Source organism: Crotalus tigris, unplaced genomic scaffold (assembly GCF_016545835.1).
Source record: "Crotalus tigris isolate CLP2741 ecotype Arizona unplaced genomic scaffold, ASM1654583v1 scf7180000024452.453762, whole genome shotgun sequence".
Classification (NCBI taxonomy): domain Eukaryota; kingdom Metazoa; phylum Chordata; class Lepidosauria; order Squamata; family Viperidae; genus Crotalus; species Crotalus tigris.
Window position 1 is genome coordinate 253,471 of NW_024100621.1, and position 72,089 is coordinate 325,559.

The window sequence follows — 72,089 nt, forward strand, 5'->3', positions numbered from 1 at the left end:
CTGGCAGTATATTCAAATGGGCCTGAAGAAGGATAATGGCCTCTGTTATGTCCCGAGCCTTTGCAAACGGCTCGGGCGTTTGCAGGCAGTCCCGGGCAGGTGCAAAGCTGCCCGGGACCAGACAGGCTGTCGCCAGCGCCGTGCGCATGCGCGGGTGCTGGCGCGGGAAAAGTAACCCATTTACCCGGGAGTTGCCTATATAAGGGGCTGCGAGGCGTTTGGGCTGAGCTGAAGCCATCTTCCTGTAAGCTGAACGCTGAATAAAAGAACCTGAGGACTCCAGCTGCTTCTCGTGTCTGTTTCCCGCCAAGGACGCAACACTGGCGACGAAGGTGGGATGCCTTGCACTACCTGGAAAGGAAGAAGTGTAAGCTTACCCAAGGAGTCCTGAGCGGCGGAAGAGGAACGGCGTCGACTCGGCAGCTGCCCGCCAATCCGGTGCGCATTCGGGGGTAGGCTGGCTGATAGACCCGTCTCCTGAAGATCCGAAGATGGCGAAAATCGGAAGGCTTTCGGAATTCGACGTCTCACATCCAGAGCGGTGGGAGTCCTACGTATCCAGAATGGAGAACTACTTCAAGGCAAACCAAGTGAGGGAAGATAGCTTGAAGGCTGCCACCCTGCTTTGCGCTTGCGGCCAAGACGCCTTCGAAATCGCAGAAAACCTTGCAGCACCTGTTCCAGTAGAGTCTGTAAGCTACGCAGACCTGAAGAAGCTGCTGAAGGACCACTTTCCACCCCAAGGTGTCCGTTATCTCATGGCGCCACACCTTCGAGCAGAGGGATCAACGGTCCGGTGAGTCAGTCAAGGAATACATCGCCGCGTTACGGAAGGCCGCCAAGCCCTGCGAGTTCAAGGACCTCGAGGAACGACTGAGGGACCGATTCGTGTGCGGGTTGAGGCATCGAGAGCTACAACAGAGACTTTTCGCTAAGGAAGAATTATCCTTCCAAGACGCTTTAAGGGAAGCCACCGCGGAAGAAGCAGCAGGCGGCGCCGTCAAGAACATGCGGCCGATCAGAAGCAGTGCAGAGGGTGCGTCCGTGCACCAAGAAGACGTCCGACGAAACTCCGAGGAGGATCCGGACGAAGAAGTCGACCGTCTACACCCCGCGAAGGGAGAAAATCAGAAGGAAAGCTCTTCAGCTCCGCTCAAGTGCATCGGCTGTGGAGGTCGCCACAGGAGAACCGACTGCAAGTTCCGCTCCGCTACCTGCCGGGCATGCGGCAAACAAGGGCACATTGCAGCTGTGTGTCTGGGCCGACGAAAGGCACAACCTCAAGAAGAACGCCTGAAGGGTACCAGAGTCCCCAGCCAGAATAGGGTAGGTTTTTGCGCTTCGCGTAGAAACATCTGTAGGACAGGCACACACAAGCCCATGAAGAAAAAGCTGTCACTCAACGTGAAGCTACAAGGGGTTCCATTATCTATGGAACTAGACACAGGGTCTGCCCTTTCCATCATTTCATTGCATACATTTAGGAAGATTTGTTCCAGTAGTGGGACTAAGGCCAAGTTAAGGCCTTCTGATATTGTATTAACTGATTTTCAGAACTCAAGAGTGTGTGTTAAGGGGGAGGCCACCCTTAACGTGCAATACAAGAGTTTTGAAGGTCCACTAGACTTGTTAGTAGTAGGGGGTGAAAGAACGAGTCTCATAGGACTCGATTGGTTTGAGGCCCTGGGGATACACGTCACAGGACTCAACAGCTTACAAACACTCGACCTACAGGAAGTCTGCAAGGAATTTGCAGATGTTTTCAGCCCCCAGCTGGGCACATTCAAAGGACCACCTGTGTCCTTAAAGCTAGACCCCACTGTCACTCCCATTAGGATTAAAGCAAGAAGGGTCCCTTTTGCTTTAAAAAGTAAGATTGACACTGAATTAGACAAACTAATCCAACAAGGAATCCTAGAACCTGTTGATTCCAGCCCATGGGAGACCCCCATTGTCACGCCTCTAAAGGCAAATGGGGACATTCGCATTTGTGCTGATTACAAATGCACACTCAATAAGGCATTGCAGCAACATGCCTATCCTGTTCCTGTGGTCAGTCACATCCTGGCCTCTCTCAAGGGGGGGCGTGTTTTTGCAAAGCTTGACCTAGCTCAAGCATATCAACAGCTGCCTGTTGATGATGATGCTGCCATAGCTCAGACCATTGTGACCCACAGGGGAGCCTTTAAGGTAAAAAGGCTACAGTTTGGAGTGAATGTCGCTCCTGGGATTTTCCAAAGCGTAATGGAAAACACACTACGAGGTATACCAGGGGTCTGCCCCTACTTTGACGATGTCTTGATTGCAGGAGACTCCACACACATTCTAGCTGAAAGGCTTAGGGCTGTCCTGTTAAGATTCAGGAAATCAGGCCTTAAGCTCAGAAAAGACAAATGCAAGATTGGGGTGCCTTCTACTGAATTTCTGGGATTCAAAATTGATGCTGCTGGGATTCATCCTGCTGAATCCAAACTAACTGCTATTTTAGAAGCACCCAGGCCAAAGTCTAAGGCCGAACTTCAGGCCTTCCTAGGCCTCCTGAATTTCTACAATTCTTTTCTTCCACATAAAGCTAGTGTAGCTGAGCCTCTTCACAGGCTACTAGACAAACAAGCTGTGTGGCTGTGGTCACAAGCACATGAGGCTTGCTTTAAAGAAGTCAAGGCCTTGCTCACTTCTAACAGTGTTCTTGCACATTTCAACGAGTCTCTTCCTGTGTGCATCGCTTGTGATGCATCCCCCTACGGGGTTGGAGCTGTCCTGAGTCACCTCAGGTCTGATGGAACTCAGGTTCCTATTGCATACTACTCCAGAACATTGTCTTCTGCCGAGCGCAACTACGCTCAGATAGACAGGGAGGCTCTGGCTGTTGTTGCTGGAATTAAAAAATTCCACGATTTTCTATATGGCAGGCATTTCACGGTCTTCACTGACCATAAGCCTCTGCTGGGACTGTTTACCACACGTAAGCAGACTCCCCACATCATTTCCCCTAGAATGCTTAGGTGGTCTATTTTTTTTGTCTGCATATGATTTTTCATTACTCCACAAGCCTGGGAAAGAAATGGGCCATGCTGATGGCCTCAGTAGGTTGCCTCTGCCAGTAGTAGAAGCTGACCCCGCGCCAGCTGTCAACATTCTATCAATCCAAGCCTTGCCCGAGCTTCCTCTTAGTGCCAGGGATGTTACCGCTGAAACAGGTACAGATCACACACTTTCACGTGTCCGCTCCTGGGTCCTGTCCGGGTGGCCTGAGCACTGCCCTAGTCCTGAGTTTCAGAGTTTCTGGTCCAAAAGGAACGAATTGTCCCTTTCTCAGGGTTGTTTGCTTTGGGGAAACAGAGTTGTCATTCCCACCTCAATGAGGACTAGGGTCTTAGAATCCCTCCACGAGGGTCATCCTGGCATTGTTCGTATGAAGGCTCTTGCACGCAGCCACTTGTGGTGGCCTGCTTTAGATAAAGATATTGAGGCTAAGGTACACGCATGCCACATGTGCCAACGATCTCGCCCAGAGATGCCCCAAGCTCCTGTGCATAAATGGGAGGAAACACAGTCCCCATGGTCTAGGGTGCACATTGACTACGCTGGGCCCTTTCAGGGCCAGTTCTTCTTGGTCCTTGTTGACAGCCATTCAAAATGGCTTGAGGTTGTGCCTGTCTCGTCCACCACCACTGCAAAGACTATTCAGGTACTGAGGGGGATTTTTGCTGCACACGGGCTGCCAGATGTCATTGTGTCTGACAACGGCCCTCAATTCACCTCCTCCGAATTCCAAGCTTTCTTACAGGCAAACCTGATTCGTCATGCCACATCTGCGCCCTTTCACCCTTCCACCAACGGTATGGCTGAACGCATGGTGCGCATCGCAAAGGACGCCTTGAAGAGACTCACCTACGGGGACTGGCATCACAGGTTGGCTGACTTTCTCCTTTCTTATCGCACCACACCGTCCACTTCTACAGGGAGAAGTCCAGCTGAACTTCGTTGGGGGCGCCAACTTACTACGAGACTTGACCGGTTGCATCCGGACAGACTGCCTTCATCTACCTCACATCCTAGGGCACCTAGACAACTACTTGTGGGTGCCCCGGTTTGGGCTCGCAATTACGGGCCTGGTCATACATGGGTCCCCGCTTCTGTGTCCAGGATCACAGGTCCTCTCTCCTACGAGGTTGCCCTGGACAACGGTCGTGTCCTGCGTCGGCACATCGACCAACTCCGCTCTAGGCGGGACTTTTCTGCTGAAACTCCTGGGTCTTTTCCAGGGGGGGAGGGGGACCCTTTGGAGCAAAGGGAAGGGCAAGAGTTACTGCCCATCTCCACTGAGGGAGCCACAGACGGCCCGTCCCAAGATTCTGCAATTGCTCCGAAAAGGAAGTCATGGAGCTTACCCACACAACAGGCATCCACGCCTACTCCAGCCAGGGAGTCACCCCGGGGGCATACTCACTTTCCACACACATCACACAGCACTCCAGTCACGGAGGATACCCGGGGGCATCCCAACAAATCATTCCCCGCAAGAGAGCTGGCACACAATCCCCAAAGTTGGCCTGACCTTACCCCAAATCCTACAGAGGGTCAAACATACACAGAGCTAGTCGAGGAACCAAGTCCCGACTACAACACCCCTAGCACAAATCAGGGGACACCTGAGTTTTGGGAGAGTACAGAAACCCACATGAGCCCAAACACAGAATGGGGTTCAGGGAATGGACAGCCTCCTGACAGGTCTTGGACTGACCTAGGAGGTCCTACAGAGACGCCCAGCAGCGGCTATCACTTCAAGGGGCCTGAGGGTCTACAGCTAGGCAGGTCAACCAGGTCACAAAGCAACAGAAGCCCTGGCCTGACGAGCCCGGTGGGCAAGCAAGCAGGCCAGGCATCGGGGCACAGTCCTTGGAAGACACCAGGGCACAATAGAGAGAATAGGCTCACGCCTCCCTCCAGTCAGGGGACTTATGCCAGTAACCCACAGCTAAGAAGGTCACAGAGAGCAAAGAAATCTCCCAAGTACCTAGAAGACTACATAACATTGCTGGCAAGGCAAAGGCCAGTAAACAGTGGGAGCACTGGGGAGCAAAATGTTATATAAAATAAATGCTGTATGTTGGTAGTAGTTTTAGCCCGGGGGAAAGGGGTGTTATGTCCCGAGCCTTTGCAAACGGCTCGGGCGTTTGCAGGCAGTCCCGGGCAGGTGCAAAGCTGCCCGGGACCAGACAGGCTGTCGCCAGCGCCGTGCGCATGCGCGGGTGCTGGCGCGGGAAAAGTAACCCATTTACCCGGGAGTTGCCTATATAAGGGGCTGCGAGGCGTTTGGGCTGAGCTGAAGCCATCTTCCTGTAAGCTGAACGCTGAATAAAAGAACCTGAGGACTCCAGCTGCTTCTCGTGTCTGTGTTCCCGCCAAGGACGCAACAGCCTCCATCATATCTGAAGGCAGAAAGCATGCAAATCTATCCTCAAGAGGAGAATGCAAAAAGAAACCCATCTGGGCAGCTGCCACTGCTGGTCCTCAGAACTGTATCTGCTCCCTGAGGCAACTGTCTCCTTCCAGCTAATGATACGGTCAAGCATGCACAGTCCCATTTCAGCTTCTCCACTCAATCTGCCATGTTGGGGGCTCAAGATAGAGCTTGTAGAAGGATCACTTGTCCTCTCATAAGATAATATACTGAAGTGCGTGCATGCGCAGACAAATGTGCCCTCAAGTTAATTTTGATGCCTGGACTAATCATGCAGGTTACTTGGCAAGATTTTTTTTCAGAAGTGTTATGCTATTGTCTTTTTCTTAGGACTAAAAGAGAGACACTAGCCCATAATCATCCAGCTAGTTTTGTGCCTAATTCAGGACTAGAATTTACAGTCTTTTGTTTTCTAGCCTGGTGTCTTAGCCATTACACTCAACTGGCTCTCTAATGTGCTGGGGAGGACTTTTAATTTCTTGACAGCCTGGTTTTAAATTGAAACATGCTAGACAAATGTTCCTATAACTTATTACCTTAGATACAGATAATCTTTGACTTATGACTATAATGCCTCTTGCCCATCATGGCTGTAGCTCGTAACGATCATAAAGTGGATCACTCACATGACTGACCTGATTTTATGACCTTTATTGCCACAGTCATTAAGCCACAGTTATTACAGCAAACCAATGGTTTGCTATGGGCTGTTTATGCCAAAACCCAGAAGTAAATGCCTTTTGGAATTTCATGTTCATATGAGTGTGGGATCCTGCAAATGGCTGTACATGCAGACCAGTTTGCCAAGCACCCAAACTGTGATCACATTACCATGGGGGAAAGGGCTCCATTGTAACTTTGTAACTAGATTATAAGTAACCCCAGGGAGGTTGGTTGTAACTTTGAATAGACACTGAGTGACTAGTATACCTGTATACAGATTTTGATACTTCAGCTTCTGCAACTGGTAGGAATGAATTGGTCTTTTTGTAATATGTTTCAGGTTTCCACTTTTTCTCATGGTGATAAGACATTCAGAATGATGCATCAGGATCCTGATTATTTTACTGTACTTTGGCCAGTGGTGGGATTCAAATATGTGAACAACCAGTTCTCTGTGTGGATTATCTGCTTCTGAAAGTCTGTTCTAGGCCTGGGCAACAAAAAATCAGCTACCGGTTCTGCCGAAGTGGTGCGAATCGGCTGAATCCCATCACTGACTTCAGCATACCTGAAATGATTGGTCATATGGAATCACTGATGAACACAAATGTCATTTGTTTTCTTTCAGGAGTGTGTGTCCTATAGGAATAGCAGCACTGACATTTATGAAAGCAAATTCTTTTCTGGAATATGCATGTCTCCTCTGTAGTGACATAATGATGACATTTACAAGGTAAAATTCTTTTCACGATGTGTTCAATTTTTTGCTTGAAATTTTAAAAAAATCTTGCTGCATGAGATCTTTAAATCTGCAGTTTGAAAACAATGAGTTTTTAATTTTCTCACAGATCTCTGTAGAATTTCTGAGGACGTTTATAAACAGTTTTTCAATGTGAACTAGGAAGTTCTTATCCAGACAATCAAAATTTCTATATTTTAGATATCCCTGCTTTTGTTCCAGACACTTGGCCTTTTTTTCTTCCATTCTATCACATTCTTTTTCTCTTTCTAATACAGGTAGTCCTTGTATTAGACATTTCATTTAATGACCGTTCAAAGTTGCAATGGCACTGAAAAAAGTGAGTTGTGACCATTTTTCACGCTTACAACTGTTGCAGCATCCCCATGATCACGAGATCACAATTCAGATGCTTGGCAACTGACCCATATTTATGACAGTTGCAGTCTCTCGGGATCATGGGATCACCTTTTGTATCCATCTGACAAGCAAAGTCAATGGGGAAACCAAATTCAATTAATAATTGAATGTCACTAACCTAACAACTGCCGTGATTCACTTAACAACTGTGGCAAGAAAGGTCGTAAAAAGGGACAAAATTTTGGGCTCAAATGTGGCTGTAAGTTGAGAACTACCTGTATACAGTGATGGGATTCAGCTGGTTTGCACTGGTTCGGCAGAACCAGTAGCTAAAGTTTGTTGAGTTCTGAGAACCAGCTGAATGCATACCACTTCCAGAAGTCCATTCTAGGTCTGGGAGGCCTGGAGGAGACCTCCCAGGCCTAGAATGGCCCACCGGAAGTGTGGAGATGCCACTTCTGGAAGTCCGTTCTAGGCCTTGGAGGCCTCCCTCAGGCCCCCCAGGCCTAGAATGGCCCGTCGGAAGTGCAGAGATGCCACTTCTGGAAGTCCATTCTAGTCCTCCCAGGCCTAGAATGGCCCACTGGAAGTGTGGGGGGGTGGTACTTCCGGAAGTCTGTTCTGGGCCTCGGAGGCCCAGGTCTGCATCCACGCAGAGAACCAGTTGTTCAGGAATTTGAATGCCACCACTGCCTGTATAGGTAACTCACAGTCCAAACACATCCACATCTGCTGAAAAGTAAATGTCACTGAGTCTAAGGGCACCATTTAAGGGAAACAGGGAAACAGATTACAGCCTCTCTGTTGTGCTTTGCCACTTATTACATCAGAGGGAAATTCAGATGACCAGGACAGAAGCACTCATTGGCTGTTTCAAACTGATGTGGGTGTGATCCTTTTTCTGATGTGGGCATGATCCTTTCCCACTAGTTCTTGATTGGCTTCATCTGTTGTCATTCTCTTGTTGAGTTCCCAAAGAACTAGTCATAGGGGGCATGAAATATAAGAAAAACTACCTTGCAGAACCTAAGCACTGTTTGTGTGAATGTGATTTATGAACAACTTCAATTTTTATTTACCGATTACCTGTCTAACATAACCTCGTCATTAGAACATTAATGTTCGGATCCTTGCTTTTCATTCTATCTTTGCATACTCAGTAGAATGTGCTGTAAATCATTTGAATTGTCGGCAGTAAGACTTCATAGCAGGAGCAGTAATTAATTTTGATAGAAGCTTCACAGAATGACAGGGCTCTATGACTTGCAGAAATGAAAGAAGACATATATGCATCTACCTTCACAGAAGGCTGGAATGCAAAAATCAGCCTTCGTGTCTATTCCAGATTTAAATTTTAGGCCTTGTCTTGCACAAGTTTTTCAACTCAATGGACTTTTAACCATTGTTTACTTTTCTTGACATGATAATGGTTCTGTCTACCTTGAGAATCATTGGTTCCTTTCTCAAAAAGTTGTTTGTGTTTTATCTGTCTCTTTTAATCTTAATGACCCTGTCTTTGTTACTTCAGGTATTTTTTTTCCTATCTATATGCATGATGTAATGATGATGATTAGTAGTGTCCAACTCTTGGTGATTCTAAGGGGCCACTTCTCTCCAAATCTTCCAATCTTGTGCTACTTCTTTGAGTTGTTTGATGCTCTGGCTAGTGCCAGCTTTGATGGTATCTAGCCACCATGTTCTTTGGCAGTCTTATTTCACTGTTTCATCAAGCAACCTTTTTTGTATATCTCATTAGTGCAGGGGTTTCAAACTGCCAGCTTGCAGGCCAGATGCATCACGTGGAAGCCACGCCCACCCCATTGCCGGCAATGGCAAAACAGTCCCGATAAGTCACGCGACGTCATGTGACATCATGAGTTTGACATGTCTCCATTAGTGTAACTCTTTTGTGACATTCTTTATCCTCCATCCATCCACCCAAAATATATAATCTATTCCACATTCAGAATGTCTCATCACTCTGGTATCAATTACTAAATCTCTAACTCTTTCACCATAAACAAATTAGTCATGCTTTCTAATTTAGTCCTTTGCCCTGTGTACATATGAACAGTTTTATGCTAAAATGATTTATTAAAACCAGACATTTTTCTAAGCAAATATCCTCCAATATTCTCCATGCTTATTTATTGTGCATTTTCATTCTCACCTCATTCCCATTCATATTGTCATGCCATCTAACTGAATAACTTTCTCCCAGCTCACATTCATTCCGAAACTGATTCCTAGTTCTTCCACTATCAACATTATTCACAATGTTAGCAACACACAGCTATCATCAACTATGAATTCCAACTTTCATGTACACCTACAACAATTTAGACCAGTGTTTTTGAACTTGGCTGAGAACTGAGAACTGAGAACTGAAATCCACACATTTTATAAGCTGTTGAGGCTGAAAAACTCTGATTTAGATAACCCCAGTTCATACTTTCTGATATTCGTTTTAGCCTTTTCAATCATAAGTAACCATGTATTTTCATTTCCATGCATATAATAATAATAATAATAATAATAATAATAATAATAATAATAATAATAATAGATGGTTGAAGAAGAAAAAATGGCTTTGGAAGAATATCTGAAGAACAATGATGAAGATGCACTGAAATTAGTATATCAGGAAGGCTTACTAACTACTGGAGAGACCAAACTGGCCTACAAGAAAGACCAAATGAAGAACAGAATAGAGGCATGGGAAGACAAAGCACTACCTGGCCAATACATGAAAAAAATAGCTGGGAACGCAGATAATAATAAAACCTGGCAATGGCTAAGAGCAGGAAAATTGAAGAAAGAGACCGAGGGACGAATTCTGGCTGCACAAGACCAAGCCTTAAGGACAAATGCATACAAAGTCAAAATTGAGAAGACAGCAACAGACAGTAAGTGCCGCCTATGCAAAGAAGCTGAAGAAACAGTGGACACTTGGTAAGCTGTTGCAAGAAGATTGCACAAACTGATTACAAGCATCGGCATGACAAAGTAGCAACAATGGTGCATTGGAAGATCTGCAAAAAATATCATTTGCCTGTAAGCAAAAACTGGTGGGATCATAAAATAGAGAAAGTCATAGAAAATGATAAAATTAAACTGCTCTGGGCCTTCAGAATTCAAACAGACAAGCACCTGCAACATAACACCCCAGTCTTAACAATTGTCGATAAGAAAGACAAAAAAGTCTGGATAGTGGATGTGGCAGTGCCTGGAGATAGCAGAATAGAAGAGAAAGAACTGGAGAAGATAACAAAATACAAAGACCTACAAATAGAAATAGAAAGACTGTGGCAAAAGCAAGCAAGGGTAGTACCACTAGTCATAGGCTCCTTGGGTGCAATCCCAAAACAACTGGAGCACCACTTGAACACCATTGGCATTGACAAATTCGCTATTAGTCAATTGCAAAAGGCAGCCTTATTAGGAACTGCTTCCATCCTGCTACGATATCTGTAATACCATCAAACATCCACATCTGCCTATCCCAGGTCCTGGGTAAGGACTCGATAGGTAGACAAAATGCCAAATCCAGTCTGAACATCTGGCTGACTGTGCGATGATCGATAATAATAGAAGTTGGAAGGGACCTTGGAGATCACCGAGTCCAACCCCCTGCTCAGGCAGGAAACCCTATACCATTTCAGACAAATGGCTGTCCAGTCTCTTCTTAAAAACTCACAGTGTTGGAGCATTCACAGTTTCTGGAGGCAGGTTGTTCCACTGATTAATTGTTCTAACTGTCAGGAAATTTCTCCTTAGCTCTAGGTATTTATATGTATTATGTATTTATCAATTCTACTCCACAGAATTATGATATTTATTTTTCTCTCAATTTCCCAAGTGCAAATCCTATTTTTTTCTTTTATCATTCATTTTATTAATTCATTCATAACTCTTTACCATATTTTAAATTTTAAATCACGGTCTTTCACATTCCCTGGTGGACCAAGAGATGGACCAATAAATATTGATGACTATAGCCCATCATAGCTGTAATCAATTAAGGCTTTCACATAACACTTTTTAGTAAGACCAAGGCTAAGCTTAATGTTGTGCAACATGTAAGGAGGACACTAAGAAATTCTGGCACATTTTTACCAGTATGCTGAATCTGCAATCAAAGCCCAGTTTTACCTCAGGCATGGCCTCTCCATTCTATGTATCATCTGTCTAGAGCAGGGGTCTTAAAACTTGGCCCTTTTATGACTTGTGGACTTCAACTCCCAGAATTCCTCAATCAGGCACACTGGCTGATGAATTCTGGGAATTGGAGTCCACAAGTCATAAAAGGGCCAAGTTTGAAGACCCCTGGTTTAGAGTCTCCTTTGTAAGGCAACATACTGTGGCTCAGACTTCCCTGAGCAACAGGAATGTGCAGAATGCTGCAAAAACTCAGGATATGCAAATAAAGTATAAATGATTTAAACAGAAAACAAATACATCATGCTAGTTTCATCTCAGCCACCCTGGAGGCTTGGTTTTGTTTTTTTGCTTTGGTTTCATGAATCCTCTTTTTTAAAAAAAAATTTCTCGGGATCACGTTGCTTTTTTAAAAATAATTTCTCCTCAAACTGATCTTTCAATTTACTTTTCCTTGTTCACAGAACTCACTCTTTCCTTACTGATAAATCCCTGTTCCCTTGCTAGTTTCTACTTCGCAGTCTGTGTTTTCTTCCTTTCTTCATTGTGCATCTTCTGTTATAAGTCTATTACTTTGGAATTTGGACAGTGTTTCTCAACCTGGACAACTTTAATATGAGTGGATTTCAGTACCCAGAATTCCCTGCCTGTGCTTTTGGGGATTCCATTACTTCACCTTATAAATTCACCAGAGGGCACAAGAGCTCATATATGCAATAAAGATAGATACTTGAATCTAAAATCATACTGCTGTGAGCATAGGTGGGTGGCATGCGTTAACTACTTCAGCCTAGAAGCTGGTGTTTGTTGTGTTTTGTTTCTGCACAAAACCGTTCTTCTATCTTTTCTAACCTCTTGCTTAGAAATGCAGTTGTACTACAGAAAAAGTCAAACTCTGGGACTTTTCCTTCAAGGGAACAAATCTCCAGTGATACTACTGCAGAGCAAAACAATTCTCAGTTCATTACCATTGCAAAAAACAAATAAAAAATAAAGTTTTTAAAGCTTATTTTTCTTCATGTGCAATACCCAAAAGGATACTAATTAATCTTCACTTATTAATACAAAAAGTGATTAAAACTTTACACTTTGCATTCATTTATTTTGATTATGACATAGTAAACAACAGCGACATCAGTTGACCCAAAAAAAAGGCATTTTCATGTAGCAGACACTGTCTGGTTAGCTTCAAGCAGCAAAAAGGAAAAAAAAAAAAAAAAGGTTTTCTCAGTCCCAAATGGTCCAAGACTGTGGTACAAAAGGGCATTTTGGCATTCTGCAGCCCATTTAAGCTGCTTTGTGCTTGCTTGCTCTTTCTTTCTTTCTTTCTTTCTTTCTTTCTTTCTTTCTTTCTTTCTTTCTTTCTTTCTTTCTTTCTTTCTTTCTTTTGCCATGTGAAGCCTGCCCCATGTGGCCCAGCCTGGACTCTCTTCAGCAGCAATGAGAGCAAGAAAATGATGGCAAAGGTTAATTGGGGCAATGGAGCATAGGATAATATGGGACCAAATGGGCATAGATGGTGAGGAAATAGCCAGACCATAACTTCAGTCTCAAGTCATAAGTCACTTCATTCAGTGCTATTATAACTTTGAACCATCACAGATGGTCATAAGTCAAGGACTTTCAAATGTTTGCATCACAGTTACATATAAGAAGACAAAAGAGAGCAGATCTTTGCATAAAAAGGATACATATTAATACATAGATCCAAAGTAAATTTAGAAACAATTACTTAACAAGCACAATTGAGTCCAGAATTCTGGTCGTGTTTGCAGTCATTAAGTGGGTCTCCACGTGACCTGACTCAATTTAACAACTGTTTTTATGATGGCTGTAAAGTGAGTCACTGCAATCCTTAAGTGAATTGCATAGTCATTAAGTGAATCTATTCTCCCAAACGGGTGTCTTTTGCCAGAAACCAGCAAAAAACGCCAGAGATCAGCAAAAAAGTTGCAAATCGAAGTCACATGGCCATAGGCCACGGCAACTGGTCATAAACATAAGCCGGTTACTATGCACCTGAAATGCAATCACATTAGCATGGTGGGGTACAGCAAGTTGTAACTTCAAGGATTAGTCATAAGTAACTGTTTGGGGGTCTATCGTAACTTTGAATTAAGCAACAAGCCATTAAGCGAGGACCATTATAGAAATGGGAAGAATGCAATCAAGTGGTCTTCTTTTTTATTTGGGATACTGGACAAATTCTCGCTTTTTTGCTTTCCCTTTGTGTGGATTCTTTACCTCCATACAGGATTATAATTGATCACCTCTTCAAGCAGAGGAAGCTCTCTCATTGCTATCCAAATAAATTTGAACTATTTGAAAGTTGATATAGGTGATGCCTAAGAACATAGACCTATCCTCTGATGGCTCTTCAAATGCAGATTATGGTCTTAAATTTAGAACATTCCCCCCCTAATCAACTGCCTTTATTTGGATAAAAACAAATAAGTGCTCACCAATGCTGATAAAAAAGCTGCCAATCAGCTTTTTTATAACTTTATACTAATTTTGGAGAAGCAACCAATTCTGTCCTCATTGTCACAGTTTATATGGTGCTTTTCTCTTATATTCTGTTCCAATGGGCAGTTGGTTGCAGACAATACAAAGCTTCTTTCCATTCAGGTGAAGAATGCCTGAGATAGATTGATGTAGGAATTTACTATTCTTATTTTGAATGCTGGTAGAGCTCAAATGACCGCATGATGGAAACAGTTTCACATCAAGGAACTTTATCTTTCTTTATTTCACTAATTGGAGAAGCTACCTGATTCCAAACAACCCTGGGCAGCTTGAAAGCAAGGCCACGTTTTCAGCAGCTTCAGGAACACCATCAGAGTGGGATCCCATACAGATCTGCAGGAGAGACATGAAAATCCCTTGGGATTTGAAATACATGCGAATCCTGTTACTTCATAAAAGTCACACCAAGAAGAGTTGCCTCACTGCAGAACATTCATCTTTCAAAGACAAAATGAGCAAAGCAAGCCTGTCATTGAAATAATAAAAGGAACTGACAAAATTAATTTGCATATAGATTTAAGTGCATTGAAGTGATTTATAAACACAAGAAGCTTTCAGCAAGTTCTTCAATGTATCTGTTAATGTTTGTGGCAGAAAACCTTAATCTTTAATAGGGATTCAAATTAAAAAAAATTAAACCCAAACAGATTTACTTAAATCGGTGTACTAAATGATAGATTCACATTGTCATTGTATTTGTTTTCTATTGGCCGAAAATTCAAACTGTCACCCCTAAAACGTATCCAGAGTTACCCTTGTTACACTAGCTATGAACATTGGCCTTTGGATGTTGCTGAAACTCCCAACATTTGCAGCCTTTAGCCAAAATGGCCACCATAATAAATGTTAGGATCTATAGTTCAAGGGACATCTTGCTTTTGGGGGAATCCATTTCCTAATTAGAGTATGACCAAATTCTCTGCAATCCTTTCATTGCCTTTGTATTAAAGAACAAAACAGTAAAAATCAGCCTTCCAGCAAATGAAGCTACCCAACCCAGTGTTGACATTGTTAGCTGACAAGGATTGTCCAAAAACCTCATGTGGAGAACTTTGTCATATAATCTCTTCAACTAAAGGTTTGGAAATTGGACTTGGTGTTTTGCACCTCACAAACCAATGTATTGGGCCTATGGGATTATGACTTATACAGATATTCTACCTGTAGAAACTCTGAATTCAGAGAATAAGAGACTTCCTCTTCTTCAACCAACTGGCGGGTTGTGCTGAAAAAAGTAATAGTAATAAAGATTATTATAAAGAAAAGAATATCCTATATCCTTTTTACATGTCAGAATATAAAATGTACTACAAGCAAGACAAGATCTTGTATTCCTCATTAGTGACATTCTACAAATCTAAAATGCTCAAAAAGCTGTTGATGCAATTCTTTTATCTATAAAAAGCTCAGCATGTTATTTAGCAATACCAACTTGCTATATGACAAGAATTGAGCTTGCAAAAATGGGACAGTTGCCTAAGGCTATGAAACATCCTTCAGGGAAGGAGATGCTAATAAAACTACTGGCACCATTTCTAAATCTACTGTAATGAGGAGATTATCCTGATCACTTTACAGAATCCCAATTGCCTTTAACAGAAGAGGTGTTGGAGTTAATTGTCTATGAGGATGTAACTTCAACTGGTGGCTAAGATGGGCACAATTCATGATTTTTCCTGGAAAAACAAAATAGCTGAAGTTGACTTAATTAGTTACTCTCTTTGTGAGGTATACCACCAAAGGCAATAGTGAATAGCAAGAGGATGTTCCCTCAGGCCACATTAATTATGTAGTCCCCACAATTGAATGGTTCTGTTGGACAACACAAAAGTGCACTATTTCTACAGTTTCTGGTGGTGCTTGGCATCATTCTGACTTTCAGGCTCTTGCAGCAAGCCCTTCAATCTAATTTTAAGTACTTCAACCCATTTAAGGAGACCACCCATGACTGAAAGCTTCAAAATATTTTTCAGGATGCTAACTATGAGAAATATTCAGCTGGAGTTTTTCTGTATGATTTGAGGTCAGACAGGACTTATAGCATAAAGATAGAACTCTCTGTTGTTATTTCATTAGTGGCTAGGGATTCCCAGAGGACGAATGTGGAGAAAATAAATGGAAACTGCCACAAGAGGGAATTGGTGGAAATAAAGCCAGATTACACAGAAGGAAATGAGGAAAGAAGAGATGCTTGACGGGAATCCAAAGGAAATGGACTGAAGAATCAGTCTTAACAGTTCAGAGACTATCAACATTGTATAATTCTTGAGCTGCAGTAATGAGACTCCAGGAAACTCCATTCAATGTTTGTGAATACCTAGGAAAAAAACTTTATACCCTACTTAGATATATACAGTAAATATCACTCATATAGTTAGGGAAAGCCCACAAGTGGGCTTTCACTGAGGAAGAGAAATAGTCCTACAGGTTCCACTACCCCCATAAAAGACTCCTGATGGACTCAATACCTGTAAGGATAAAATAGTGCAGACCTGCCTGCCAGATGAAGACCAACATATAGTATTAGAGAATATATAAAATATAAATACTACTATTTAAAAGATTGAAAATGTTTTATAGATTTTTTGACTAAAAGAAGAAAAAAGTGAAATGATTTATGCATTTAATGATTGAAACAATGAAAATAAAATAAGGCATTGAGTGACTTCTGGAGGTGTTAAGAGGGAAGGGAAATAATAGGGTTGTTCATATTTATTGAAGAGACAGTTGAAAGTTATATTTCATATAGTTCCTTCCTTCCTTCCTTCCTTCCTTCCTTCCTTCCTTCCTTCCTTCCTTCCTTCCTTCCTTCCTTCCTTCTTTCCTCCCTCCCTCCCTCCCTCCCTCCCTCCCTCCCTCCCTCCCTCCCTCCCTCCCTCCCTCCCTCATACTAGATACTAAGTGAGATAACCCTGTGCAAATCAGGCAAAATCACTCACCTGGGAAAACCTATTGGGCAAAATGTACATTTTTTGCTTGAATTGCACTTAGAAACAAACTAGTAATGAACACAATTCCTGTAGGACTTATGTGACAAAACCACATAAGTTAAATAAATACACATGCAGCCACGTTTTGTAGCAGCTGAAATTTCCAGGTAGACTTTAATGGCAGCCATGAAAAACAATTTAGATCAGGAGTCTTCAAACTTGGCTGCTTTAAGACTTGTGGACTTCAATTCCCAGAATTCCTCGGCCAGCCATGCTTAAAGTCTTAAAGCGGCCAAGTTTGGAGACCCCTGATTTAGATTGTGAGGGTGTTCTGTTTTAAATAAGGCTGCAGTTGGCACTCCATGAAGAACTGGACACAACCTATCCCTCTCCTCCAGCAGGAGCTATGAATCCAAGAGGACTTGCAGATTGCAAGATTGTCTTTGAAGGGAAGCACAACCCTACCAAGAGCCAAAAATGGTGTGACCACAGAATTGCCTAGTTTCTGAATGAATAGCCCTTCTATCTTGCTTGGATGAAATCTGAGCCAGTTTCCACACACCCAGGACTGCAGAATCTCTAAGGCTCAGTGGAGGATTTCTACCCCATCTCCCATTTAGCCTTTTTCTGGATGTGACTTCAACTTCTATGAACTCATCTGGGCTTGATTAATAAATAATATGGCAAACCTAATCTTACTATATAATAAAAAGAATATTATAGAATCAGTCACTCATGCTGTCTCTATGTCATCTCTGTAGATGTCCTAAAGTAAACAAACAGGTTATGGATGGCTTTCAACTACAGATATTGGCTCATCTGGATCTATTTCATGCAGCCTTCCTTTGTGGGGAGGGATATTATGGCAATTGTAATGAAACCTATAAGTTGCACTTTACACTAATTATAATAAAATATTTGCTTTTGCAGGCCATAGCCATAGAAAAAGTTTTTCAGAACCCAGATTTCTAAAAAAGGATAGGATGGGGTTCTTCGAAATCCCAACCTAAATATTCTCAGCTGTACCATCTTATTTCCCACTGCAGTTTCTAGTTTCTCTTTCTTTCTGTAAAAGTACCAGCTCATTGCTTTGAACTGGCACAAAGGCTTTAAAAACACAGCAGGATTTAGTTAATTATTTAGTTAGCATCCCACGGCGTTAATAAATTACCCAACATACATTCCCTATTGGAATTGCTTTTTTCCCACTTTTTCTTTGATCATCATAATTTCTACAGGGCCCGCTGAGGGATCAGTTTCATCATTTTTCCACGACGAAGCAAACACTCATATACAAATAGTTTGCAATTACTCGTTACATGGAAAAAATATTAAACTCTGTTCAAGATAAAACACAGCCTCATTCAGTGTATCTTTCTTCTAGACCCAGCGCTTTGTAGTAGATTTTTGTTAAATAGCAATATGATTACTTTACCAAACAGTGTACAAAATACAGAGTTGTAAAATTCTACAGGAGGCAGATGGTGAGAATTTCCAGCTGCACAGAATGTCCTCTGGAATGATTCATTTTGCTCAGGCACAGTATTTCAGATCCTTCCTAGGCACAACATGTGGTGTTCCTGATATTTCCCATTAATAGTGTCATAGAAGCAAGACATTTACATAAGCCTGTTGTGCTGTGCCTTTGTTATAATTACAATTTGAATTTGGATAGAACATAGGAATAAAATGATGCTTACTTTGATATCAGGACATTTGAGAAAGATTCAGAAATAAACCAATTTGACATCCCTAGCATTTCCAGATGATACCTGAAATCTCAAAGAAGTACTAGCTGTTAGCTGTCTTATATGTGTGCTAAGACTGGTAAAACATTGTGCTAAATGAAATGCCCAATCTTCTGGCAATGGGATGTTTTAAGATATGTCAATCATTTTATTATTCAACCAATCATGGTTGAATAAGCAATCATCATCCTCAAGACAGCTATTTTGTAACCACAAATATGTCTACCAATCATCTTTAGATTTCATATTTCTGCTTTTCCTTCTAAGTTACCCTTTTTACTAACACAGCAGTGATCATAAAGCATAGTAAAAAGAAAAGACTTCCTATTTCTTTGAATGGCAGACAAGACAAAACCCTCAGTCTCACAGATAGATTCCAAATTCTGCCCAGTTATAAAGTTTACTGATTAATCTTGGGCAAAACTAGGAGTATGACAAAATACCAACATGGTTAATAAATAAGAAAATTGTGTCCTTCAAGAAAGCAGATGTCTCTGTCATTCTAGGAAGTAAAAAGTGCGCTTGAAGTTCATACAATGAATATATTTATTGGCCAAAAATGTGTTATGAATATACAGTATAGTACAATGGCATATGTACTATATGTAACAAAAGGGTAAGAGAATGGTCCTTTTTGCTGTACAATGTCATTCCTGATTTTGAGTGCAGTACACCCTTTATATACTTCTAAGATGCTGTACAGTAGATTGGTACGCATTCCTTGTTACTGCCCTGTTAACTTCTTTCTTCTTCCATTTCATTTGAGACTTTGAAGCTTCATTTACAAATGAAGTAGTTCTAAGCGCATGTGCCAATTTTGGGCGCAAAGTGGAAGATGTGGCTTTTGCTACCATGCCACTTCTTAAAAATGTTTTCTTTTTTTAAAAAAGAAAAGAAAACAAAACCAAAGCTAGGAAATTGCTTCACTTTATGATGTTCTGCTAAATTCCTTTTTTTTTTTTTTTACCCCGTTACAGCTGGTAATGAAAAAGGATCAGTCCATTGATGCTACATAACCTATTTAGGCTATGAGTTTACAACCGGTCACTTGAGAATAGGCCTTACTGAATTCCACAGGACTTTCTTTAAGGTCAGCTATAAATCAGAGTTAAAGCACGTGACACTCAGTGAAGCCTAAAGCCACCATATCAAAACTGCAAAAAAATGGATAGCCAGAAGATGACCACAATGGGTTAGATGTTTTTTTGCACCTTTTTGCTATTATCTAGTTGTTGTCTGGATTTGTGCAGCTGAAATATAGCAGTCTTAATGAAAACACTTTTGCAACCTATTTTCTATTAATACAAGCAAGCACAGCAATCTAAGGCCTTCAGCTACCTGCTTTCCTAGGCAGCCTACTGTTAAGTAGGTTACAGTGGGTCACTGAGACATCACTTTCCTTCCCACAAAGGGAACTAACATCACACTCCTTTCAGTTCTGCTGGAATTATCTTACCTTTGTAGCTTCTTAAGTCTAAATGATTTTTAAGCAAGATCTTATGCAACAGTAGCCTAATTAGAAGAATCATCTCGATTTGAAGGCAAATTTGCTAATCCCTGACTCCCACATTTTCCCATTGTTTTGAGCCAATCTCATTGTCTAAAGCAGGGGTGTCAAACTGCCAGCCTGCGGGCCAGTTTCATCATACTGAAGCCATGCCCACCCCATTGCTGGCAATGCAAAAAGAGTCACGATACGTCGCAACACATCACGTGACGTGGCGAGTTTGACACTCGTGATCTAAAGCAAAGCACAACATCAAAAAAACAGATCATAAATGAAGCTTTATGGAAGTCTGTAAACAAATGATATCCAGATTAGATCTGCCCTCCCTGTCTTGACTAAAAGAAAATCTGTTCCAGATTCCCCATTCTGCCTCATGACTTGGGTTTTAGTTAGACTAAAATATGTCCTAGTACTGAACTTTCCATAAATATCTACACCTACTTTTCAGGTCTGTGATTTACTAATTCGAAATAATTATAGACCAATAAAGATCACATAATATCCTGTAGGTCACTAATAAACAGCATGTGTGACTTCCAGTTTAACTGAAAACTTTACAAAGGAGAATATTCCAGAAACAAAACTAATGTTTTCACTTACTGTGAAACATTAGGGGCTTATTAATTTTCTTGAGTTAAAACGAACTTTTACTTATTCATTCAAGTTATTTATATGACCATCCATTTCACAATAGTGACTCTGGGTGACATACAAGAAGTCTAGAGAGATAATATTGTCCCTTGATGGAATTAAGTATTTGATAGTTTTTTAGCATAAGAAAAATGTTATCATTTATTCATATATATATATATATATATATATATATATATATATATATATATATATGAAATGGTTGCTGATAGCAACCATTCATTTGACTTTGCAGGGGCAGAGGCTATTGCCCAAGACCCTAGGAAGAGTGGCCATTTGCTCAAAGAAGCCTGGCTATTGGATGAGTATTCAATCAACCGACGTATAGATCTACTGCTGGCCTATCAAACGCTAAGGAAAATGAGCAATGGCATAAAACCTTACAGCAGATGCAACAAATACCACCTAGATATAGGAGGAGGGAAGATAGGAAAGACCCAGGACACCCACCCATAGAACAGCACAAAACCATGATGAGCGGAGAGAGGGGGATGCCAACAGGATCCATCTGGGCAGCAGGAAAGGAGCAACAGACCAGCGAGGGCAAAACAGGACATACGACAGAAGGAACATCACCGGATGAGATTGGGCAACAACTTACTGAGACTACAAGATGAGAAATCCTAGAGGATGATTTGGCAATGACGTTGAGCAGCCGCATACGAGTGGAATGGATGGAGAGAAGGAGGGTGGGGGAGAAAAAGCACCAGGATTCAAACGCGCACAGGCAGACGCAATGTGATTAGGAGCAATACAGCTGACTGGGGGGGGTGAGGGGAGGAGGGACCAATTACCCGCTCCATGAGCAGATCGTTGAAACAACCAGCAATATAAGCAGGCTAGCCAAACCTTCAGTTTTTACTCTAATGACGTCAGTAGAGGACCGACGAAAGCTTAGTAATAAAACAGTTTGTTTTTATATTTATCCCAGAGTTCAGTAACGTTCTTTGTTGCTAGTATGAGTGTACCTGGGATTCGACTTTTAAAAGATTGTCAGAGACATATATATATATTGAATAAAGTACCTACAGACTGATTTTCAAAGAAGTTCATAAAGCATACATGAAGACTATAATGCAAAGCAGAAATGGTTTCTGCATTGTAGAATGGATTTTTTTTGGCTACTGTTATTTTTAAATTACTGGGTATTTTGTGATCATAATAAATATGGCCACTTGTACAAATTACTTATCTCTTTTTTAAAAAATAATAATAGCAACAAATGTTATTTTAATCCACAGTCAATATTTTGTTCTCAGTTTGGGAAGATTTACATACTGAAATTGAAAGTTCTCTTTTTATTTTTGTTCTGACATTAACTGCAATTTCAAAGTTGATTCTAAAAACAATCTGTGAGTGTCATTTATAAGTTTACTTTTAAATTTTCCACTACGATATCAAATATTAAGATTAAATCTTCTTTCAGTTGTACTCTTTCCTGGTGACTCGGATGCTGCTGACAATGTTGGCTTTGGAATACTCATCCTAACATCATTAAGTGCTGCTTTGATGTTTCTATGATAACAAGAGGGAGGAAAAAAATTGTTTCAAACCTGTACTACTCCATTAATTCCAAGTAAGATTATGATTTTATTTCATAGGATTCAGATTAGAATCCTAATGGGTCAATTTGCATTGACTAAAGCACATTTCTTACAGAATGAAGAAAGGTAATTGATTGGTCAAATTTCTTTTAATTGAGAAGAGAATGTGGTGAAATTTTCATGAGTGTAGTGTAAGACAGTAGTGTGATGGCTTCACATTTATTTAGTTATAAAGTAACCCCGGGGTATAAGTATTCCTATTTTTCACTGCACAATCAGTTTAGCTACCAACATGCATCCTTTCTGGCTTTCTCTGCTTCTGTTAAAACCCAGGGGAAGAACATATTTTTTCCTATATTCCCCCTCCCCTAAATTGGAAATTATAAGCAGTGAAGGAGGCCTCAGGATGATGGAAAAAACTGAATTAGAACAATATGAGGAGTAGACATTCTCTGTGCTTTCTTCTCAGAATTTAGAAACTAAATTATAAAAATAAGCAATTTATTTAATAGTTATAAAGAGTTTGACCTTTATAATTTGAATAAAACCGCGATATAGTTAGACGTTTTGTTTCTTGTTTTTTGTTTTGTTTTGTTTTTGCTTAGGGGACACATCTGAAATGAATTCCTTGCAAAACAAATAAGTTGACAGAAACTAATTCTTGAGAAACAAACTTCAATTCATGGCTAGCTACTAATATTCTGTCAGAAAGGATAGAGGGCTACTTTCTTGCTGCTGTTTTGAATAATTGTGAGTCAGAAATGATTTAATAGTTCCAGAAGGATTTCTGATTCACAGTTACTCAACAAAACTTGTGAGTCAGAAATCTTTATTGATCTACCCACAGCATCAAGAACTTATCAGGAAATCCATCTATTTTTGATCACTCTCAATCTATTTGAATTAGCTGGTAAAATTATCAAAAGGAGAACTGGATATGGTATTACCTTAAGAGAGTCATTACAACATGTCCTAGTTTAGAGATAATGGAACTGCACGGTTATCTGTTTTTGTGAAAAATCTTGCCTGCAGAAGTATTTCGGTGTATAGCATGTTTCTTGAGCATTACATGGACCTGAGATTTTTTTTTTTATCTTTACTGCATTATGAAGCTGTCTTGAGTTACTGTGTTTATTGAAGGATGAATTTATACTACAATTAATACTAGAATTTCAAGAAAATAACAAAGCCCGGTAAACTGCAGCATAAGTGTATTTGGGGGCTAGTAATAAGAAACAATAATGAGTGGATTGTTAATATACAAATATTTAGGCAGGTTTTTTGTAGCAACTGTTGATATTTTATCTCTGCTAGACAAAGAGCTACGATGTTCCTGGGACATATTGGAGTCAATCTCCCAGCTTAGGGGTCCATAGCCCTAGGACAGTGTTTCCCAAACTTGACAATTTTAAGGCATGAGGACTTCAACTCCCAGAATTCCACAGCCAGCAATGCTGGCTGTGGAATTCTGGGAGTTGAAGTCCACATGCCTTAAAATTGTCAAGTTTGGGAAACACTGCCCTAGGACTACTATAGCCTTTACTTTTCACTTTCCACATCCTCTCCAGATTTTCATACTCCTTTTTCCTGATGTTGCTGCCATTTGGCACTATTATGTCTATCAATATCAATATCTTCTGGTCCTTATTTACTACCACAATGTCTAGTTGATTGGCTAGTACCTGCCTGTCTGCCTGGATCTGGAAGTCCCACACAATCTTAACCCTCCTATTCTCTATGACCTTCTGTGAGATCTCCATTGGACTTGGGAGGGTCTAGCCCAGTGCAAATATCAGCTACTTGGTTGTGCCATAGAAAGTCCATACAGAGAATGGTAAGATCAGCCAAGAAGATCATAGGAAGCTCATGTCCTGGTATTCAGGATGCTGCTTATAAGCACTATGTGCTTAGAGCTCAAAACATTATTAGAGAGCCCCAAACTCACTTTACGGTCTGTTTCTGTTGCTCCCTCTGGGAGGAGGTTTTGAAGTATTTCTAGCAGGTCTACCCGATTTTGTAATAGCTTTGTTCCCTATGCCATCCGTCTGGTGAAGTCGCAAGATTCATTTTTCTCGCCATGCACATGTATATATAACTAGACTGTTGTTTATCTGTGCCATATAATATATGTGGGTATATGCATAATTCTGTATTTATTTATTTACTTTTGTCATATTTATGTAGTGTATATCGGAGGTGGTGACCCTTTGAGAGCTGTATGCAACGAAATTTCATTTTAATGTATGTACATTCAAAGTGACAATAAAGTTAATATTCTATTCTCTTCAGTGTCTGCTGATCCTGCCTGCATCTTACAGCCTCCACTATATTTCTTAGATTGTCTCTGAGGCCACTGTGCATAATCTGTACCTTGGGCCCTACCATACAGGTAATATGATAGACCCCTGTTTCTACGCATCTGGTGCTTATTGTCTGTTCTTGTGTTGCTGTAATCAATGACTAGTGCTGGGTTTTTTTAGCCCTTTCCAGCTACGGGTAAGATTTCCCAATTTACCATCTCAGCCATCTCAGCTATCTGTGGAAGGTACATTCTATGCGGATTCTCATCTTGCCAGAGCATTTTCTTTGCCACCTCTGCTGCTGCTTCAGGCTCATCATTGGGGCCATCTTATTGATGTACTCCTGGACGTTCTGGGTTTCATTCAGAACAGTGTCTTTGATACTCACCAGACCCCCCCTGTCCTTTTCCCAACTGTGTACAATCTCTAGGTATTGTACTAGGGGTGAAAACCCCCATACATTGTGAAGAACTTCCAGGTCTTTGCATAAGCAGCTTCCATGTAGTCAGCTCAGCAGGGTTTCAGATGACTAGCAGGGCATACCTGTATGTGCCGATAGCATAGATCTTTTTCTTCCCATTGAGCTGGCTCTTTTCTCAATATAGTAAAAGTATACAAAACAACAACAACAAAAATATAAAATAAGAAAAAGAAAAAAAAATGAAATGAAACAAGCAGAAAGTATAGTTATGCCTTCCTTCTTCTTTCTGTTGAGTATAATTATCATCTTATTACGTTCCCCATCCTTTTTGGCCTCATTTTAATCTCTGAATCCAGAAATCATCAGTTCAGTCTTTTCTTATTTCATTCAGAAAATCCATAGGAGATTTCTAGACTTTCAAAAAAATAAATTCTCTGTTGTTTTTGTTCCCCTGACCAAACTGGTCAGTTTGGAATGAAAGTATATTTCAAAATAATGTTGCAGGTGTTGCTGCAGAAACTGGGTTATTCTGAAAGGATGCATTTCAGCACAGCATGAAAGTGTTGAACTATCCATTTTTAACTGAAAAAGGGCATTTTGTCAGCAGATTAGGAAGCGTATGGTCTAAACAAAACTTTACTCTGTTGCTTTCTGTTTAATAAGCATTTGATGTAGCCTCTCTTGCAATAAAAAATGATTCAATGGTGCTAATATTATGCTTTTATTTATGCATGGTCCTGCCATCCAATATAATTAGCTGCTGAAGATGGAATAATAGCTAATATAAAATGGTGATACTTTTTTTTGCAAAATGTGGACTTTGCTTATATAAAACACATAAATTCTAAGAATATTTTGATCAGTATTAAAAGAAATCCTACTTGCACATTTGAAAGGTCTCATCTTCTTATTAATTCTGTGTCATAGACTGTCGTTCTTTCGTCATTTGCCTGAGAGTAAATTCCAATAAATTGAATCTTCTGAGCTGCCATGCATATGATTGCTGTGTTGCCTTGTTTTCCAGTGCCTCTATCTATATTTCATATAATTAATTACCTCTAGTAGATTAAAGAAAGAGTGACAGCTGTAGGGTTACAAATGTAGGGTTACAAATGCAACAAGCAAACCATTTAGATGCAATTGTATAGAAAAAGAAAAATTAGTTCTGCTCTGAATAGTTTGGAAAGAGGGATGTGTATATGCAAAGAACCCCCAAACCCTACATATCTGAGCAAATGCCAACACCTCTGGCCATCAGTGAAATGGCCACACTAGTAAGTGGACTTCACTTTTGTGTCTCATTTCACTTCACTTCATTTATTTCCTTACTGGAAATCGTAGAGGTTTAACATCATTTCTTTTCCAGACTAAATGTACTTGTGTGCCTTCAAGTTCCTTGAAGCATCTGATTTTATTTGAAAAATCACTTCTTTAAAAATGGAAACTTACTGCAAAGCATGACAGCAGCCTCTAGCACCATCCTGATTTCCATCCTGAGGTATCAATGGAGAAGCAGTAGCCTTGTTTGGTCGGTTATCTACCTGCCTACCGTTGAAGACTAAGACAGAGTGCTTGAGAGAGTCTAGAGCAGCAGTGTCAAACTGGCGGCCCATGAGCCGGATGTGTCATGCACAGGCCGCGCCCATCCTGGCTCTGCAAAGGCAAAAGGTGTCATGATATGTCACGATACATCACATGATGCAATCGAGTTTGACACCCGTGGTTTAGAAGAAATGGTGGGGAACCATTTTAGTAGCTTTTAGTAAATATCATGTTGGAAAACATGTTGATGAGAGGTTTCATACCATGGTTTTAAAATTTATTGTTCTTGAAGAAAGGGAAATGTAACCTGACAAAGGATGAGTAAACCAGCCCTTTGTAATATTAACAGAGATCAAGTTTTCTTCTATGGAGGAATGAGTGGAGGGAGATGCAAAGCCTAGTTGCCAGTAAGCTACATCCTGTCGGGCAGGGCCAAGGAGCAAGTGTGCTGAGACAAGAAAGGCAGGAAGGAAAGACCCTGAGATTAAAACCTCATAAGCAAATTGCTGTGTGCAGAGTAGAAGATACAAAAGGGAGCACAGAGGAAATTCCTGTCTATTTACACACCATGGTCCCTTGTGATTAGTAAGCTATGAGATATTGAAAGGGTCAGTGAGACTAAGCCATTCTTCCAACTTATTGCCTACCAGATCAAAAATGGTTGCTTTAGCTAGGCTAAAGAACTGTGCTCTCAAATGGTTGCTTTAGCTAGGCTAAAGAACTGTGCTCTCTGCCTGTCAGGCAACTTCGGCCAGGATCTTTGCTCTTTGACAAACTAGGACAACTTAACATTCTGTCTTTTTTCTCTCTCTCTCTCTCTCTCTCTCTCTCTCTCCTGTTCCTTCTTTAATGAAAATTCCAGGGGGCAAACAGATGCATCCCCTTTAGCACAGAACAGTTCCTGTAGTTATTGCAAAATTTTATAGTCATACAAGGGCAGCAGTAACCTACAATTTTCTTTTCTTTTGAGGAACATATTGAAGCGTTTCATGGTGAGAGATGACTTCCATTGGAAAAAAAATCTACCATATAAACTCAGTGTTCTCCCAAGCCTATTGGATAGTGACCTTATTCTGTTTTCAAGGTGATCAGGATAGAAGAGAAAGAGGAAATGATTGCTCTATTTCTGTTATTAAAATGTTCCATTCTGCCCATTTGCTGCATTAACTTCAGTTGCTCTATTTATTCTGCAGTGATGGCTGCAGTTATTTTAATTTTGACTGTAGGTGGATCATCTGATAAAATTATTTGTTGTTGGTTTCCTTTGAATCATAATTCTTGGCAAGAGAAAAATAAAGGGACTTGTGAACTGAGAGAAACGTTCCTTTTACTAATCAGTTTTTTCTTTGAATGTCATGTGGGGTATATGATGAATTGTTTTTCTATGATTTATTAAGTTAATATAGTATTATAATCAGTAGAAGCCAGTGGGCGTGCTTAAGAAATATAACACAAAAATAGAAAAAAAATATAGCTGTGGTTAAATGGACCCTCAGACTTGTTGAAAAATTCAGAAAAGGAAGGCTTGCAGAAAAATACAGGCTCTTTGATTCTAGTTTTCAGAAAACAGGATATAGACCTTTTCATATCATATCTTCACACAGGACAGTTTTCATCTCAAATAAAATATTTGCTTTCAGGAAGTCGGTATTTATCCCCAGGAAATAAAATATAGTGACTTTGGAAGTTTCAAAAGAGAAACCGACAAAAGTCTGATTCAGATAACTATTAGTTGCAATTATGATATATTCATAATTGCAGTGTGAAATTATGTGCATTGGAAACAGTGTGACTTTGGATATCAGTTACTCAGGAGCGTTGTGAGTTCCTTCTATATTCAAGCTTCCTAGCAGCAACTGAGATGAGAGAAGAACAAGGGATGATGACTGTGATGAATAGAGGACAAGTTTCTTCTACAATGAAGCTTCCTAGCAGCAACTGCGATGAGAGGACAAGGGACAAGGGGAGTGGGGGGGGGAGGCTCAAAATGATGAGAGCAGCATTGTGGCATCATGCTGCAAAGCTCACTTTTATTCTGTGTGCCTTTTGATGTCACATGCACAATCTATATGGTGGAATTTATGGCATGACACTACAGCAGTGCTTCCATCCTTCTGACAAAAGCAATCAAAGAGGGTGGATAGCAGTGGGCTTTCCGGAGGGCTCTCCACAGTAAACACAAAACATTACATTAGGTAAGCCTTTAATCTGATTCAGCATAGCATTTTTGATGTTCTTATTTTCTTCTTCGCATACGACAGCTTCCTGATTGTTATATTCCAGTTGTTATGGAAATTAAATGGCTTACTTTCTAACATTCTTGATCCCTCAAGAAAATTAGTCTGTTTGCCATTCTACATTTTGCATAAGTAAATAGTGCATTCCATAATAATGTGCACTTTTCTGGCAGAACTTTTGTGATGCTTTTGAATCAGCACACATTGCACTGCATTAGGAATATATTTTCTCTGAGATTTCAAATATCCTTTCATTCCACATACAGATAGACTTTGACTTATGACCGTAAGGGAGCCTGCCCATCATGGCCGCAAATCATGAATGTTGTTAAGTGAAACAACCACACAATCACCTCACCTAATGATCTCACCCTGCTTCTCCCTAATGCGGTCGTTAAGTGACTACATGGATTGTAAAGTGGAGCATGGGGTGCCTCAGGGATGGGGGAGACCCTCAGAAGCCAGCACAATCCTAAGATCTCCCCCAGCCCCTGAGGTACCTTATGCTCTGCCTCCAGCCTCTTGGGTTTATTTCATCTCATAGAATAATTTTTACCAAAATAACAATGAGCATATTAAAATTTCTCAAAAATAAAAATAGCTAAAAATAAAATTAATTTATTTGTGCTGCCTAACACATTCTTGAATTTCTTCTCAGATCACTTCTCTGCACCCCACTCAATATTTCATAAGACGGGAGATGCACCATTGCAAACAACTTCGATCTTGCCAAGTGGAAATTTGGCATAGAATCTGGCTTTTGCATAATAGTACTAACGGAGCTCAACTTTGTTCTCAGCTAAGCAACTTCATTCTAAGGCTAAGCACTTTGCTCTGTCTTGGCAAGAACTGAATTCATAAAAAAAAAACAAAACAGGCATAGCCTGCCAAGTCAATAGCACTTTACAGGAGCAATACAAATTTCCTATTTGCTAATCATTAAATATCTCTCCATTTGAGATAAATATCATAAAAGCATGTCAGCTATTGATTTATAGCCAATTTTATGGCGGGATTAGCTCTAATCTTGCTTTGGTCCAGTTTATTAGTCATACTAGCTATTGTTATTTCCCAGTAGTCCTCCAACGAGCTGAAGCCAGTAAGAGCGTTGTCTTTTATTCTTTTTCCTGCAACATAATTGTCTCAACATCGTGCTTTTAAGAATCAGTATTACCCTTTTCCCCTCAGATCATTTTTTAAAGTCTGGCATAAGGAACAAACTCTTCACTGTGGAAGAAGTAATATACGACTAATCAAAATGTCTACCATAATTATATCATATCCTAGATCTATTGCCCACGTCACCATTGTTTCTTTAACCTGGTCCTCATATATAGCCTAGCAGTATTTTATCTAACCCCGTATCTTGTCTGTTAATACCCCATTGTTGCTTATCCTTCATGTATCTTGCTTGTACTGTATCTGGAGATAAGACCACCACTCCATGTCTATTCCTTGTTGTTTTAGCTCTTGTTTTTGTTTTAAATAACCTTCTTCTGTCAAGATGTCTTTATATATAATAGCCTTGTCTTTCCTATACAAATCGTGATATGTGACTGCCTCCAATGGCGATAGCCAACCAGAATCTTTGTGCAATATTGGCATTTAACTATATTCCAGCTTTTTATTAATTCTTGCTGAACCTTATGTCTTAAAAAATATTGGTGGTTTCTGCTTTGCCCCATCCATATGTGAGCATGCCAACCCTGCTGGAGGTCATAACCCTCTAAATGTAAACATCTTTTATTTTCTAAGGTTATCCAGTCTCTAATCCATGTTAGCGCCGCTGCTTGGTAATATAGCTCCCAATCTGGGAAACCTAAACGTCCTCTTTCTTTGGCATCCTGTAATGCAGTGTTTCTCAACGTTTGTGTGACGGTGACCCCCGTCACACAAACGTTCTGCGCATGCGTGGTGCCGCGCGCATGGGGGCGGGGCCCCAATGCATGGCGCACATGTGTGGCGTGCCCCAATGCACGGCGCGCATGCGCGCCCCATGCGCGACGCGCGTGCACAGTGCCGCCCCCAAGCGCGACGCGCGTGCACGGCGCCGCCCCCATGCGCGACGCACATGCACGGGGCTGCCCCATGCGCGACGCGCATGCACGGCGCCGCCCCATGCACGACGCGCATACACGGCGCTGCCCCCCATGCGCAACACGCATGCGCGGCGCCGCGAAAAATGGCGGATCGCACCTTTGGCGACCCCCGAAAAATGGTCGATCGACCCCAAATGGGGTCGCGACCCATAGGTTGAGAACCGCTGCTGTAATGCCTTTAATTTTATTCTTGCCTTCTTACCGGACCACACAAATTCTAAGGTTAATTTATTCAGCTCCTTGAAAAATTTCTTGTCTAATTGAATTGGGATATTCTGAAACAGGAATATCATTTTAGGTAAGTTGTTCATTTTCACTGCAGCAATTCTCCCAAGTAATGAAAGATGCAAATTTTTCCAACCGTCTAAATCTACTTTTATATTCTTTATCAATTTGCCATAATTGTCTTCTTTAATTGATGAGCAGCGTGCTGAAATAGCTATCCCTAGATATTTTAATTTGGAAACTACTTGTATACCTAATTTTGCCTCGAGGTTTCCTTTTTGTATGTTAGTCATGTTTTTTGTCATAATCTTTGTTTTGTTTCTCTGGCAGCAAGCATGGGAGCGAAATAACAAAATCACATTGGCGACATCATATAAAGAAAACCTGTATAAGATGGTTTACAGATGGCATCTCCTTCCGGCCAGATTAGCCAAAATGTATAACAGATATTCATCTATGTGTTGGAAATGTAAAAAAGAAAAGGGTACCTTTTTTCATGTATGGTGGACATGTAGAAAAGCACAGGTATATTGGCGTATGGTCTGGGAATGGGCAATAGAAATGACTAGGCAAAACATTCTATACAAACCTGAAGTGTTACTATTAGGAATACTAGAGAAAAATGTAAATAAAAAGGACACATATTTAATTATTCACGTGGTTACAGCGGCAAGGATACTATTTGCTCAAAAGTGGAAAGCAATGGAAGTACCGAGTGAGGAAGTACTAATAAAGAAAATTATGTATTGCGCAGAACTAGATAGGATAACTAAAAGATTAAAAAATCAGGAAGAAACAGAATTTTATCGAACATGGAATAAATTTTATAGATGGAGGGAAAAAATGGAGGTACAAATAAAGAGATAAGTTAAGATAGAGACCAGAAATGTATAGTTTGTATATAGATATATTATATGTAATTAATGTACAACATGGACTGAGATGTCAGTCAAAGACGATTTACCATGTTCAATGTTTTTAATCCTTTTTTTCTTTGTACTCAATAAAAACTTTATTAAAAAAAATGTCTACCATAAGACTACATCACACACAGGGGAATGCTTGGAGAAGAAGAAAAAATACTTCTTGATGATGTCAGCACATTATCCTACATATGAAACCATAAGTTCTATGTACCAAAATCTCCTGTAAACCTGAATTTGTACCGGTTCTTGATCTCTCTGCTGACAGATCATGATATGTATTGGGATTGAGAAATGTAGTGCTGCAGTGATTCTCTTCATTCCACATTCTATGGGGCCAATTACATACATAGGGCCAGCTCATGATACAAATGTAAGGTGTTCATTGTATTCATAAATCTTCAACCATTGTTACATAAACACATTGTAGATTTTTTCCTTAGGGAATGAAAACAAGAAAGGTTACTTTGCGGATGGTCAAAGAGACAGAACACCTCCTCCAAAGTGATTGAAGAGTGACCAGTCCAGTCCAAATTTCAGCTGGGTCAAAGAAGGAATTCAAAATAACACATATCAATTGTAGAGAGGCGGTACGACACTGATTGCCACAAAGAGTCAATCAAGCTGCAATTTTTTTCTATAAGTCTTACTACCAGTTTGACTATGTTTCTTTTCTTTTCTTTTCCTTTTTTCTTTTCTTTTCTTTTCTTTCTTCCTTCCTTCCTTCCTTTTTTTTCTTGTAGATGGTTTGACTTTTTTGCTGTTCTTTTCTTAATTTGTGACCTGGGCTTGGGACCTTGCCTAGATCATGCTTTGGATCAGCCGATAAGCATCTCTCTATTCAATTAATTCCTATGTCACAGGCTGAGGCTCAGACTGGTCTGTCTCTTTCTAGAACCAGCTTCACTCAGTTGTGGTAAAAAGGAAGAAGTAAAGTTCTAAAGCTCTATGTTGTGAGATGCTGCAGGGCTCTGGTCTCTCTTCCTCTTCCCATTTGACATCTACACAAAGCCAGTGGGATCAATATCAATCAGTATGCTGATATTCAATTCTACAGCCTGACCCGAGACAGAGAGTAAATGTGCTTGGAGTCTGTTAGGGTCTGGATGGGGAAGAACAGATTGGTTCAACAAAGTCTACATTGGGAGCAGGAAAATTCTCTTTATAGTGCTGGATGTGGTCACACTTCCTCATTTGGAGTTCATTATCTGAGGATCCTCTTCAACTCATAGCTCTTTTTCAGAGAGCAAGTGGCCAGCCAAGTAGGTGTGATAAATTGTGGAAAGATAGTGGAGAGTCAGTTGAATATTTTTTTCAAAAAAGGCAATTCAATCTGGCTGCTGAGGGAAGGTGGGAAACTAATTTCGATAAGACTCTGCATTAATTAACTCACTGTAATTGAAGCCATGAAGTTCCTGTTACAGTTTTCAAGAGGACCTCACTGAAATTTATGGCACTGTTGCTCTCTTGGTCTTGCTTCACAACATGTGGGGTTAGACAATAAGAGAGCTTTGCCTAACTCTACCAAGTACACTAGTTATAATTACTCCTGGACTAGGAGCCCCTGCCCAGGGCCGTTCATTCCCCAGTCACCTCTCTCTCAGTTGGATTACAGTAGTGAGTTCTACTTGGGGTGGCCCTTGAAGATGACCCAGAAACAATAGCTGTTTCAAAATACAACAGGTCAAATAGATGTGGAATGTCATATTTTGCTCATTTAACATTATTACTTTGAGAAATATACTAATTATTATTTGGCTTCTGAGTGGTGTTAATGGTGCTGAATATTTTAAAGCCCTATATTCTTTAAAGTTGTTACAGAATATATCTAGGATCTAACCTAAGATCACAGGCCAGATTTAAACAGTTTCAAATTGCTAAAATGCTTGCAAACCTCTGTCACTACTCAACTTGCTATAGAAACAGTGGGGAGGGAGAGCCTGGAAGAGAAACAGGAGTTTCAAGAAGCTGTCCATGAACTGTGAGACTCAAGGTCACAAAAGCAGGTGTCTGACAGAGAAGTGGACCGTTCCCATAACAATCCAAAGAGATGTGATTGGGCAACCTGAACACTTGGGTGGGTGGTGGCTATGAAAAGCTATTGTTAACTAACCAGATTTTTGTGCAGGAAAACCAGAGTTGATTTTGCTTCTTCAGTACCGAGATGTATATTCAATAAAGTTTATTTTTATGGCATCTCAAAGCTGTAAAAATTCCTCAATGTTGAATTTGCTAGCTGGATGGTTGACATAAGCATAGAAGTGAGATCACAGGTACCAAAGTAATACAAATGGGTTTATTTGAACTGTTTCAGTAATTTCCCATTATTCTCATTCACACATTCCTATATATAAATAGTCCTCAATTTAAAAACCATTTGATTAGTGACCGTTTGAAGTTACAATGGCATTAGAAAAAAGTGACTTATGATTTTTTTCACACTTATGACCATTCCAGCATCCTGTCAAGGTATTGATTTAACAGCTAACTAGCTTATGTAATGTAAGATGTAAGATGTAATGATGGGACTGACTCAGCAAAGTCTGTGTCTCTTTAAGAGCATTTGTATAAAGGGAAGGCTCTGCTGATGTGTTCCCTCTCTTCCGTTTTCCTGTGGTAACTGCTGTGTGTTGGATCCTGCTGTATTACCATGTATATTGTTCCTGGTGTATGATATTGTAGATAGTGTAAGATAAACCACCATTTAATATAGACCATTGTTTACTGTGTTTACTCCTGGGTTATCTCAGTGCAATAAGACTATGCATGCTCTGACACATACCCATGGTCATGTGATAAAAATTTGGATGCTTGGCAACTGGTATGTGTTTATGTCAGTGCAGTGTCCCCAGATTATGTGACCACCATTTGTAACCTTCCAGCCAGTTTCCAACGAGCAAAGTCAATGGGGAAAGCAGGATTCACTTAACAACCACGTGATTCACTTAACTGCAATGATTCATTTAATAACTGTGGCAAAAAGATGGTAAAATGGGGCACAACACACTTAACAACTGTCTTGCTTGGCAATGGAAATTTTGAGCTCAGGCGGATGTAAGTCAAGGACGACCTGTACCATCATTCAATCAGGTTGACTGGAATTTTGCAGAAGATGCAACATTCAGCAGATTGACACCCAGCTCAGAAGCCTTCCGGCAAATTTAGATTCCATTTTTCTTTTATATCCTACACAGATTCACAAACTCTGCCCCTAAGTAAATCATCCCTAGAATTCAGCCTTAAATAGTTTGTCTTTACCTGCATACTCCCTTTTCCAATGGTATATGGTGTTATTCTCAGATACCTACTTCCTTAGACTCCTTCCTGTTATTCACCATCTTAAAAAGTTTTTTCTTTTTTCTTTCTTTCTTTTTTTTTTTTTTTTGTGCTTGCCTTCCCATGTTTATTTGGAGTCATTTATAAGAGGATTGGTATCTTTGGAATTGCTTGCTCCTTGCAATATCTGCCCACCCTGTAAGACTGGCAAAGGTCCCTAATCTGAAGGAGTATTACATCAGGGGCTTGTAAGGAAGCCTTATTTGTGGCTACACCCCTTTTATTAAACAGCTCTTTGGGATTTAGAAAGTCCAATAAAACATGCCTGTTCCAGGAAGCCTTTCAAGAGTAAAGTGGATAGACTGTGGGTAATTTTCATTGGGAGAGTCTTTTTCTCAATGTAGAAGTCATGATTTACAACATACTTTGTTATTTATTTTAATCTTTGTTACCAATGCAGTATAGGTGTGATTTCATTTAGAGTTGGTTGCAATTTAATTGACTTTTAAATCTGATGAATAAATAATTAGAACAAAATCTAAAATTTGTCATTTAAAGTGTTTATTTTTTTTTCTGTTTTATCTATAGAATATCACAGGGAACATAGAAACCCGAAGGCACAAAGTACATGATAAACACTATCGAATAAAAATTACTGAATGAAACTATAACAATAAATACTCTTGAATATGCATCTCAATAGCTTGCAGACTTATATAAAATTCATGCTTTTTGAACAGCATAATTTTCCATATTACATTTTCATGATGCTGGCATCCCTTGACAAGTTGAAACAAGTTATTTTTTGTCCGTGAATATTGATTTTCAAACATCTCATATTTATTAATATCACACCTGAAAATAAACCACAAATGTAACAAACCAAATAACTATTTATTCTCTAAGAATTTCTGTCTTCTATTAAAAAACTCCCACAAAACTTTACATTGTAAGAGTGAACATGTATTTTGATAAACACACATATATGTAAAATCTGTTATAAATTACAACAAAAGGGTATAATATAAAACATACCTACTTTAGAATTACTGGTCCAACAATAAATATTGCTTGTATAGTAGCCTTGCCCCAGTAAATGCAAAGCTATAAAATATAGTCATGGCTTATTCTATTATTACAAGTATGGGATCAACAAGCAACAGAAGAATATTATGTTTTCATTTAAATAATGACTGATTTAACAGAGGCTAATATGCATAACTATCTAAAATATCTTCTAATTTCTGGAATCTAAATAGGATACTTACATGTTTAAAATTGATTGTTTCAGTTTCCTTGATACAAATGATTAGATTTGCAATCACAGACAGGATATGGGAAATAAATGAACTGTCTTTTTTTTAGATAATATAGACTGAATGAAGTTAAGAAGGATTTGTACAAGCTTCTTTGACAGGGATGTCATGCATTTACAAGGAAAGTTCTATTAATAGCTTTTCTGGGAGTTACAGGCTGTAGGTTGTAGGGCTGCTTTTAGTTATCTCCCAGGATTATAATGACGAAAGCATATTTGCAGCATCCAAGTGGAACTCCTTTCTCACACACAAACATGCTATGGGATATTGAAGGTACTATTTTGTCTGCTGCTGATCATATTAAACTGAGTTAAAACCATAGCTCTTTTGGCTTGATTAAAAAGAAACTAACTGTTCTGCCCTACTGGAAGATCTAAAGATGTTTTAGCATCTGTGAGTTTGTGAATTGGCAGGCTATGTGCTTCCTGGTGCCTCGGTATTCATGCACATGCATTGCCATTAGAATAAATCATGGCTTATATCTGTATGTAGTTTTACAGAACCGATTCGTGAAACAATGGGATTTAATTTAATCATCACTAAAGCTTCTCTTTTTCAGTGCTGCAACTGCAAAAATGACTCAGATCAAGTCCAGCCTCATCCATCTTTTCCACATCCCCAGAATTAATTCAGAAAGAAGATAAATCCTGAAGAATAGTAAGTACAGCAAGTGGCTAGAAAACTACTCTCCAAATTACAAAGAAGAACACTAATTAGCCAGTAGTTATTACTGTAAAATAGGAAGCATCCCTGATAAATAGGTGTAGCTGGAGCAAATATTACTGTAGGAAGTCAGAGAAATGCTTCAATGTTCAAGGTGACTTCAATGTTCAAGGATGCCTTAAAGTACTAAATGATTCCAAAAAAATATATCGGAGTTGCTCCAGTCATTTTCTGCAGGTTAAGAAAAATAGGGCTAGGAATGAAGTTGGCAAAATTCATGAAGGAAAGAGGAACCAAGAGCTGTCTTTTCTTAAATCATGTTTAGGTTGGTCCTGAAATTCTAATTCAAAATATTCATTGCTTTTAAGTAGATTCTAAATGTAACATGTGGTTTTAGCAAGTAGCTACCAGATTATATTTCAAAATGTATTTCAGTCTTGAGTTTTTATTTTCCTTAATGGAATCCCAAATGGAAAGAACGAAAACCTTTTTTAGTGAAGCCATGCTTAAAAACAAAAGAAGACAATAATGTGGTTCTATATGAAATTATTGCCATACTAAATGCTGTTGGATTTTGTGATAGTTTGAAAATCAACTTGTTTAACAGAAAATAAAAACAAATTGCCCATGTGCTTACATGTGGTTTTAAAAAGATTCTAATGAGAAACCTGATGCAAAAAAATTAAAAGAAAATTTGAAAATACCTATGTACTGTTCCTTTGGAAAAGTTTGAATTGACAGCATTTGTTGAGTGAAACCAATGGCTATGTCCAATGAATTTAGGCCACAAGCTTAATCTGGTTCATGAGTTAGGTCTATTTGGATTCATGCAATACCTTAAATCATAAATTAACCTAACTGGATGGGTTCTCATATCAGGGTAAGCTACAAAAAAATCCTAATTGACAGCTCGATTTCACCAACTAGACTAAGAATGTTAAATGAACTCAGCTCTTGGTTTCTTTCTCCTGGAGATTCTGACTGAGACAAAAAAGAAGCTATTGGATCTATCTTATAGTTTTTAAATGTGGAGGAAATTTTGACAGACTTTGATGTCCTGAAAATGCTTCAGAATGTACTGAATGGGTGTCAAAATAATTTCCACCACATTTCTGAGTACACCATTAATCATCTCGGTTCAATCTGGAACAAATAACCATATGAGAGGAGCACCATTAAAGTAGTATTCCTCCCCCATCCCTCCTTTACTGGAACATCAGAAGAAAGATTTTCTTGTTCAAATGAATGTGTGTACTTTAAAGGTGCAAGTTGTTGCTGTAACATTTCACTCCCCCCACACATTTGTTCTATCAAGATCAAACATTTATAAAGGACATCTATCTTCACCTCAGGTTCATCCATTTTTATTTCTCCTCTACAGAAAATGAAAAAGAAAAGGTTCCATTTGAAATGAGCTATGGTTTCATATGGCAGGTTTCTGCTTGTCTGCAATTCTTGTTTTTGTGTAAAACAGAAATTTGTTTGGAGCTGCTAAGATGGAAGGATTCACAGCATTAATATCATCATGAGCAATACCTAGTTAAAAGCAGACAATGCATTAAAATAGCCTCTTCAGTGACATTCACAGTGAAACACACATCCTATGTTTGTGAATATTTTGCTGTATTGCCTCACTTTTGATATAGCCATTTTCTAAAACACCAATATATTGTTTCAAAAGGCTCTATTCTCCTTATATTCTCCTTAAAAAGAGAGATAAATGTTCTGATTCATGTGCTATAATATAAATGCAGAGGTTTCAGTTGTCTGTTTAAGATCATCAAACCTAACTTGAATCCACATCTGTTTGCAAATAAGATTCAGAGAATCTTAAACTATTCTCCAAGGGGGTGGCCATCTTTCTTTGAATTTAGGACCATATTTGGCCTGAATGACAAACCAGGGGCCAAATTAAGATATAGCATGGATAATGAGGAAGGAAGAAAAATTAAATTAATATTTGATTACAATGAAACATAGTTAAGATTATTATTCTTTGGTAAATATAACTAAATGATTCATCTTTAAAATGAAGCTTCAGCTTAGATTTGTTGAGAATATGATGATGAGGCACTCCTTGATGTCTACTGTGCACAGAAAAGGATTTATTGAGGAATGAGAGTGTTTTTGTTTTTGAAATTTTCCTAATTCCAAGGTTCACTTAAAATTTCCTGGTGGATCCATCCTCATAGACACAACTTTTGCAGTTTGCTGCAACTAGAGTGGGATGTACTGTTTATCTGTTTTAAGGGACATGATTAGGGAAGAAGTAAGAAAAATCGTTCTTACTTCTTCCCATTACTGGTAAAAAAAATTATCTGCACTAGCTCCAGACTAGTATAGTCTCAGTGGTTTTATTTACTGTATATGCCAGCGTATAAGGTGACTTACGCAAGCATTAAAATTGGCGCCGAAGTCGGGGGTCATCTTATACGCCGAGTTGTCTTATACGCCGGAAATACTGGTAGTTTCCGGCGTATAAGACGACGTTCTAGGCATGCGACTCGGCGCCAAAGACGGGAGTCATTTTTATATGCCAGGTCGCCTTAAATGCCGGCATATACAGTATGTGTCTGGGGAACAATCAGATTTTGGAACTAGTGTATGGGTGTTACCATTCGACTTTCTTCCTGAAGCTGAATATTACAGAGAAAATATCCACATCTATCAGTTGAATTTGTATCAGTGCACTTCTGGCAAAAAGGTATGGACCTCCCTGTCTGTGCCATATCGACAAATATGTTCTTTGGTTGTCCTTCATGTAACACATGACTGTTCCCCAACACTAATTTTCCTAACCAGTCTATAGTAAATTAATTGTATTTGTTTTAACTCTTCACAGTTTATGGATTATAACTGTAATTCATTCAATAACCTTATAAATTAGAAATTCTTCAGATTACAGAACATCATTAATATTATTTGGTATTTGGTAGAAATAAATATAAAGAAAGTTAGGAACTATAGAAATAGTGTTTTGGTCAAAAACTATTTCCTCTCCCAGGTATCCTTTTTTCTAATAATTTCCATGCCATGCCATCTCTGGACTGAACTATTTGCAAGTAGAGCTGAAAGGTAATGAGCTTTGCCCATGCACTGGCTACAAGAGGCAAGATTATTTTTTTTTACACATTACTTAGGAGGGTAAGGAATCAGTGAGAATAAAAACAAGATACAGCAGAAGAGGGAGAAAAAATACAATCTAGGAAAGTCATTTTTCTAACACCTAAATAAAATTAAATTAAGTCTGCCAAATATGTGTATATGGATGTGCATACACACTCACATTCATCTTTCATAATTCTGCATAAAACACTAGTGTTTATCTTTAAATGAGTAATTACCAGATCCTTTCATTGCAATAGTAATGCTAGCAAAAGTCTTTTTAATGGAAATATTATTGTTTCTGATCTGCAAGTTAGATACCATTGTGCCTTTGGAACAATTTTGTTCTCATTAATGGCTAATTTATGAAAAGACAACTTCTTGAAAGTACTTTTACTGCAAACAACTGCTTGATTCAGGTACTTTTCTTTCAAAATTGCTATTAATAAGACTGTTCCATCAATTTTCCCATGGCTTAGGGGGCATGAAATCTGGTACAGTCAGAAGAAGACATCTGCATGACTGCTCCAGAATAAGGATCCTTTCACATGACCACACACTTGCCTTTCAGTTTTTCTTTTCTTTTCTGCTGCTTGCTTTTCTTGCCATCAATTTGTAAACTCACAGTCCGACGTTTCTCCAAATTCAGCAGCTCTTGGAACAACTCCTTGACATTGTGGTTCATTTTAGCCGATGTCTCCATGAAGGCACATTTCCATTTTTTGGCCATGGCTTCTCCATCAGTGGTTTGTACCTCTCGGTTGTGATCCTCATCATTCTTGTTTCCCACCAGCATGATTGGAATGCTCTCCGTATCCCCTTTGATCTGACATATCTGTTCATAAATGGGCTTGAGTTCCTCCAAAGATTGCCGGCTGGTGACTGAATAGACCAAAATGAATGCGTGTCCTTTGGAAATAGACAAGCGTTGCATGGCAGGAAATTGATGACTCCCTGTTGTGTCAGTAATCTGCAAAGTGCATATGCTCTTATCGCAGCTGATCACCTGCCGGTAAGTGTCTTCAATTGTAGGGATGTAACTGTCTCTGAAGGTGCCTTTAACAAATCTCAGGACCAGTGAACTTTTGCCAACTCCTCCTGCTCCAAACACCACCACCCTGTAATCATTACTTTGCTCTGGCATGTTTTCTGATTTTCTTTTTCAATGAGGAAAGAAAGTCTGCAGTGATAAAAAATATATACATATATAAAGTTATTAATAATCTTATTAAATAGTTCATCAAAAATCTCAGAATGAAATATATGAGAACAGTTTGCAAAGTCATGAAACTTCATCGTCAGAGAGTCTCTTTCATCTGACCTGGAATCTGCAATACAGATCAGACCAGGGAATTAATAGTAATGATTGATTCATTGAACTCATTTTGAGTACTTGATTTTAGGATGCAAAGCAGAAATGTTTATTATCAGAGTCACATAAAAAGCTATTTAACTATGATGATGAAAGAGTTTATGGATCTGCCAACCGTGATCCATTGCTGTGATATTTCTATATCTAATTATTTTCTTGGTTTTTGAATGAGACAAACTTTATTAGGAGATGCAAAGATTGGAAGATGCTTTGGATTTTGCCTTGCTAGGAGGAGATTGCAAGATAAGCCTTTTCTTAATAGCCCCGTCATAGAACCTTTTGTCTCTCCCAAAAGCAAGAACAGGCTTCTTCACTTTGGTTATACTCGTGCAGAAGCTTCTCCTGAATTTGCAAATGATAGAAGAGATAAGGGGTTGTGGAGGCTTCAGAGTGCACCTAAATCAAATACATTAAAGTGATGCAAAGTGCTTCGTTGACACAAATTACATTGTCTCTTTGTCTTGACAAAGAAAATAATGGCACTGCCTTGAACAGCTAAGCATTCATTACCCTTACTACTGTTTTAATTTCAAATGTATTTTAATAAATGCAGGTAAATTAAACATGGTTCAACATAGTTGCTGAAAGTCAAGCGTGTTTAGTTTAAAATTAGGCTTGGAATTATGAAGTTCACTGGCCTACTTTAGGGAAATTTATGGGTAACTAATCTTGCATTTCAATTCTGAAAACATACAATGCAATATGGAAAGGATACAATGTTATCCATGTTTTCAGAAGTTTTCAAGAACTTTCCATCAAGATTTTTTTGAAAATTTCTCCTCATATTGAGGGAAGTATGAACTTCTTGATCTTGTTTTTGAAGTGAGATTGGTGCATCAAGAATCCTACATAAATCTGTTTCATTTTTGATATGCAGAATGTGCAGCCTCTGACATTTTTAATATGTTCAGTCCCTACATGTGATTACCAGCAAAATATCACATTAAAAGAAAATGAATACATTTTCAGAATTTATTCATGCATGGTAATACAAGAAGGAGATCTATCAAGGGAAAGAGGAAGTTGAAGAAATTGAATGCTGCACAGGCTGCAAAACTTCCCAACCTGTTACTAAGCAGACTAAAAATCAGAATAAATGTATTCTTTTCTTGCTGCTTGTTATAAGAAGTTTTGTCTCATTTGCAGTTTTTTCCTATCAGTTATTAGTCAAGTTTGGCTATGTATTGATAACATGCGGGCCTACACAGTTCAGTCCACGTGCAATAAATTTTATTTTTTTAATTATTTTAATATGTAATATGTATAATTTTGTATATATTGTTACGGTTATGCATTAATTTTTATAAATGTGTTATACATATTAATAAATAAAATAGTCAAAATTGCTTATCATGCTAAGCCAAAATAGTTAAGAAGGAAAAATCCTAAATATGTTCACTTTATCCTTCTTTGAGATGTATGGGTACAAAACTCCCATATCATGCAACCGCAAGAAATCAATTTGCCTTCAGCCATGAAATACATTTAGTGAAGAGACAATGCTATCTTATAATATCTTTTATGTGAATACACCTACAATGTTATTTCAACATTCCAAATGTGTAGGCAATTTAAATTGCAATTTGTTGTCTTCAACATCTGATATTGACGAAGTGGTCTTACTGTTTGGGGGGGGTATTATTGTTGAAAGCCATTTGGGTTTTTGTTTCATAAGATAAACAGTCATATAGGTCGAATAAATGAATGAATGAATGAATGAATGAATGAATGAATGAATGAATGAATTTCTTGGAAATTTAAGTTGTGCTTCCAAATATTACAAAATGCCAATAAGATTTCAATGCCCTGTTTACAAATATAACAAAACCTGGGGAGGTGTTGCACATCTGTACATGTCTCAGTTGCCCATCTTGAGATTAAGAGGCTTAGGCTGCAAGTGCATACTTACCTGAGATTAAACTCCACCAAACTGGAGACTATTTTTGAGTAGACAAAATAGGTTTGTGTCATCAGAAACCAATCAAAGCATAGCTTTGGTGCTGAGAATATGCAAAATCTTGCTGGTGGATCTGTTCCATTTTTACTATCCTACAAAAGAACTGCTTTTTAAGCAGAATACTAATCAGAAGAATTAACGATTTCAAAAAAGGTTTCCTGAATCAATTTAGTTTATGAGACTAGCCAAGTCATACTAAATTTAGCTAAGAAGCAAAAATGTCAGATTTAATGAAATATAATTAGAATTCTTTAGAGTTTTTTCCTGAGCAAACAAATATTGTAATACTGCAGGTTCTTTAATAAGATCCCCATAGTGCAATTCTTTTTGTCCTTCAATGCTGTCCCACAAAGATTAGAACAGACTGAATTGCCTCTCTATTATCAAAGAATGGTTATGATAGTTTGCACACAGCATGCCCCCAACCCCATGGGGATAAAATTAGATGCTAGCAGCAATAGCATTTATATTCCCTGGGGGGGAAAATGGAGCTAGAATGGGATGGCTATAAATTTGTCCTTCCATTCTTCCTGGAGCTCCACCATCCTATTGCCTCAAAACCCGCATGGAAAATTGAATTCCAGGGGGAGCAAATAACTGGAGAAATAGAGAAATGTTAGAAAAGAGAATCTGAAGGTTAAATCCCTGTTTCTACCTTATCCCCACTCCCAGCCAAACAGGGAAACATGGATTATTCATCACTTCATTTCCAGCTAATCTTACCTGTTTAAATGTGCTCTGATATCTAAACCAATATTCTAGACCCAGGGATATTATTTACATTAGCTAACAACTGATACCGAAGAGAATTCTGACTGCACAAGTTTCCTCATGAGAAGGGACCACGCGATGCCAAGGAATCAGTCCCTAGAATTGCAAGCTAAACTCTTGTTCATTTTCAAGGGTCGAGGGTGCCTTCAGACGAATTTAGAGGTTTCTAAAAGGACTAGACAAAGTCAAGGAAACTTGAGATATAAATAGTTATTTGTGTTGATAGCAGTTATTACCTCTACAATCTGAGTCAACATATCTTAAATATCAACTGCTAGGAAATAACAGTTGAAGAGGCATATTAGCCTCTTATAGATGAATGCCTTTGGTTATCCTGAATGCCTTTGGCTATACATTTGCAGATTACCTTAGTCTGGTGTTCTCCAGATTGTAACTCCAAGAATTCTGACAGGTGAAATTCAAAGCATTGTAGTCCAATAATCTGGAGACTACTAAATCAAAAAAGTTGCTTTAAAGCCAAAATGAGTTTACATCGTGTTTTTATATAGGAGCATCTATAGTGACTTTTCTGGCTTCCAAACACTGAGTACAACAGAACAATAAAAAAATCCCATACTTTTTAAACATGCATTACACGCATAGTACATATGTGAAAGGGGAGCACAGTTTCAAACACTTAGTCACACTTGCTGTTTTCAAGCTAGCGAATGTCTTGTCACTCTTGTCTCAATAAACGTGTGGTGGACATATCTATCACTGATTGACCACTAGGCTATGTTTCCAATTTCACCAAATGGTACAAAGTTATTCATTTTGCTCTTTTGAAAATAATTAAAATGATCTTTGGATTTCACTGCGCTCAGTTTAATTATAGAAGAAAAAGCATTTACATCAGCTACTTTTAAAGCCATTTGGAAATAACATATATTGCTCAAGGATGTGTGATGTCTTAGGCTGCTATCCAATATACATTTATTGGGGTGCGTTCCCCAATAGGGGATAATATAGAATTGTGCTGTTGGTAAATATGTAATTACAAGAAAACAGAAAAATTTGAAAATTCAATATCAAAGAAAGCCTGGACAGTATTGTCAATCAATGTTGACCATACTAGAATGGAGGGATTAAAAATACATTGAAATAGACTAAAAAGGAAGCAGAGGCCAACAAATCATTTCTATTTTGCTTTTAGTCCATTCCAGACATCTGGACAATCTTGAAATATATTAATAGTATTGGGTATAAGAATGCCAAATTATCATGCAAATTTCTTCCTTCATCATGAAAAACACCCTCAGGGAGTGACTGAAATCACTGCAATTTATTTATTTATTCATTCTTTCAAATTATATAGCTGCCCATCTCACAAAAAAAGTCACCCTGGGCATCATACAATAAAACTACAAAATAGAATCCACAATTTCCTTGTAAACCAGGAAAAAGTATTATACTAACAGAAACGCCTTTGTGTAAATGTATATTCATGCATGAAAAGAAAAGGGATTTTAATGCAGAAATACATAATACTTAATGCAGTATGAGGCTTATGTGTCCTGTGAAAAAAATAACACCTGAAGAATTTATCTTCTGATCATATACTGCTTATATTGACTTTTGTTAAACTTTAAAATGTCATTGTTGTCCCAAGCCTTGAGGGTGATGGTGATTAAGTTCTACAGGTAAAAAAATAAAAAAAATTAAACAATAGAATTTTAGTAAGTGCTAAATTTATTGTAATAATATGACAGCTGTAACTTTGAAAATGTCTTTCATTTGATTCCTAAAACCAATAGTTTTCACCCTTTTATTATATTTACTCAGTTTATATCCTGTTCTCTCACTATAAAAGCTGAAATAATACCCAAAGGCAATGAGAAAGATGGTTGATTCATAACTTTAAACCTGCTGAATGCTTTCGTCCTGCGATTGTTCTGTACCCAGTATCTGCTATCAAAAGTAATTGCCTCAATTTGCCTCATGGTAATATAGAGGAGTACAGAGATGGTGTTGAAGAAAATATACAGCAGCTTTTCCAAAAACATCAATTTAGTCTGGAAAGATAGAAGTAGGCAAGGAAGAAACTCAAAACCGAACCTTCTTGACTCTCTTTTGTATAAGTGGGGGGGGGAGAGAAAAATTCTGTTTAGTTTTCAAAATTCTGTTACTATTGCATATATCAATTAAGCAGAGTTCCTCTGTTTCTTGGGTGTCCGCTTCCTGACTAATCTGGTTTGGTGAAAAATATGACTTTCTCTAGAGCAGTGATTCTCAACCTTTCTAATGCCGTGACCTCATAATACAGTTCCCCATGTTGTGGTGACCCCCAAGTGGGTGTGGCCACCAATAAGAGGGATTAGGACAGCTAGGGAAAAGGGAAAAAAATGGCGGACAGCATGGTTTGGCGACCCCCGTGAAATGGTCATTCAACCCCAAATGGGGTCCCGACCCACAGGTTGAGAACCACTGCCCTAGAGTGTCTTATGCAAAATTGCTAGGTGGATTTCTATTTTTTATTAAATAATAGTTATATAATTTAACTATTTAATAAAAATGGCTGCAATAATTTAATAATAAAGTTAAAATAATTATCTAAGAGTAATTTCTACTTTTTATTCTAGTACTGATCATGCAATGCTACTTAAAGTCTAGTCTAGTGTGGCATTGGTACTCATAAATTGATATAAATATGGACCATCTTCTTATGATCTATCCACTGCATCTACCAGAGAAAAATATAAAAACATATGAAGAATACCACTGAGGCTAGTGGCATTATCAACCAAGCATTTTGTCATTTACATGATCAACCAAATAGATCTGGGGAAATTCACAAGCCAGACATGAAAGCAATAGCTCTACAGTATCTAGTCACTTGAATTGTTTATTTTTTTAAAATTGAACTTTAAAGAAAATATATAAGCAAGAAGAAATACTGAAAAAAATAAGACAATATAATAAAAGTGAATAAATCATGGATTGAAAAATGTCCTGGAGAATATACCCTTCTAACAGGCTACTAATTAGTTGTAAATAGTTAGGTATATTTTATATAACATTTAAAATGCTAACAATTACCACTAAATTAAAAATGAATATCAAGAATCATGTTTAACATAATAGAGATCACTGAATAAGTTCAATAAAATCATAGGTTACAATAAATTCAATCCACATTACTAAGAGTCTAAATGTCCCTTCTGAAATTGGAATATATAGATAGACACAAATTTGAGGTATCGTGAAAATTCATGTATTATATTAATAGTCTAAAAATGGCTTCCAGTTTACAGTAAGTTGAAATTTATGTCAGGTTTACTTTTAAGGTACGAAGGTATTCTGAACATTGAAGCATACCCCCACAACTTGTTAGTCATTCTCCCATTGAAGGCCTGGATACATCTCAGTAAGAGATAGATAGATAGATAGATAGATAAATAGATAGATAGATAGATAGATAGATAGATAGATAGATAGATAGATAACCTTTATTGTCATTTTTTTACTGTGGGCACAACAGTATGGTATATGGTACCCTTGCAGTAGTTATCACATCTAAGACTAATTCAGGATCTCATGAAGATTTGGTAAGGTTCAATAAGAATGTTATAGGTGGAAGGGGAAATTCAGCTTGTAAAATTTATCTCATTTTAACATGGATTGTTTTCTAATAATTGCTACCAAAAAGAAGTAATCCAACTTGCTCAATAAAATGTCAGCAATTTACTTTGAATTTTAGATTGAAAGAAAATTGGAATAAGATGTTTTGATTGCTAAAATAACTGTTTTTAAAAAACTGCTGGAAATGCAAAGCCACTAATAATTAAAGATTCTGAGAACGCGTAACCACTAGATAGTCCATTACTCTACAACATTTTCCAAACCCCTTTTAGAATCAACTACGTTTATGGGTGCTATCACATTTCCTAGCACCAAAGCCCAAACTATATCTGTCATGTAAGCAAATGCTTTTACTCTTTCTGAAAATCTCTAATTTCTAAAGGTTAATTTTTAGAAAAATTCAAAATGGATTTAATTCATTTATATATATTTTTTAACTTTACAATAATTTTGCAATGGTTTATCAAACAATTTAAAATTTTTAAATTCTGTATTAAGCTTTGAATGTAATAAATATTTTAATACTTAATAAACTGATGCTTTAAAGCAGACCTTTGAGGGATTTTGAAAAAAGAAAACAGATTTCTCTAGCTTTATCAACCGTATTCAATCTATAACGTGTCCCCGCATGGCTCAAAACAATACCCATCGGGATTTCCCATCTAAATGGCATCGATCTAGCTTTAAGCTCATTAGCTAAGAAAGCAAAATCTTTCCTGATTTATTATTAAAATAAATCATTTTAAAATAGTGAATATTAAAATTATTTTAGGTCTGAATATGGAGCGTTATTAGTGAAATATCAAAATGTAATAGTTTTGCTTACAGGATTGACTGTAATGTCTATAATGGAAAAGATCATATATTTTTAAAATAAAATCTGATGAGTTTTTTTTAAAAAAAATAACTGAAATTAGGATAATTTTCCAGTGACCACTAGAAATCTACATTAAGCAGGAAAAATAAAGAAATAATTATGTATTCTCATTACTATCCAATATTGATTTTTAGTGTGAGCTGCAGAGCATTAGAGGAAGGATGCAAACTGGAAATTGATAAGCTTTTATCTTAGTTCCTTTTCTTTAGAAAACACTTATTTTAGAAAGAGGAAAAGATACTAGCATTGTAGCAGCAACTAATCTACTCTCTTCCCACAATCTCAATGCAAAGTTTTTTTTATATACATTTTTATTGCTTTTAAAAATAGTAACAGAAAAAGAAAAAACAAAAGATACAAAACACAAAATTATTTATACTGTATATTTTGGGTGTTTTTATATTTTATTTTGCCACTTATTTTTTAAATTTATGCATTTTTTTCATTGCAACCTTAATGCAAAGTTTTTACTCTGTTAGATAAAGCACACACTGACAGGCCTATTACATTAAAGGAATAAAAAAAGAGTAAAGAAATTTAGATAATGGTTTCTGGACTTTCCCCCCACATTTTGGAAATGTTTTATAATCCTTAGCTTCTCACTTTGATCTAGATCAGTGCTTCTCAACGTTTGTGTGACGGCGACCCCCGTCACACAAACGTGCCGCGCATGCGTGGTGCCCCCCCATGCGCAGCGCCCCCCCATGCACGGTGCCCCCCCATGCACGGTGCCTCCCCATGCACGGCGCGCATGCGCGGTGGCGCCCCCGAGGGGGAAAAATGGCGGATCGCCTTGTTTGGCGACCCCCGAGAAATGGTCGATCGACCCAAATGGGGTTGCGACCCATAAGTTGAGAACCGCTGATCTAGATGCTCAGCGCAGCATAGTTTGAAAAGATGAACTATCTTTTTTTTTATTCAGATTGTAATAGCTATAGATATGGTTACAAATGTAACTATTTGTCTCTTTTAACAAGCTAGACCAGGGGTAGGCAACCTCGGTTCTTTTCTGACTCGTGGACTTCAACTCCCAGAATTCCTGAGCCAGTCACACTGAGGGGAAAGGGAGAGGTTTCCAAGCTGAGCCATGCTGGCTCAGGAATTCTGGGAGTTGAAGTCCACGAGTCATAGAAGAGCCACGGTTGCCTAACCCTGAGCTAGACAGACAGACAGACAGACGAAAGAGAGAGAGACAGAGAGACAGAGAGACAGAGAGAACAATGACTAAATTTAGGTTAATTATCCAGTAGTTTTTATGCATTGTTTATAACAATCAGAATAGATGCATCACAGCTGCCTGATTATCTCCATAGGAAACCATTTGGTAGTGCAAAGAAAAAATTAAATATTAGTCTGAATCTTGAAAAATGAGCTAAGAATTGCAAGAATTGTGGAGCTGGTTAAATTTGTGGTTTTAAAAGTTTGAGCAATAAAGGACATAGACTTGCCTACCAATACAGGTAGTCCTTGACTTCATTTAGTGACTGTTTGAAGTTACAATGGCACTGAAAAAAAGTGATTTATGACCATTTTTCACACCTATGACCATTGCAGCAACTCCATGGTCACGTGATCAAAATTTGGCTGCTTGGCAACTGGCATGTATTTATGACAGTTGTCCCCAGGGGTCACATGGTCGCCTTGTGTAACCCTCTGACAAGCAAAGTCAATGGGGAAGCCAGATTCGCTCAACAGCCGCGTTACATCACAAAATAAGGCAAAATTCACTTAACAAATGTCTCACTTTGCAACAGAAATTTTGGGCTGAATTGTGGTCATAAGAGGGAGACTACCTGTAGTTGCTTTTTCCTACTAGAGCTATTCTGCCACATTTTGGCACATTTTATTAAGCATGTAACACTCATTTCTTTCAATGGTGCTCCTACAAGTCAGCCAATATACTGTGGGCCCTCAGAAGCTTTTGGGCTACAATTCTCCTCCATGCTGATTAGGTTAGATTATGATTTGTAGTCCAATGTCTGTGGTACAAATATTATAATCTCCCTAAACAGTTTTTTTTTTCGGATTACTCATCATTACAAAGAATTTGGGGTAGTTGGGGTTTTTTTAACAAAATACTCCTGTAATAAAATTCCTCCAATTTAAAGCTGTTTCATTTTATACAGCCCAGACTAATATTACATATTTTTAAAAATGAGAGATATTGATGACAGTAATACTTCACAACACTAAAAGAGAGCTTCAGAATCAGCAAGTTCAAAGAAGAATAAACTATATAAATAACTATAGAGTTTTTTGATTAAAAATATAGAAGGTTTGGTCATAGAGTAGCATATCCATACTAGGTATTCCTTGCAGGCAATACTCTATGGCCATATTGTTTTAATAACCTAGTGTAGAGTTAAACAATCTTATACAAGATTATGACAAAAGATGCCAATATGGCTAAATTCAAATGCTTCTGTGTATGCATTTCTTCATTTGCTGGCTAGGATTAAAATTGAACATTTGTGCATCACTATTGAGCTGTAATCCTTGCTTTAAAATGATTGTATATAGTAAAATGAAAGCTAATTTAGGTTATGCCTAAATTAATATTATTCTATGACATAGAAATACAATTGAATACAGAGAGGCTTTCTTCTGAATATAGAGTTATAGATTTATGTAAATAATGAAAAATTATTCAGAATTCATATCAATATCAGCCAACACTCAAATTTTTGACAAAACAACAAAGTTTATTAGTCAAACTTTTTAAAAGTATGATTATATGGAACAGAAACATAAATGCCTATAAATATAGGCACTTGTATGAAAACATGCAATGTTAGAAGCTGTTATGATATTATGATTCTTAACATATTCTTCTATGAAAGGGCAAAAATAATATGAAACAAAATAATCATAAAATGCTGATTTCCCATATTTCCTTGATTAAAATTAATTTAAGGAAAATGATTATCTGGATCATTAAGACATACCTTGGCTTATAAATAAAAAAGGTATCTTTAAAGATTACTTGCTGTAAACACACTAGAGATTAATTTTTTGTTTGTTTAAAATAATAACTGCTTCTTTCAATCTGAATAAATTCAGACACATTTGCCAAGGCATGTAAGACAAAATTCCTGAACCTGTCTACTAAATATTCTGAACATTTTGAAAGATGCTGAGCTACATAAAGTTCCCTTTTGCAAAGCTTCTTTTTGCCTTTCAAAATCTATGTATATGAATGATGTCTCCTCACATCCTCCCCCCCTTCCTTTCAAAAAAAAATCTCTTTTTTTTAAACAAACCCTGTTTCTAATGCTTGAACAGAACTACACATATATTGCACATTTATTTCCTTAGATGAAAATTGGAAACATTCAGTGAGCATCATTTAGTGTTCCATATAGAACGGAGATTTGCAAAATGGTTAAATTTAAAGCAACAACAACATAGAAACTTACCTGAGGGAAATAAGTCTGATCTATACCATTCAGTTTTTGTCTGTCATAGTAGTAGAGAGATTTGGGTAAGGGAGAGGAAGAGGGAGAGGGAGAGAGAGAGAGAAATAGTGAGGATGAGATAGAGTCGTTTGCTATGACAGATAGCTGGCTGATTTTCTTCTATCCAGCTGAAACTCAATTCCCTTTCCCTCTTTTATGGCCGATCAGCAACTGTTCTGGGGGGCTTTTTGCATCACTTATGGGGCTCATGGGCTTACCTTCTGCCTTCCTATAGATGCTGGGATTGTGGTTAATGCTAGCGCTAGGGAGTGACAAGCTCCCTCCAGTCACACTCCTTCTTCCTCTCGCGGTGAACCAGCTGTAGCTTTAGCTGCTGCTTCAGCTGCTATTAGTACCTCAATGGCGACAGCAGATCTCATCTAAGCTTTTAACTGCCACCTACTGAATAAATAAGGGATGCACATCTTTTACAAGGAGCTGCATTTTCCCTTTATATATTTATTTAGTGGCTGATTTCTGGTCGCTCCTTTCTGCCTTGGAGGGAATCTTCCAGAGCTCAGAAATATTATTCCATAAACTGCTACAATTGTGCCTGAAAAGTAGCTTTCTTCTTCCAGCCTCAAAACTCAACTAGAAGAAACCAGGATCTAGCACAACAGAATGTCAGCATCACAAAACCTATAAAGTTGGCCAAGTTCAGCATAGGGTGTACACTTATGGCAATTTCCAGATGGAGCTGCAGATCCAGTCACAGACTAAGTTCATCTTCTGGCAATTTTAGGATACTCTTCGTGGGAAAATTCTATTGTTCTAAATCCTGATTTTTTTTTCCAGTTGAGCTGTGAAATGTTTGTTCAATAGCAGCTACCCATTTACAAGCAGAGAAAGTGATTTGTTTCATTATAATGGATTGTGTGGGATGTATGAGGCAGTCACTAGAGCAGGGGTAGGCAACCTTGGCTCTTTTATGACTCGTGGACTTCAACTCCCAGAATTCCTGAGCCAGCCAAGCTGGCTCAGGAATTCTGGGAGTTGAAGTCCACGAGTCATAAAAGAGCCAAGGCTGCCTACCCCTACACTAGAGAAACATTTCTCAATGTAGCAACTTGAAGACATCTGGACTTCAACTCCCAGAATTCCCCAACCACTACTGCTAATAATGCATAATTGGATTGAAGAAGGAGTTAGAATAATATAGTAAAAGCAGATCAGAACCATCACAATTATCACAAGACTTCTGAGTATTCTTTTTTATGGAAGAAAAAGGGTGTTTTTTTTTTCTCAGAGTGAACTGAGATGGGCAGGACAAGACATTTTTGTTACTAAGTAGATAAGGATTGATTGTTTGATTGAGATCTCTCAACATGCATCTCTCAGGAACTTTTTATTGGTTAGTTCTTTACCAGCATTACAGAATCTCAAATATATCCCTCTAATGTCCTGATATCCAAAAAGAGTCAAAAGAGCCTGATTTCACCTTGTGGGCTATAGAAAGGTTGCCAGAAAATGTCCTGTGGTCAGTTTGGTGCTGAAGAAATTTTGATGTCAAAATTCATTTTCTACACTTTAGACTAACTTTTTTTTTAAAGCAAGAAAAAAGGATGCAAATAAGAACAATGAATGTTCTGTGGGTAGAAAGATGAACTGAAGCAATAACAACACTGCCATTGCTATTATAAATTAGCAATAATGAATGCTCAGCTTTGGAAGATGTTGAGTGTAGATGCTGCATTTGGACCTGGCAATCCATTTTCTCAATCCTAGAAAAATTGAATCTTTGCTTGTTACTCTCAAGAACATTCCTATTTTGATTATAACTTTGTTGGTATTCAGAATACATGAAAACTGTGCAAGTGAATGTGCTACAGAGAGTGTGCTACAGAGAATGTGCTACAGTTAGAATAGTGTCTAACACAATGTTTCTTAACCTGGCACCTTTCAGATGTGTGGACTTAACAGAATAAGAGAGTTGGAAGGGACCTTGGAGGTCTTCTAGTCCAATCCCACACTCAAGCAAGAGACTCTTGAAGATAAGGGGGGGGGAGTATTCAAACTTGCAACATTCAGTTACCATAAACTTAATATAAAGTAGCATTAGCATTCATAACTCTGGCATCCTTGTCTGATTACTTTGAAGAACTCATAGTAATACAGTATATGTCCATCAAAACTGAATTTAGTATAAACTTAATGGAGAAAAAGTAAACACGTGTAAACAAATTGATTGTCTGTTACATTGATACTATAGCATTTGTGAGGAAATTTTTGAATTTTGAATGCAGTATTTAGTAAGAGCTAGAGCAGTCTTGCCCCAGAAGACATATGTCTGTAGACCAGTGGTTCTCAACCTTCCTAATGCCACGGCCCTTTAATACAGTTCCTCATGTTGTGATGACCCCAACCACAAAATTATTTTTGTTGCTACTTCATAACTGTAATTTTGCTACTGTTATGAATCGTAATGTAAATATCTAATATGCAGGATATATTTTCATTGTTTACAAATTGAACATAATTAAAGCATAATGATTAATCACAAAAACAATATGTAATTATATATTGTGAAATATTTATTTCTAATTACAAATAAATGACATTTTGTCTTGAAGCATGGGTGCCGAATCACACCTTCAGCTGCTCCACTTATGGCTCTGAAGGGAGACCTGACCTTTTCTCTTCATTAAATGAGCCCTTGAAGTTTCCTGATTAGGTTAAACATGACCTGTGAAAAATTAATATGATTGTGCATGGGGGGAGTGCTTATGGGGTGGGAGAAAATAAGGATTAGTTGAGGTGATACTCAAGGGGAGCTATACTTGTAGACATTTGTTGTCCATGTGTGTGATGTGGCCCATTCAATTTGCCTCTTCAGCCTGAGCCACTGCCCATTTTTCTACCTCCAGCTGAAATTCACTGAGGGTATGGAAGAGGATCCCTGTCCTTCCAGAACAATTGATCCTAATGACCTTCAGAGCTTCTATCTCTGAAGAAGGCAGAAGGGAAACCTTGGCTCTTTTATGACTCGTGGACTTCAACTCCCAGAATTCCTGAGCCAGCATAGCTCAGTTCTGGAGCTGTGCCTGCCAGAATCTTAGGAGAGATATCTTGTCCACTGAGGCAGCAGCAGAAGGGAAATCCATTCCTTCCTCCCACCCCACTGCTGGTTCCACTGAACAATAATCAACTGCTTTTGGTGCAGCAGCCAGGGCAGGAAGAATGAGGGGCATTACTGCAGCAACTGCAAGAAAAGGCCCCTTGGAGCTTCTTGATTCCACACTAGGAGCAGATTCATTTTGACCCCCCCCCTTCCCGGATTTCCAGAGGCACACTAGGAAACAGAAAAGGCAGGCAGGAGAGGAAAGGGAAACACATGCTGCAGACCAAAACATCCACCCAAAGCAGCTTTCATCTCCAAAGCCCCCCCCCCTTTGATCTCTTCCCTTTTCACTGCCTGGACCAGTTTACCTTCTCCCACCTGTAATGAAATGGTGCTCCCTTCCCCTGCATCCCACAGGTAGGAACCATCAAGGGGGGGGGAGGGATTGAGCAGCAGGAATCAAAAAGTATGTGCTGTCTTATGGAGGGCTGCAGGGATCTCAGGGGAGGAGAGAACAAGGGGGGGGAATCAACTGCTGTGGGAAGAGAGGAAAAAGCTACTATACTTTTATGCCCGCCACATAAGTAGGAACAAAGTTCCCACATTTATCATTAGTGTGATCGATCACTGGGAATTTAGGGGATCTAATGCAAACTTCCAATTGTGTAAGGATGGGTTATCTGGGAGCTCAGTTAACTCCTGTGCAGCAACTGCCACCAACTTAATTCTCAGAGTTGTGATAAGAGTAATAAAAACAGCTACGCTCTTCATTAGGTTTTGTATTATCACGGGTGGACTGTTTTTGCGTGAGGATTATGTTTTGTTTTTTCTTAATGTAGGACACCTTTGACATCATAGGAAAGCAAGGGTATTATCTTTTAGCAATGGAGATGTCCCGAGCAGCTTTTTCTGGGAAGTGAACGGACATACCACCATCCCTTCCTCCCGCCCCCCCCCCTTCCACCCTGGAGCATGAGGAGACTGTCCTTCCTTTTATAAACCACCCGCCTCAACGTAAAGCTTGCCGGGCTTCTTGCAAACTCAGTCGTGTCTGCGTGCCTGCTCGCGAGATCTCGAAGCTTGGTTTTCTTCCTCCACAGCAGAAGAGTTGGGGAACTTTCCTAGCCGTCCAGCTATTCATCCGCCCACGGAGGAGCAGTGGCTTCGTAGGCCCACCCATCCCCACTTTGAGCTGAGCATCAGTTTTATAACCTGCCATCTGCCTCAAAGTACTTCTCCATCATGAGGAGGCGGAGGTAGCAGCCCACCGGGCGGATGCCTTCTGTTATGGTTCGGCTAATGAAACACTTCAAAGAACTTCCAGGCATTTATTTTCCTAAAAGTCTTTTATTGTTACAAAATGTCAGCACAGGCACAACAGAGGGATGCTAGGATCTAAGTTCTCTTCCTCTGAGCAGTTAAATTATCAGCATGTTCCCTCCCTAAATTAGCCGTCATATATCACATTATCCAATTAGTGTGAAGGTCATAGGTTTTCTTCCTCTTTCTTTCCCGGGCTTTACCCCCCACCCCCCTTCTGCTCTGTATTAACCCCATAAATACCAGACAGTTCTGCATATTGTCAAAAGCAAGAATATACCATATTTGCAGCATTGACACCTTCTTTTTCTTCCTCTCCATCCTCCCTGAAACTATGAGAGTAGGATGCTGCTGGCTGGGTCGCCCTGCAGGGGCAAGCAGGGCCATGTTGGACTGCAGCCTCGCTCTTTCTCTGAAAGACACTTTAGCCAGCTGAGGCTCCCGGCGGCAATGCAGCAGACAACCTCTACCCCGAAGCACGCCAGAGCCGGGCCAGCATCCATGAGCTTCAGAAACAGCGCCTGAACGTAGCTCCGCCCTCACTGGGCCAGATCCCTCCCTGCTCAGGCTTTCCTCTACCTCCTGCTTCCCTCGCCTGGAGATGGATAGAGGAGTGGTGTCTTGGTTCCTAAGACCATCGGAAATATGTGTTTTCTGATGGTCTTAGGCGACCACTGTGAAAGGGTCATTCGACCCCCAAAAAGGTCGCGACCCACAGGTTGAGAACCGCTGCTGTAGACCAACTACAGACCTAATCCCTGATTTTCTATTTACCATGATCATTATTGAGAATTATGAGATTTCAAGTCCATAGAATTGGAAGACTGTCCAAGTCTGACAAGACTAAACCAGGATATAACTACCTAATATAATTTTAAAATAACTCTTTTGTTCTCTGTGCACATTAATTATATCCATATGTGTAGATAAATAGAACATGTAAGGCTCAAAGGAGCCATTTTCATCATGGAAGTAGAGCATCCTAAAGAAAGTCCTTTATGCCAAAGATATATGATTACTGGAGTACTTTGAATAAAGCTCAAATCATGACAGTTTAATGACAGCAGTAACCTTTAAACTAGTAGTTTATTAGTACCAAATTAATAAACAAACCAACAAAAGCTTCAGCAGGTTAATTATTAACTCCATTGAGGAAGATGAAGTTGAGAACAGAGAAATATGTGGAGCTTTTGAAAAGTTCTTGTGCTACAATAAACAATTATAATGATAAAAAATGAAGTCCTACTTTTTTGCACACTATCTTACATTATCTTTACTTGTACTATCTTTACTAAATTAACAATTTAGTAACATAATAATATATATAAATGTAACTGATGAATTGATTAAAATTCAGTCAATCCAACTTTATTATGTAGAATTGGATTTACCCCAGTATGCATATGGATTTAACTCTTCTGATGTAATTTCAGCAAAAGTTGCTCCAAGATGCATACCCTCATATGTTGGCTCAGCATCAGGGTTCAACAGATAGAGAAAACATATACATACAAAGACCCCTACAAATACATGATTAAATAAAATAAAAACATTTTAAAGTGTTTTGTATTTTCTATGTTTGAAGTAAAAATAACTTGTTCAAAAATCTGATGTAATCTCAGGAAACTTTGCAAAACCTATACTGTATAAGACTGTTTTCTGCCTTGTATATTGGTACATATACACTCAAATGTAACTGCATTTCAATATTAAGTATTTTTGAAGTGCAGTTGATTAAACTTAAATATACAAATAAATGGATCACTCTGGTGAATGGCCTCTGCAGAATCAGAATAGGTTTAGTGCTTTGACCTCCCATATCATTTAATATCATAAATGGCATATTTGTATATTTGTGGACTGTCTCTGAGGATTGGGAATGGGGATTCTGCATTGCAATGGTTCTCCTCTTTCCTCCAGGATCACTTCCAATTTGTATTATAGATGGAAAGAGACTTCCAAAGACTTCAACATTTCCCCCACTCCTAAATTAAAGATATGATAACCTTTATTGTCATTTTTTTTACTGTGGGCACACTGGCACACATTAAAAATGAAATTCTGTCACCTGCTCTCAAAAGTGTACACATACATAACACATATATAAACATGCTATATACAACATATGTATAGACCTACATCCTTACATATAAATATTAATCACTGTCCATCTCGAATACAGAGCAGAAAGAGGAAGCTTGAGAGTTCACAAGGTTAATACTGTATGGAACAAAACTGTGACTAAATCTGGATGTTCTGCTTTGGATACCATGAAGCTTCCTCCCCAGAAGGTAACAAGGAAAACAGGTTGTGAAGAGGATGTGTAGTGTCCCAGACAATCCTGTAGACCCTGCTCAAGCAATGCTTATATGCTATGTCCTGGATGGAAGGAAGTGAATTGCAATAATCTTTTCTGTCATCCTCACCACTCTCTCTGCACTGCCTTCTTGTCTGCAGCAGTGATGCTTCTAAACCAGACTGTAATGCAGTATGACAGGATGCTCTCGATCATCCCTCTATAGAAAGTGGTAAGGACAGGGGAAGGAAGATGTGCTTTTCTCATGTGATGCAGAAAATGCAGGCGCTACTGTGCCCATTTCACCAGTGTCTTGCTGTTGAGCAACCATGCAAATCTTACAGTTTGCGTGGTCACTCAACAGCAAGACACTGGTGAAGCGGGGCACTGCAGTGTCTGCATTTTGCATGGAATCACATATCCTCTATAAATAGTGCACATTACACATGGGAGTATGCATTACACACACAGTACACATGGAAGCCACAATGTTGGCATGGGATCACATATTGTCAGTACACAAGTATTAGAATTAGAATTAGAATTTATTTTGTGTGCCAACTGCATTCTTTTCTGGATCCAGAAGTTGTTCTTGCCTTCACTTATGTTTTAGTTATGTCCTGCTTAGACTACTATGATGCAATCTCCTTTTCTTGATGGCCACTTAGAAGTCTGAAATACAGCTGCAAAAGCAATTTTGAATATTCCTCTATTTGCCCAAATAATGTGGGCAACCTGCACTGATTACCAGGTCCCAGCTATAAACCAACTTGCAGAAGCTTGGAGATATGTTTTCTCTGTAACTGCATCTAATCAATGAAACAGCATCTCTCCATAGGACTGTATGGCCCTGGCACTATTCAAAATGCTGTGAAAACTTTCATGAAGTCTATATAATGACCTATACTATAGCAATTTATTCCACATTGTTGTAATTGTTTTGTTGTTGATGATGATGATGATTCTTCCTAATGCATGCTTATCTATTACTATTTTTCTATAGTTATTCTAATTCTAACATGTGGACTGCCTGGAATTACTTCAGTAGCAGAGGCTTATACAAATTGCTGATAAATAAATGCTGATAAGTGAAATAAAAAAGTACCATCTTTACCTTTAGTTATGAAGGCTCTAATAAAGCTCAAAGGACTGCCTCTGTTTCTTTTAATAATGAAATAGAAAGAGTTGGATACCTATTTGGGGAGAATGGAGACATTTGAAATTGTATGAATTTTTGCATAAAATGATGCTGTGGAGACTCACTTAAGAACAAAAATATCTGCAAGGTTAAAAGGACAAACTGGTGATAATGGTCTTAGCCTGCCAGGATACTCTTTGCAATCCTACCATGGGTATCCAGGATAAGAAATGTTGGAAACTAGAAATGACTTATTTCATCACACACATGATTTGAGGTCTGTACTTGTGCCAGATATCATGGGAGAATTACGTAACTTTTCAATGATATCACGATACACATCATCATCTTGGCATCATCATGACTTGTTTTGGATACTGCTGCATCCCAATTATTTTTCAGTCTAACCTAGTTGGAATATTTACAAATAGAATACTCACCTAATGTTTTCCTTCATTTTCTAAGGCTGACTTCAGACAGCATGCATAACCGGGTTAATTAAAAACCTAACAGCCTCATTTGCACAATATACTAAACATTTATTTTAACTTTGCTGAGTGTATTCATAATGTAGCATGTTAGGCAAATGGAACCTCTTTGGTTTATTTCTCATTCAATGTACTGTGTCAGCCTTGTACTGGGTGAATTTATTAAATGAATATCAAGTGGATTATGTAAACAGTATCTCAGAACGCTTGAGAGGGTCTGTATGCAAAATGTCACTTCCTATTTATTCATTCTTTTAATTAAAATAATCTAATGAAAACAGTAACAGGTGGGGCAGTGAAACTGGCAAGTCCCAAAAGAGCTGCCTACTGATGCTGTCACTGCCTATCCCTGAAGTCAATCTATGACCAATTGCTTCAGAAATGAGAATTTGCTTTCTCTTCTTCAAACATCTGTCCTTTTGTGAAAATGGAGCCAAACAGGATTTCACGGTGTACACAAATATTCATTTTCCAAGATCAGTTCAGCACTGGTATAACTAACTAACTGTATTTCTGGCATAAGCTGACTTCTTGCTGACATCTAGACAAAGGATGAAAAATGCCCTCTGCAATGGAATCAAGAGCTAGGTTCATTTGTTTGAGCATTACTTTAACATTTTGAGAGCATTGTAAAATGAGGCATGTAAGTGCATGCATAAATTAGCAAAACAAAAGGCTATCTTTCTGTTTATGGCAGGGGTACCCAACCCCTGGCCCATGGACCAGCACCGGGCCGCAGGATGCCAGAAATTGGGCCACACAAACAAGCAAAGCCCCATCTATGGGATGCAGGCAGCATGCAAAACCATGTCCTCTTCAATCCGTGGAATAACCTCTCTCCACGGAACCGGTCCCTGGTGCCCAAAAAGCTGGGGGGGCGCTGGTTTATGATGCTTTAACTCAACAACCCAGCTATGAAATCCAGCAGTTGAATTGGCTTACATAGGTAAAAAATTGATTTATGTACCTGCAATGCTACCAAAGTAGCATCTGTATTCAGGCCCCCAAAGAAAGCTATTGAAGTACTAAATGCTTTATCAAATATAAGTGATGAAACCCAGATGTCCAAGAAACCCCTGCTTGAATATGATATGCAGAGATTGAAAAATTATTGACTCCCAGGCACAGCTGTTGCCAGATATTCCATGTGCATCATATGTGAATTGCTTCCAATTTGAAAATATTGGCTTGGGCAGGATAGAAATGATTTTGCATAAGGAGATCTCTTCTCCATAATTATCAGATACCCCTGGAGCCTATTAGCAATCTCAGGAAAGAGGCTCAGTAAAATAAAAGGACCAGATCAGATACTCAATTCCAATAATAATAAGAGCCATTTTGGCAGCCAACATTAATGCACATTTCTGGAATCAGCTTGGCTCAAATATATATTATATATATATATGTATGTATATATATATATCTTTGGATTTAAGAAGAACTGGGGGGGAGGGGTTGCCATTTGATAATCACTTGAAACCATGAAATTATTAGTACTATTATGAATTGGACTTTTCGTTTTCCCCAAATGTTATTCTTTAACACAAAATGTTAAATGAGATTTTGTGCACGCTAAGTATCTGACTAGCCATTTGGGTGCCTACTGTTTTGTAGATGCACGTGCAGAGATTCTTCAGTCCTAATTCTTGGCTCACAACTCATGTTAAAAATGTTTATTTGACAGTTCTCTTTCCCATTTCAGTTAAAAATATATTTTTTAATCTTTATTGTGCTTACTTCATCCTACTCATTACAATGGGTAAAGTTTAGAATCCGACAGTGGGGGAGGGAGGGAGGAAAGGAGAAAGGGAAGGAAGGGGAAGTAGGGAAGTTCTGGTCAGAGAATATGAAGTAAGGAATCTATTTTGATTCATGTTTTATTTGGTCAAAAACTCATTGAGACTAAAGTCTGGCCTACATCACTTCAGACTTTATTTGGGGGCCCTCAGAAAGACTCCTCATATAGAAAATTGACAGATTGGCGGAAAGGGTAAGCAGGAACCTAGTAAAAGCCAAGCAATGACACTATGATTATTCTTCTATATTTCCTACCTACACCAAGTGCTAGAGAACTGGGAGACCAAGGTTCAAATCCACTATCAATTATGGAAGCTCACTGAGCATCTTCAAAATGATTACTTCCTCTCACTTAACCCATCTCACAGGTATTAGGATTGTTGTGGGTTTAATAGCAGAAGAAAAAGATTACTGGTGTATAAATTGCCTTAAATCTTTAGAGGAAATACAGATTAAATAAGAACAAATAAATAACAAATAAAATAAATAAGATTAAATTTGTGATTGAAATTGAAACTGCAGGACTAACAAAGGCAGATGGGCCACATGCTTAGCTTTGGAGAGCAACTGGGTTAGGGGCATTTTGAGCATTATCAGGAAGAGAAATATAAGCATCCCCTTCCTCCACACCAGTTTCCATCTGATTTCATCTTCTCTTGGCTCAGTGAGCATTTACACCTCTACTCCTACCCTACTTGCAAATATATGCAGGAATACATACATACATACATACATACATACATACATACATACACACATACTCTTATAGATGGAGAAATGGCTCATCATCACCTAGGCTTCAAAATCAGGTGAGTAATCATATAATTCTGAGGGAATTTCAGTTGAAAATAGAATCTTCCACATCCATATTTTCCCCAAAATCCTTTACTATAAACCTAGCTGCCCTTATGAACAGTAAGGACTCTAAGTTACATCTTGACTATACATGTTCACAATGCAAGCAAATTCTCCAATTCTCCTCAACATTATCTATGGAAATTATGTTGAAATGGTCTTTATATAGACTTGTCAGCAAAAAGATTATATCTCTCTGACTTGACATACCCTCTAGAATGGTGCAGCCCACTCAATTGATAAATATTCTGAAGGGTTACAGTTTAGTTGGTCTGTGATTTATGAGGATTAGATCTATGACAGCTGGGGAGGGGGGGGCAGGGAAACCTGCATTGCTGCAGAGGCAAGTTTTCAGATTAATGTCAAGCACTGCCTGTTAATTTTTCTAGCCAGTGCTTTTGATTTCCTGTGTTTGCACAGCTCTTGAAACAAACATCTGTCATATTTAAAAATTAGAGTTCTGTGTTTAAAAACTATCCTAAAAATAACACTGTCCTAGTTTCAAGGCTTGCTCTAAAAGCTAAGTTAAAAGGCAGCACACCCACTATCTGTGTGAAATCTTTAAACAGACTCCTATTCATGTCTTTATTTTAAAAGACAGTTTGGAATTTATAGCTCTGGTATCTGAGATGACTATTTGTGGCAAAAAGCCCAAAACATAAAGGAATATTCTGTTTTGTCAGCATTTTGCTAAAAGAACCATATTTCCCTGAAGTAGAAGGAGAAGAGGCTGAGAAAATATGAATGTCCATATTTATCTCCTCCCGCTTCATCTAGATAAGCAACATAGTAGATATTTTTTATCTTTTTGAATGCAAAAGGATGCTTAAGATACAATTCCTTCTCTATTCCTTTCACCCCAGAGGCCATGTTCTATGAGGATTAATTTTCCAAGAGCACATAGGCATTTGCAATATCAGACAAAGGAGCCAAGCAATAAAATATATATTGTGGTGCAGATTCTTTTATAATTGTTTATGATGCAGGTATAAAAAGATGCAGTTTTCATTAGGACATCATAGAGCATGCTTCAATATATTGACATTGTCCTGGTAAGGATGCCTCTACTGCAGCAATATGGCAGTAGAGGCTGAAACTAACAAGCTATATTGCAAACAGTTGTATATTGAAAAATCTGTCATTCACACATACAAGCACATGCACCAAATTCAGTTCTATAACTTTGATTAATTAAGATAACTGCTGCAAGACGTTATCTGAAAATGAAGCCTGAGTTGTCATTAATATGTAGATTATATTCAGATCTATTAACCCTTTGTTCCAAATCCAGCCTAAGCCATTAATATTCTGAACCAATTCTTGAGTAGAATAAGAACTAGAAGAGGGTCAGTAAATATTGACTCCATCAAGACAAAATGGCGAGACTGTTTGCATTAGAAGTGTGAAATCTGCTATGGATTTCTATGGCAACAGATTGTAATATCTGCCAAATGGATTCTGTAACAGTTCAGAAGACTGAATTGAACAGTGTATAGTAGCAACTGCCTTTTACTGTTCAATAGCTCACTTCCAACAAATCCAACAACCTGTTGTTTTCAATGAACTAAATACAAAAGAGTTTATTATATTAATAATAAAGGAAAATACACTGAGAAAAGTTATATTTTAAAACCCTGTACCAGGAAATTGATATAACAAGGAATGACAGTGAAAAAATTGCATTAAATGAAAATTACAGGAAGAATTATGTTAACTACTAATGTTAGGAATTATTATCTGCAAAAGCTCCATACACAAGGAAGACCTGCAAATATAAATTGACATGAATTTTTTAAAAATCATTAGAAAAAAAAAAACCAAATGCTTGCATGCTAAGCTTTACAAGAAAAGATGGTGCTTATACTGCATATCCCAAATGAACAGGATCTAATGGAATTCCACAGAAATCAGCTTAGCAGAATTTTTGGATATAGCATTAGCTCTAGGGCACAAAAGCCTTAAAGCAGGGGTGTCAAACTCAATTTCATTGAGGGCCACATCAGCATTGCGGTTGCCCTCGGGGGGGGGGAGGTGGGTGTGGCCAGGGTGTGTGTGGCCTACTGGGTGTGTGTGGGGTGGGTGTGGCCTACTGGGTGAGTATGACCAGCTTGTTCACATCAAGGGTGCCTGTGGGGGCCTGGGCAGAAGTGGGACAGATCTGAGGGTCTCTGGCAGAAGTGGGTGGGACCAGGGCAAGTGCCAAGGCATGGTCCATTTCTTCATTCCTCATAAAGGGTGACACCTCCCCAGCATGCACCCAGGGGGTGGGGCCGACGCAGCAGGGGCTGGTTCCTCGCTGTTTCTAGATGGCCTTGTAGAGCTAAGATTGAATGCGTTTCAGCATAGATGGCCACCACAAAATTGTACATTGGCTCCTGGCCGGCCTGGGCCAGGGCCAAGGCAGTGGGGGGCCGTTCCCTCACTGTTTCCAGGATGGCTTTGTGGACCACATGAAACCACTTTGCAGGCTGCATCCGGCCCCCGGGCCTTGTGTTTGACATGTCTGCCTTAAAGCATTTTTATCATTTTAGATTGCTTTACCATATGTAACCTGATTTTGATATAAATAGCCTGGTCATAGGAATTTCATCAGAATTTCAGCTGTCAATGACAATCTGTGCCATTATAGTTACTCAGGGATTACAAAGTTGCAATTTCATTTAATTACAGGAGAGAACTATGCTAAAAACTTGCCTTACAACTGCATTGTACTACAAAAAAGAGAGAGACCTGATGTAGAAATTTGGACAGTTTTTTCTTGTACAAGAGAAACATATTTCTTTGGAAGTCTTGAACTCAGAAGTTGCAAAGAAAAAAGAAAAAGTGACACATTTTTTCCACATAGAAATAAATCTGAGATCTAATCAACAGAGGTGACCATTTCACATAAATAAAGATTTTCTGCATCAACATCATGCTTTTCCAAGATATAAACATGTGATACTGTAATATAGAAAGAAGTTCAGTATCATGTTTATGTACAAAACATAATTTCTGGACAAAATGTAGAATTGCACTTCCATATTTCTGTTTCTGTTAGGTCAAAGAGACTATTTCTGTTGACCTGCATTTTTATAATGTGTTTTGCTGAGAAAAGGGACACTCTGAGGAATAAAAATAATCTGTAAGAGCAGGGCTTGCATTAAAAAGAATCCTTTTGCTTCAGAATAGAACTTGTCTCCCTCTCTTAACAAATAATTAAGAAAAGGCCACATTTTGGTTCAAATTGATTTTCTTTTGGAAAACAGTTACAAGAGCCCTTTAAATGAAATGCAATCTGAAATAGTATGGTTCTCTTTTTTTACAGGAAGATAGCATCTAACTAGCTCCCAACACTATGTGCCTCTTTTTTGAGGAGGATCATTTGGTTGTTTTCTTTAAAGCTTAATTTAGCCACCAGGGCTTGAATGATATGTTTTTCCTCCATCCATCTTTATTCAACTTCAGCCTAGTTTTGATCAGGATGGGAAAGTCACAAAGAAATGATTTTTTTTTTTAAAATGGCAAAAAACCAACCTGATGGAAGAATGGAGAATCCTTCTGCAGAAGATCAGTTCAGATTTCTGATAAGAGCAGAACAAAACAGACTTTATTATGGTCCGTGACCAGTGCAACCTCTGCTAGGAATGATCTGTTTTTCCCTTAACAGGCCCATCAAGCAAGGAAAGGGTAGAAATGAGAAGATTGGCCTTTAGCCAATTTAACTATTCACTTCTGACCAATTCATCCTAAGCAAATGTGGACCTTGATGAAAAAAAAACATTTAACTTAAGTTTTAAAATGCATGTTGCAAAGGAAGCCAAGGAAGAGGTCAGTGACACGATATATATGAGTACAGTACTGGGGATCTACTGATAATAATAATAATAATAATAATAATAATAATAATAATAATAATAATAATAATAATCCCCCAGTGAGGCACTACCTTGACGTGGTTGTGGGGCTTGTGTACTCTGAGGAAGATGAGAGCTATGCCAGAGGTTCAACCATACTGGACAGGTCTCATCAGAGGAGCCAGACAAAGAGTGTCTCTCCCATACAAAATATGGTGAGACGTAAATTTCAGAATGCCATACCGGCTCGGATGTCGCCCGGGTTAACAAGGTCCGCGCTAGATATTGGAGTTCCTGGATATCTAGTGAAAAATGGGTTACAGGACTCAGGACTGTTGGCTGAGCAACCAGGGCCAGCAGCTGCAGAACTACTGGAAGAAAAGGTGTTTACCCGTCGCAGATACACAGTGATGGAAAACAAAGAAATAATGATCTGTTACTACAGATCAAGTCCAACAAGAAGAGGATATCTAAAACGAATGCACCAGTTCTGGAAAGAACAACATCCAGAATCAGAAATAACAGAACAGAGACTAGCAGATCAACGCCGATTTATAATACGAAATAAAGTATTTACAGAAACAGAATTGGACGAACTGCAAAGGTTTACCCAGGGCAAAGAAATCAAAGCCTTACCAGAAGTAATTCAGAATATAGAGGCAAACCAGGGGGAGTTGGCAGTGAAGAATCCAGTAGAGATATACAACTGTTCTCATTTGGAAACCAGGCACCTCTTCCTCAGGAAGAACAAAACCCTCTAACTAAAGAAATAAAAGAATTGAAACAAAGAATAACTGAGCATCTAGAACAGCACAAAAACAACAGAATAAGGCTACCTGCATTGAAGCTTGTTCCAAAGAAACAGCTAGCACAAGCATTAAAAGATGCAAATACTGCAATATCAAGTATAAGCACCAATTCACTGCAAGAAACAAACCAACTAATGTACAGCACAGCTGCAGTTATAACTGAATACCTGGGATGCAAAATCAACAAAGAAGAAAAACAAACAAACAGTGCACCACAAAAATGGAAGGTTAGACTAGAAAATAAGATCAGCAAGTTAAGATCACATGCAAGCAAGCTAGAACAGATGAAAGAAAAGAAGCTGAAGAACAAGAAGACCAAAGAATACCTAATCAAGAAATACCACTTAGAAACAAGGAAGATCAAGGAAGCACTGGAAATAATAAAGCAACAAATAACAGCTATAGCCAGGAAAATCAGTAGATATGAAGCTCGAATTGCAAACTATAGGCAGAACCTCCAATTTCAATCCAATCAGAAACGTTTCTACCAATCCATCAATGGAGAAACTGCAAGGAATCAGTCAGTACCTGACAAGGAAGAAACAGTGCAGTTCTGGAAGCAGATATGGGATAACCCAAAGAAATACAACAAGGATGCGGCTTGGTTAAAAGAGGTGGATGCAAATAAAACAGAAGTTGAAATGAAAGAACTAGTAATAACAACAAAAATGGTAGAAAAAAGAGCAAAGAAAATCAAAAATTGGTCAGCACCAGGTGAAGATGAACTGCATGGGTTTTGGTTGAAACATCTAACTGTTATACACCCACTCATTGCCAAGCAGTTCAACAATATACTACAAGGAGGAGAAATTGAAAAGTGGCTAACAACTGGGAAAACCTACCTAATAATGAAAAATCCAGCAAAAGGGGCAACACCAGGTAACTACAGGCCAATTACCTGCTTACCAACAACTTTCAAATTACTAACTGGTGTGGTAGCTGATGCAGTACAACAGCATCTAGTTGAAAACAATCTCTTTCCACCTGAGCAGAAAGGAAACCGCCCCAATAGCAGAGGAACAAAAGATCAACTCCTAATAGACAAAATGATCTTGGAAAACTGCAAGAGAAGGAAGACCAACCTGAATGTGGCATGGATTGACTACAAAAAGGCATTTGACTCTCTGCCACATGATTGGATAATAAAGTGCCTAGAAATAACAGGAGTCAGTAGAAACATCAGAAAATTTGTGCAAAGATCGATGGCACAATGGAAGACACAGTTGCAGATCAATGGTGAGAAGCTGGGAGAGGTTAATATCAAGAGAGGAATATTTCAAGGAGATTCATTATCACCATTACTATTTGTTATTGCACTGTTTCCTCTGTCAACAATACTGAATAACTCAGGACATGGCTATCAAACATCAAAAACATCTGCCAGACTATCCCACCTCCTTTACATGGATGATCTGAAGCTGTATGGAAAAACATCATCTGAAATAGAATCGCTGCTCAACACTGTCCGTATATATAGCCAAGATATTGTAATGGAGTTTGGCTTGGACAAATGTGCCACACTTACTATCAAACAAGGAAAAATAATGAAAACTGAAGGAATCAAGATGCCCCACGAAAATAACATTAAGAGTCTGGATGAGGAAGAGTACTACAAATACTTGGGTATCCTTCAAGCTGACAACATCAAGCACACTGAAGTCAAGAAAAAGATTAGAGGTGAATACATCAAGAGAGTGAAGAAGATCTTAAAGTCCAAACTCAATGGAGGAAATACCATAAAGGCAATCAACACCTGGGCAATCCCAGTCATTAGGTACACAGCTGGAATAGTGGACTGGACTCAAGCAGAACTAAAAGCAATGGATAGGCAGACCAGAAAAATAATGACAATGAATCATGCCCTTCATCCACGCAGTGACATTGATAGACTTTATCTACCAAGGCAAATAGGTGGGCGTGGAATGCTACAAGTACATCAGATGGTTGAAGAAGAAAAAATGGCTTTGGAAGAATATCTGAAGAACAATGATGAAGATGCACTGAAATTAGTATATCAGGAAGGCTTACTGACTACTGGAGAGACCAAACTGGCCTACAAGAAAGACCAAATGAAGAACAGAATAGAGGCATGGGAAGACAAAGCACTACATGGCCAATACATGAAAAAAATAGCTGGGAAAGCAGATAATAATAAAACCTGGCAATGGCTAAGAGCAGGAAAATTGAAGAAAGAGACCGAGGGACTAATTCTGGCTGCACAAGACCAAGCCTTAAGGACAAATGCATACAAAGTCAAAATTGAGAAGACAGCAACAGACAGTAAGTGCCGCCTATGCAAAGAAGCTGAAGAAACAGTGGACCACTTGGTAAGCTGTTGCAAGAAGATTGCACAGACTGATTACAAGCAGCGGCATGACAAAGTAGCAACAATGGTGCATTGGAAGATCTGCAAAAAATATCATTTGCCTGTAAGCAAAAACTGGTGGGATCATAAAATAGAGAAAGTCATAGAAAATGATAAAATTAAACTGCTCTGGGACTTCAGAATTCAAACAGACAAGCACCTGCAACATAACACCCCAGACTTAACAATTGTCGATAAGAAAGACAAAAAAGTCTGGATAGTGGACGTGGCAGTGCCTGGAGACAGCAGAATAGAAGAGAAAGAACTGGAGAAGATAACAAAATACAAAGACCTACAAATAGAAATAGAAAGACTGTGGCAAAAGCAAGCAAGGGTAGTACCAATAGTCATAGGCTCCTTGGGTGCAATCCCAAAACAACTGGAGCACCACTTGAACACCATTGGCATTGACAAATTCGCTATTAGTCAATTGCAAAAGGCGGCCTTACTAGGAACTGCTTCCATCCTGCGACGATATCTGTAATACCATCAAACATCCACATCTGCCTATCCCAGGTCCTGGGTAAGGACTCGATAGGTAGACAAAATGCCAAATCCAGTCTGAACATCTGGCTGACTGTGCGATGATCAATAATAATAATAATAATAATGATGATGATGATGATGATGATGATGATGATGATGATGATAAAGTTGGAAGAGACCTTGGAGGTCATCTAGTCCAATCCCCTGCTCAGGCAGGAAACCCTATACCATTTCAGACAAATGGCTGTCCAGTCTCTTCTTAAAAACCTCCAGGATCATTGTACCTCCTAATGAAATTAAAGTTAAAATAATTCTAATATTTTAAACTGTTTTTTAAAGGTTCTTGGATATATTAAAACCCCAGGAGGAGAGAAGGCTCAGTCTAGACTTTTGGTTATGACAGGGCCTGAAAATGTTGCTATTCATCAAATTCATATATTTTCCCCTCAAGGTCTACTGAAATGAAAGTGATTCTATTTCTGGGGGTAAGAAAGCCCCCCCCATCCTTCAGTTAGGCCTATAATCCTATAATGGTTATTGAAACAAGCATATATTTACTGCATTCTCTTTTACCCTTTCAGCCTTCATTTCAAAGCCAGGGAAAAAGTGTTAATGAGCTTTTTAAAAATCTTCATGGGGAAAGGAGAAGAGAAGATGTGTTAAAAGTGAACTATTCATGGCCCTTCTGAGATATTTCCAGAGTGTTAAGAACATATAATTGTAAAAATGCTAATAAGAGGTATGAAGACTGAAAACAAGAAAAAACAAGTTGGCTTGCTTGGTTGTGATTAATACAAGTTCCCAATTAACCAACATTTCTGAACCTTCAGTGTAGAAAGGACTTCATAATTTGTGTTTGTTTATCTCTATAGGTACAACCAGTTCCATGCTAAGAAAATGTGGCTTACAAATTTCATGGCCAAAAGATGATTTGAAAATGGACCCAGAAGTTTCACCATTCAGTCTCTCTTCTCATTCAATGGCTCACTCCAGCAGTGAGTGTGGGAAGCCAGTGGACACAGGATTCATTATGAAAGAGTTGTCTCTGTTGAAAGGATGAGTGATAATGGCACTGTAGAAGCTAATGTTACTTGGATAGTCAGAGGCACTTAAGTGATAAGCTGAGTGCATTTCCTTCCATTTGTCACAACTCAAAACTAGGGAAGGAAGGATCCATGTAATATGGGATAATTGTTTTACCATTTACCAACTTAGTTTAATACTTTACAA

The 72,089-nt window shown here is 38.7% G+C and overlaps 1 protein-coding gene across 3 annotated transcripts; it reads right to left on the reverse strand.

Moving 5' to 3' along the window:
• Window positions 1–35,860: 35,860 nt before the first annotated feature.
• On the reverse strand, window positions 35,861–52,770 carry DIRAS2 (DIRAS family GTPase 2). Of its 3 annotated transcripts, XR_005555330.1 has the most exons (4): window positions 52,630–52,770; window positions 52,373–52,412; window positions 36,585–41,580; window positions 35,861–36,171 (listed from the first exon to the last, which is right to left on the reverse strand). XR_005555330.1 is itself a non-coding variant. In XM_039332177.1 (3 exons), exon 3 carries the CDS (start codon window positions 41,542–41,544, stop codon window positions 40,945–40,947), a length of 600 nt encoding a protein of 199 aa, XP_039188111.1. In that variant the 5' UTR covers window positions 41,545–41,580; window positions 52,373–52,412; window positions 52,630–52,770; the 3' UTR covers window positions 35,861–40,944. The 3 variants fall into 3 exon arrangements, 2 of the variants coding, with proteins under 2 accessions (XP_039188111.1, XP_039188112.1); XM_039332177.1 differs by having other exon boundaries at window positions 35,861–41,580; XM_039332178.1 differs by lacking the exon at window positions 52,373–52,412 and having other exon boundaries at window positions 35,861–41,580; window positions 52,630–52,758.
• Window positions 52,771–72,089: the final 19,319 nt, after the last annotated feature.

Excerpts from the sequence above, each read along its gene's own strand:
- DIRAS2 (XM_039332177.1), bottom strand. The coding sequence starts at position 41,544 with ATGCCAGAGCAAAGTAATGATTACAGGGTGGTGGTGTTTGGAGCAGGA.